This window comes from Macadamia integrifolia, chromosome 14 (genome assembly GCF_013358625.1).
Source record: "Macadamia integrifolia cultivar HAES 741 chromosome 14, SCU_Mint_v3, whole genome shotgun sequence".
NCBI classification, from domain to species: domain Eukaryota; kingdom Viridiplantae; phylum Streptophyta; class Magnoliopsida; order Proteales; family Proteaceae; genus Macadamia; species Macadamia integrifolia.
Window position 1 is genome coordinate 28295611 of NC_056570.1, and position 71939 is coordinate 28367549.

The 71939-nt window shown below is 36.6% G+C and overlaps 6 protein-coding genes, 1 long non-coding RNA gene and 1 pseudogene across 8 annotated transcripts in view; all 8 read right to left on the minus strand.

The window, feature by feature from the left end:
* LOC122060797 overlaps positions 1-865 on the minus strand; it is a 2996-nt gene extending 2131 nt beyond the window's left edge. The window contains exon 1 of the mRNA XM_042623898.1: positions 318-865. Within this exon, the coding sequence (XP_042479832.1) occupies positions 318-686 (369 nt within the window). The 5' untranslated portion in view covers positions 687-865. The remainder of the gene's footprint in view (positions 1-317) is intronic.
* A 6014-nt stretch (positions 866-6879) lies between these two features.
* On the minus strand, positions 6880-8004 carry LOC122061238 (transcription factor bHLH130-like). The gene is made up of 4 exons (XM_042624456.1): positions 7762-8004; positions 7585-7650; positions 7425-7493; positions 6880-7326 (listed from the first exon to the last, which is right to left on the minus strand). Exons 1-4 carry the CDS (start codon positions 7861-7863, stop codon positions 7282-7284), a joined length of 282 nt encoding a protein of 93 aa, XP_042480390.1. The 5' UTR covers positions 7864-8004; the 3' UTR covers positions 6880-7281.
* A 6260-nt stretch (positions 8005-14264) lies between these two features.
* Positions 14265-23819, minus strand: LOC122061233 (annotated as a pseudogene).
* Positions 23820-25929: 2110 nt separating this feature from the next.
* Positions 25930-28964, minus strand: LOC122061240. The gene is made up of 3 exons (XR_006134604.1): positions 28653-28964; positions 26949-27282; positions 25930-26873 (listed from the first exon to the last, which is right to left on the minus strand). It is a non-coding gene; the product is annotated as an uncharacterized LOC122061240 (long non-coding RNA).
* A 4154-nt stretch (positions 28965-33118) lies between these two features.
* Positions 33119-36978, minus strand: LOC122061231 (receptor protein kinase-like protein ZAR1). Its single transcript, XM_042624444.1, has 2 exons — positions 35609-36978; positions 33119-33903 (listed from the first exon to the last, which is right to left on the minus strand). The coding sequence occupies exons 1-2, from the start codon at positions 36906-36908 to the stop codon at positions 33260-33262; spliced, it is 1944 nt and encodes a 647-aa protein (XP_042480378.1). The 5' UTR covers positions 36909-36978; the 3' UTR covers positions 33119-33259.
* Positions 36979-42390: 5412 nt separating this feature from the next.
* On the minus strand, positions 42391-48522 carry LOC122061235 (bifunctional nitrilase/nitrile hydratase NIT4B-like). Its single transcript, XM_042624451.1, has 5 exons — positions 48381-48522; positions 47759-47914; positions 45499-45792; positions 43718-43999; positions 42391-42818 (listed from the first exon to the last, which is right to left on the minus strand). Exons 1-5 carry the CDS (start codon positions 48520-48522, stop codon positions 42667-42669), a joined length of 1026 nt encoding a protein of 341 aa, XP_042480385.1. The 3' UTR covers positions 42391-42666.
* A 64-nt stretch (positions 48523-48586) lies between these two features.
* On the minus strand, positions 48587-48886 carry LOC122061239. The gene has a single exon (XM_042624457.1). It carries the CDS (start codon positions 48770-48772, stop codon positions 48587-48589), a length of 186 nt encoding a protein of 61 aa, XP_042480391.1. The 5' UTR covers positions 48773-48886.
* An 8345-nt stretch (positions 48887-57231) lies between these two features.
* On the minus strand, positions 57232-61741 carry LOC122061236 (OVARIAN TUMOR DOMAIN-containing deubiquitinating enzyme 4-like). Of its 2 annotated transcripts, XM_042624452.1 has the most exons (6): positions 61539-61739; positions 60002-60548; positions 59819-59940; positions 58904-58944; positions 58546-58644; positions 57232-57921 (listed from the first exon to the last, which is right to left on the minus strand). In XM_042624452.1, the coding sequence occupies exons 2-6, from the start codon at positions 60507-60509 to the stop codon at positions 57750-57752; spliced, it is 942 nt and encodes a 313-aa protein (XP_042480386.1). In that variant the 5' UTR covers positions 60510-60548; positions 61539-61739; the 3' UTR covers positions 57232-57749. The 2 variants fall into 2 exon arrangements, with proteins under 2 accessions (XP_042480386.1, XP_042480387.1); XM_042624453.1 differs by lacking the exon at positions 58546-58644 and having other exon boundaries at positions 61539-61741.
* Between the last annotated feature and the right edge of the window lie 10198 nt (positions 61742-71939).

The following is a 71939-nucleotide window of genomic DNA, read 5'->3' on the forward strand; positions in this document are numbered from 1 at the left end:
ACGATCACGACCTTCCTTGTTTGGTGTTTTATATTAATTTGCTTTCGGTCCAATATCAGCATTTGCCTAAATCCGCAAGAATAAGTTCTCTTTGGCTTGGATCAAGCTGAGTATTAAAGGGATTCAAAAGTCATGGCATTTGGGGTTAATGTCAGCCAGAATTAGAAATTGATAAAAGTGTGCTGAAATCACTCCCCCTGAATCCGAATCTATAGACCCAAAAGCCAAAACCCTAATATGAAATATGTAACGGAAGTCCATCTCTTTCATAGTTTCATTAACACAGAAGGCTTGAAGAAGTTGCAATTACTACTAACCCTGAGATGTACGGATCTTTTAAGTTCCCATATTTGTCGAGATTTCTTCGAATCAGCAGCAGCTACAGCGACCACGGCGACGATGAGGATTCGATGAATGGGGCTAAATAGTTCCCACGCCACGGCTTCTTCTGGACTCAACGAACCTCCAATAGCTTTAGCAGAACTAGCTTCTTCCGCACCAATGAGACGACCCTGGAGAGAGACCCAGGATAGCCGCCGAGCTGAGCAAACCGGGGGACCAAGAGGGCTGAAATTGCTCGACAAACGGCGAGAAGAGGGCGTGAAGGAAGGCGATAAGTGAGCCAGAGATACAAGAGATGGGGCGCCATGAAAGGCGTCAAAGCCGAGCTCTTGATCGTCTTCCATGGCCCCAAATCTTCAAGGAAGGCGTGATTTCAGCAATGAAAATTTCACAGAATCACTCCTTTGGAAACTCCAAAGGGGTTCCGATTCTGTCTGTACTCTTATTGGATTTTTGTAAGATCGAGACGAGAGTGAGAGTTTCAAATTTTTGGATTTGGGAGGGAAAATACGAAACGTGGTAAGGGTGACTTTGGACCTCTCTCACCCTTTCACGTTTTTTTTTTTTTTTTTCGTCTCTTCTCTTCTCTTTGAAGTTTGAACTTCGAAGAGAATTTTAATTAGCCGTTGGGGAGTGGGGACAGATCAAGCATATCTTTACCTACCATTCAAAGCGATATTTACCATTTCAGTCGGTGATGTTAATATGGTATGGACGAATTCAAGCTGAACTCAATCTAAAATCAAATCACTTTCTCTTGCCGTATTCCAACGTTTAATTGTCGAATCTATATTTTACGTATAAAAATTCAGATGCGAAAAAAAGGAAGCGATACCAAATAAAATGCATATTTTAACAGCATTTTATCTTTTAAATCAAGATCCAAAATATATTTTCGATCAAAAATCCAAATCTAGAGAGAGATGTAGGAATACTCCTTATATGTTTTTTTGACCTATTATATATTTCAACTAATTATAAAGAGGATATGCCTGCATAGTTCTTGCCCCTCAGACCTTACACATGTGGGAGCCTCACGCATTGGGCACGCCCTTTATAAAGAGGGTCTCTTAAGTTCTTTTTTTGCTTAAAATCCTATATACATATATGTTTCATGATATTTTTGCTTATGTACAAAGGGATTGTATTAGAAACATATTAAACATGTACTGCATCATTGTCATACACATTTTATTACACCAGATTTTTTAAATGTATTATTATCATCTGGTTTGTTCAAATACATTACAAATCTATTCCGTATCAATGTTGTTCCCGAACTTAATAATTATAAGTAAAATTTCACTTACTATTTGTAAAAATTTTATGAATTTTATTAGCAAATGATATTGTATATGAAAAAATTTCTTCTATTTTTTTTTTTTTTATTATCTCCTGCATTTTACATTGAAACTGGCCGTTATTTTCCGAGCCAAATTTTTCTTTGCCATTTTTCTACTTTCTACATGGAAACAAAAAGAGCCTGCATGAGAACTTTTACTGTCTATTTAGGTATGGGGTCCATCTCTATTGATTTCAAATTGATTGCAATTCAAATCATCTCAGAACCAGTCGAAAATCAGTCAGACTCAATACGTGAGGAATTAGGGCGAATCCATATTGGAATCAGTGATGCTAAATTGGCCGATTTTATTGATTTTTGAACCAATTTTTGAAACCCAATCTTATCAGTCATTAATAGTAAAATTGAATGTAGTTCTCAAATGTGCTTTAGAAGTAGTTTTGTAGGATTGGGTTCATTTATAACGTTAAAGGGCGTGCAGACGTGCAGTTAGAATCAAGATCCGTATTACATTGCAATTGATCGTTATTGCATTAAACGAGCAAGAGTTGTGAAGGGAATTGCAGAAAAATATGCGTAAACCCTATTTTTTGGAAGCGGATTGGCCAATAGAATCAGATCGGTCGTGATTGATTCCAATTCGTTTTTTTTTTTTTTTTAAAGATATGTGATGGTAGTAGAGAGTTGGTACGACCCGATGGATCGACCCACGACTTGCAGGTATATATATATATATATAATTTATTATCGTCTTGTTGAATAAGACTTACATGCTATTGTGGGCTGTGAGGGCTCTCGACCCATTAGGATTTAGGACCCCGTGAGTTGGATCCAACTGCTAGATCCCCTCTCTCAACAGTTTCCACTTCTCCATGACACAATTAAGGAAAGTATTTGAACTTCAATTCCATCTATGTCCCTACACTTTTTCTTCTTCTAGTAATGAGTGTGACTGATCATGGATGCTTCTAAGGTTTGGTTCTCAAGCCCACCCAGCTATGTCCACTTTTGGATCTTTAATTTAAAATAAATAAATAAATAAATAAATAAATAAATAAATCTTCCCAACCACCTTCTTTTTAATCTCTTGCCAATTGTCACTAAGAACCAAAAATCTAACACATGATAAGAAGCAAACCTAAAGAACTAGAGAAGTAGATACTTTATGGGTTCCCTTTTTCCATTTTGCCCATTTTCTATGTAACTTAAGGATAATGGTGTTGTGTACATGTGCTCCAGTTTTGCACCAATAAGGGGGCAGGTGACAATCTTCTGGAGTCTATAGGTGAAAAGTGAGAGGGCATATTTAAGAATTTATACACTAATTTTATGCGCTTTTTTTTTTCTTCTTAAAAATATGGAAAAATGTTTCGGAGGAATGTGGCTTCTACGTGAGTGTGAGAACATGAAAACATAGATGGGAACCAAGGATTAAAATATCGGTATCGGTCGCTGTATCAGTGGCCAAAATTAAGATACGTATCGGAGGGTATTGTATCGTATCGAAGATACGCTAAGATACGCTAAAGATACACACATAAATGGATAGGAAACATTTTTTTAAATACTTTTACATAAAGAATTTGTTAAAAAAAGCTATTGATAACATGTATTATACATAAACACCAAATTGAGGGTATCGCACTAAGAATTCAAGGTTTGTAGTTGTCCCATAAATGTAAAATCCTTGTTCCCAACCTTGATTTCCACTTTAGTTAGAGAGAAATATGGCTGGCAGCAACTTTGGAATAAAACCTCTCAAAAAATCATGTTTTTCTAACAAATTACCCATTTTGGCCATTATATGACCAGAGCTCACTGTATCGGTACATACTGATACTCACCTATACGTACTGATCGATACGTATCGATACTCATCGATACGTATCGATACTCACCGATACGTATTGATTGATACATACCGATACTCACTGATACGTACCGATACATACCGAAATATACATTTCACCTAAATTTTATATTTTTCATAGAGTCATATCGATGTATATCATATCGTATTGATGTGTATCGGTGGTGTATTGATGCATATCGGTATGTATCGTAGGATGTATATTAATACGAAAGGATTTTAAAATTTCATGTATCGTATCGGAGTGTATCGTATCGATCGACTAAATTTAAGATACGTATCGGAGGGTATCGTATCGGTATTGGAGATACTTTAAACCATGGATGGAACCATCAATATTGATGGTATTTCCATCTTTCATAGGGGTAGAGTAGTTATTTTGTCCCCTCTTCATCTGGGTGTAGGAGCCTCACTTCCCCCCCCCCTCTTTTTTGTTTAACTTATAATATTGGTTATAGGAAATCAAGATTATCTGAGCAAGCGACATAAAGGACCATGCAATTGAACTACATTCATATATAGGAGGGCAATGAAATCATTTCATGTGAACAAGATAGAGATAGAGAGAAGATGCTAGTGTATCCTCAACCGATGATTCAAAGAACCTTTTCCCATTGGTTATATAGGTGACCATATAGATTAGCAACAAGTTAAATTTTGTTAGTCTTATTTGATGACATAGCCATAATTTTAAACTTTTCTTTTTGTATTATATATTCCAACTTTTCATTGATTTTATAACTATTTCTTTGAAGATTCATGGGGTGATCAATCTGAATTCTATTACTTGAAATGTGCTGTACCAAAAAAAATAGTAGTAATAACAATAATAATGAAAGCCAATTAGATTGCAAGGCAAGGCAAGATTTTTTTTTTTATTGATTATAGAGAAAGAACTATCACTGTAAATTTATAACAAAACCATATGTAGTAAATTTATTGAAATACCTATATAGCCCTTAAAGAAATTTCTTGAAAACTTCTACCTTGTAACTTTTGCCATGGACCCATCAGCTTGCAGAGGCTCCAATAACAAAGATTAACTCACAAGGTGGGCTGATTTCTTCGGATCTCTTAATAGTCCTTTTTTTTTTTTTTCCTTTGGGAGACTTTGGGTTAGTGAGAGAGATGTATGAACATTTGTAGGAAAAGGGAGTGAAACAGTTCTCATGTCATATAGTCCAATTCTCAAGGGACCCACCTCCCTTCCTACCTACATTAAAGATGATGCAGTTCTACCAAACAAACGGACACCGTCCTTGGTCTGCTTTTCAGTCCCCTTACAGCATTAAGCAATTGGAGGGCCCACGGTCCACACTGTTTCTGGGCCTTTTAGTATCCATTTACCCAAACACCTAATTGTATAATTGCGCCAAATCTTGAAGGGTCAGTACCCTAAACCTTCATGTCTCACATAAACCTTCATGTCCCAAATCTATCCGTCGGATTTGGATTTGGGCCCAGAAGATTAGTCCCCGTCGGCCCAGGAATTTGCAAAACTTTTTTCCTTCTCTTTGCAAACTTAGATTTCAAGTCCCACGGTTATATGTATAAGTTTCAACCCTAACGAATAGGGAACCCTCTACCAAAACAAATGAGAAAAAGACTCCACGTAAGCGATGTGGAGATGTTTTTCAATGCCTTCCCAGAGTCTAAGCATGTGGGCTCTGCACTAACATACACTTCACATTACCCTAAAATATCAAGGAGTGTGTCCTTGGAACCTAGAGAGAGATAGATATTTCCTATGTCATGTCAAAGTCATACCTAATGAATAAAATTGCCACATTAACTTTTACAAGGCAAGGACAATTGGTTAATCATTCATTAGATTTAATAAATAGATTTTACAATCAAGGAAACATTTCACCATAGTTCTAATTAAGAAAAATAGAAGCTTAAAAGGTAGTGTGGCTTTGGACAAATGACTACCTCGCCTTTTATTAAAGGTGAAAATCTCATCCTAATTGATGCTTCTATGTACATGTATTCGTGCAAGGATCGTAAACCACACCACAAGGGGTTGGAGAATAGTATCATCCACATAGGATTCACATAATCAAAATAGAACAGAAAATTTTTTTTTTTTTTCCATAAGATATAGAGGAGGGTTCAACTTAAAACAAGATTTCCCCTTCAAAATTGAAGTCAAAGGGATTTGGGATATGGGGGGTGAGGTACTGTGGTTCCTATATGATGTTAATAGCATTGATGAATGGATGGACTTTGATCATAGATGCATTGAATGAGACGCACGCTGAGAAAATAATGAAATGGGACAAGGCATCCCATGGTCCAATATGAAAACAAACCAAAATCTAAGGCTGTGTTCGGTATGCATATTTCGAATATATTCTTAGTTGAATGTTTTTACAATTTTAGAATGAATTATCGATCTAGAATGCATTTTTTTTTTTTAAGAAAATAAATTAATTAGGAAAAGAATATAACCTTACAAAACGGGGGTGAACACCATCAGATAAATCAAAAAAAAAAAAAAAGGATGCAGTGAAGTTCACCACATAATCCAAAGGTTGTAGATCGCACCTCCCCCTCCCCATCCAAGTGGTCCTAAGGGCACACGGTAGATAAATCCCTGTTCACTGTGACCTTAGAGAAACTCCGTCCTAGAAAATATATGGTCTAATGACATGCATACCATATATATATTCATGCATCTGTCCCAATACTCTAGCCAAACAATGAAAATAGAATCAAATCCATATTACTATGAAAATTTCACAAACTATTGTAACACCAACAACTACCCGAAAACAAATATTTTTACACTATTTGGACATAAACTTCATCTAGCATTCTTTGTTTAACTCTCTATGATTCTTCCATGGCATCTGTTCATATTCCTATCATCGACCATCCCATCTGGTTCACCAAAACTGTGGATATTCCAATGTTGGGGGAGTTTTAGTCCTCCAGAGAGGTTCATTTGCACCTTTGTATACTTGAGAAAGTTTCCCGACCCAATGTCTCAAGGTTTTGAGTTAGATTATCAAACACGGTATCAGAGCCCAAGTTTTCTTGTTCTTTCCCTCATGTTGCATGTCTTTCATCTTTCCACATATACAACGTTTCATTTCACCTATACGTGAGGGTGTGGTGGGATTCATAGTCCCACCTCCATTGTATCCATGCTTGACTAATATACATGTCAGGTGAGTGATGCTTAGACTTGAGGTTGAAAATCAGGGAAGAGAACTATCTTGATCTGGGCAGCTCAAAAAACCAACAGATCAAAAGCAGGTCCAAGACAAACACAGCAACAGCCGATAAGGTATAATGGTACACACAATTGATACCCCGGTGGGAACCCCTCCCCCCCCTTTTGACCGTTGAAAAGGGCACATTTTGCTTTCCAAATTGTAGTTTTATATCCTCCCATTATGGGGTTTGTATTTCTCTTCTCTCTGCTAACTCTTCTGAGGAATTCAGATAAATTGGTTCTAGTACTCAACTGAACCAGTAAACTGCATTACAAAGCTAATTTGTGGTACATATGCTATACAGTTTTGGCCCTTTTCTATGTCATCATCGGTAGCTTTTGTTGCACTAGTGGGCATGGATCTTTCTTTGCTATTGGAAATTCTTAGCAGCCCCTTTCTCTCTTCTCCATACCTCCACCCCAACAATACTCCTCTTCTTCTTCCACCTCTGTTGTCCTACAAAGAGAAAGCTTTGCTAAATATCTCCTCTGCCATAGTTTCTTCTTTTATATCTCCACAGAAGCCACAGGACTTGACCATGGCTTCTACTTGCTGGAACAGGTACAGTTAGCCTGACCATCCTTGAGATTCTGCAAGAGAAAATGGAAATTGTCAAGGAAAGATAAAAATGGGTTGCTTAATTTGGTGGGCTTTGCAGGTTCTGACTTCTGAGTTATTGTCGCCATACCTTGACCTGTTTTTGGAGGTCTTTAATGTAGTCCACTGCCAAGTCTAACATGTCAGCTGTGTTGGTTTGCTGCAAAGAAGAAACGTCTGGGTCTGAGGCTCTGAACTTCCAATTAAAAGCATAAATCGTTCTTAAAGAAGTGATGTCTGAAAAGTTTTACCTTGTCCATGTTGGGGACAAGCTCCTGTAATTTTCTCATTCTTTCACTAATCCGGGTTCTTCTGACCTGAAAATTAGTTTAACCAGAAAAACATGTTATTCTATTCAACAATGAAAACGAAGATCGGAGTTGTTAGAAAAGCTTTTTCAGTTTTCAGTTTTAAGTTTTAAGTTTTACCCTCTCTGCAATGCTCCGAGGATGAGTGGCACAACCCCGCTTGGCTCGTGTCTTACAAGGAACAGATTCTTGAAACTGTAAATACTTATCCATGGCAGCCATCTCTGCGGAGGTCTTTGGTAAACTAAAATGATGGGTCAAACCAGGAGGACGATTCCCTACTTCTCCATTCTGAGAAATAACACAATCAGGAAAAAAAAATGAACAAAATAAAGAGGGATTTGATCTTCAATTGATGATTATACAAAAACCATCTATAAATTCTTCCAATGCTTTCGTTACCAATTTCAGAAATCTGAGACATTAACCCCGAAGAATGATAAGATTGGAGCAATTGGCGCTAGCAGTCTTGACTTGAGGAGGATTGTGATCCATGACTATCGAATTCACCATCCCGTAAGAATTATCCATGGAGGCTGAGCTCTGGCTGGGCAGAGGCGCCGCGGCGGAGCTTGATAAAGCATTTGGGAAGCAGCTGAGGAACAACCTCAGATGCTTCGTGCTTCATGGATGGTCGCCGATACTGCTGGAGACTTGTCGCCGATCTCACGGATATCAGGTGAGGGAGGTCCAGCGACACCGCCACCACAAGACTTGAAGAACCTCCTTCTCCGTCTTCGCTGTACCGTCCACGTTGGCCCTGGCTGCCCGAACCTTCCCCCTTCACTCATGAGAATGATTGAGTAAAGAGAGGGTTCACCAAAAGGTAGCATGGCCCTTTTGTGTGCGCCTCTCTATTAAAAAAAGTTTTTTGTAACACATATGTCTATAGGAAACTAGCCGATGATGTTACATAAATAATAAAAATAAGTTGGATGAGTAGCTCCAATATATGATGAGTTATGAGAAAGTCGTTTGAGGTGTATAAATGTGCAACGGAGACCTTTGAATGAAGTAAATCTAAAATTTCTTTAAGAGAAGTAGTTAGAAAAGATATGTAGAGTTTAGGACTCGTGACAAGAATGATTTTGTATAGAATAACTTCAAAAAAAGGACATCATTGTTTTCTAAAATTGGTTAAAGAAATGGAATTGATTGTTTGCAATTTTTTAAATGCAACCTCACATGTCTCTCAGTGAATTGAGTTGTATATATCTATGGAAGGACATCTTTTGTCTAAAAGTTGTTAAAAAGCAACTTTTTTTAAATGCAACCTCACATGTCCCTCGCTGACCTAATTGAATAAGTCAGGTGAAATCTTGTGCTTAACCATGAAGTATGGAAAAATTATTTTTCAATAATTGATTGAATCATAACTATATGGCTTTGTTCTATGGGAATAAAAAAATAGAATAAAACAATTTTTTTTTTAAAACGACATTTTGATACAAAAACTGAAAATTCTGTTTTTGATACAAAACGTCATTTCTAGAACTGAATGACTACCAAACACAACCTATGGTGGTATCTTTTGAGGTTTTTCTTTTTTGTTTTATATTGAGCGGTTAAAAGAAGAAAAGGGCTTAATTTATTATCGAAAAGAACGATAAAACTACAAATGCTGTGGATTGTAAGATGTGATTTTTTTTTTTTAAAAAAAAAAAAATCAACAAGACAATAGTATATTATATACGCCTCCAAGTTGTAGATCGATCCATCGATACATAATCGATCGGGTCAAACCATACCCTAAGGCGTATCGGCTTAACCTCTATGCTACAATCATAGATCATTAAGAATCAAACAAGGATAGTGATTGGATCACATGTGGATAAGGAACCACATCATCAATGACAGAAATACCTATAAGGGTATTTATGTAAATTCATGATGTGACCTTAGCTAAACCATCAGACCAATTTAATGAATGGAAAGGGTTTCTTCTGACATGTATCGGTATTGTCACAATTGCCTTCTAGATCATTTTTTTCGGATATGATTACCTTAACTAGATCCCCCCTAGGACTCATTAAGTTGATTGGGTGAGTTAATCTCCAATTATGCAATTATTTTCCACTCAGCAACAAGGATTTAGTTGAAGGTGATCGACATCAATATCGTTGGTTAGCCATTTCGATCAAATTAAAAAAATTGGGTGAAAGAACCCTATTAGTCAAATGAGAGCATCTTCAGCATACACAAGTGTGGAAGACGTATTGTTATTTCCCTACGTTATACTAGGATTTTATTTTATTTTTTATTTAAGTTCGAAAAAAATATAGTTGCCTCTCATCAAAGAAGATAAGGCTTTGGACCTTAGAGGATTTAATATGAGAGAACCTCTTCTTTCATGCTAAGAGATATTTTTCCATTTTATTTAAGTATCTTAAAATATAAGTGAATATAAGAAATGAAAATTATGGCAAAGCCGCAATTTGAATAGGAAAAATATCCAATAAATATTAGGTAAGTGGGTAAGATTACCAATCCGTGGGGTCACAAACGCTACTAATGGATGGTTTGACGTGGCCACGTCAACTAATTCAACTCTTTTTTTTATCTTCTTTTTGAATTAATAAAGAAACAAATCCTGACAAAGATAGCTTTTTTAATAGTATTTTTTTAATTAAAAAAACAAAAGGCAAAAAGTTCTCAAAGCCAGTACTCCATTGGTGTGATCCCTTATGTCACTTGTTCAAAGAATCCTCTCACTAAAAAAAAAAAATTAGAGGAATATCATGGTAATTAATGACTTACAAGGTCGAAACTAATTAATCGCATTGTTTACTAGTTGATTGTTTTTGTTTATTTTTTTTTCTAACTTTGATTACGAACTAAGTAGCATGGATTGAAATATCAGTATTGTATTAGTAAATGCATATTGGTATCAATTTTGTGTGAGAATGCAAGATACTAGATGGCTACGGATGTATCGATCTCAGTGTCGCCAAAGACAAATTCTCTCTATTGGCAGGGTACCAACCAACTGCACTAGTAGATGTCTTCATATGTTGCTTATTTTGGGTGTTACCTGTGATATTGTTTGCATTCTCATTACATAGAGGCCTCCCAATGGAACTCTTGATTATATAAAAAATGACTGAAATTTTTTCATGGGAAATGCTCTCAAAGGGAAGGTACGCTAGCACTCTCTCTCTCTCTCTCTCTCTCTCTCTCTCTCTCTCTCTCTCTCTCTCTCTCTCTCTCTCATGAAATGAAATGAAATGAAATCAAAGTCATCCTATGTATAAAATTAACTGTTGTGTCGCTCTTCATTGATACACTTTTCTATTCCATTTTCTTAGAGAAGCTTCTTCCTATTTTTATATATGCTTCAATTGTTTTAGAAATGATAATTTACATTTTAGGGAGAGTTTTCTATCCCCGAGTACAACTTCTCCACTAATACATGAGCCATGGGAGTGCATATAAAAGCATCAATTGCATTATTATCTTTCATAGTGGGTGAAACAAATGTGGCTCTCCCCCACAAACAAGATTTTTTTTAATATTTTTTTGGGGGTTCCTTACTGTTTATGATATCACATGGTTCACAGATGGGAAATAATTTTTCTTGTTTCCAAAATGAGATCAAATATATTTTTATCTATTTTTCTTTCCCTTTACATATTTAATTAATCTCAAAACTAGACTAAAAAAAAAAAAGGTCTGTTTAAACAAATAGCTACCTCAAGCTTGGTGTGATTTAACCATATTCTACAACCCCTAAAAGAAAGAGGAAAAGGAGGAAGGGAAGGGGAAGTGGGGGATCTAGATGTTTGTATTCCATACACACAGATGCCTTTGTAGTTTTCAATCACTAGCATCTTTATCCTATTATATATGCCTCCATAACATTAATCGATACATGTAAAATGTCATAAAAAGTTTATGTTTACTTTTTCACTTTCAGGATCTATATTAGATTTTACAAAATCTCCCTTGAGTGATGAAGCTATTGGAGGACAGAGAACTAAGGGCCTGTTTAATACACCTTCAATACTGTTTCTGTTTCTAGAAACAGAAATTTATGTTTCTACCGTTTCTTGAAACAGAAACGTACTCCATGTGATTACATAAACCACTTATTATTTTTTTTTTAAATATATAGTTATGGTATATTTCACTTTTTAGATCGAAGGAATTTGGATGCACATTGAAACATCACTTAGGAGCTGTGCGAGATGAGATTGTGAATGAGAGAGAAGCGAGGAATCCTCTTTTCGACTCTAACTCTCTCACTCTAGTTGTTTTTTGTTACTTTGAAAGTAGCTGGCTTCAGTTTCAGCCACTCGAATTTTTGTAGTAAGAGCACAAAAAATTGAACGTTTCTTATCACAACCCTTCTTCATAGCAAAAGTATTTATCAATTCTCTAGGAAAATATGTTGGTCTAGTATAAACAATAAGGGGTTTCCACCTCGGACTTATTTGTGAAGTCTCTATTCCTTGGCAATCGAAGCCCAAAGATCTATAGCAAGGCAGACAAAGGACTGTGCATCTTTTTTATTTCTCCTGCATTTTTTAATTAAGTATTTCTTATATATCATGAAATTTTTTATCACAAAAGTTCCTTCGTATAGTTTGACAATTTCAATTCCCATCCCTTTAATTCTCTTGCAATTTGCAACCAAATGAGGCCTCCTTAAACTTTGAAAGATGTTGAAAGAAATGAAAAACCTAACGCATATGCTGGAATTAAAGAGTGATTAAGGTTGGGCTTCCATGAGGTCAACAATGAAACATTTCAGAACAATAACCCTCGCTTTAAAATGATAATTTTCTAAAAAGGAATGTATGGCTTAAAGTGGATGTGAAGGTCTTCCAGAATCTTGATCATTTTCTAGACATCCATAAAGATTGCCACATCATCCTTCCACTTGGCAAAACATATATATATATATATATATATATATTATCTTGTCCACTAACAAGTACCAATCTAATTTTCTCAACTTTCTAAATTGACAAATCTCACAATTCTTGTTCTCACAAAAATGACTATCTAGAGCACCTCTAATAGTATGCTTTCCGGGGATTGTTCTGCAAGAAAAAGCAGTACAAACTCCAATTAACAGATCTGGCAGTACAACTCAGGCATTGCAAAGACTCTTTGAATAGGAGACCACATAAAAGGTTGACATTTACCTTAAAAAACATTGATGTTTCAGATGAAAAATAAAAAAAAAGGGGGAAGAGAGAGGTGTTACCAAAGCATCATCCGTTTCTTGTACTGCTCATAAATATCGTCATCAGGGCTGACCTCAGCAGGATTCGAAGCTCCAACTCCCAAATTGTTCAACTTGACACTTCCAGCATTGATTGGACAAAACCAATAACATGAAGTTAATTCATATGGGAGAGTAAAATCAGAAGAGGGCAGTAAAAACGGGTCTGGAGTTCTAACTTGGAAAATGAAGTCAGCAAGCTTCCCTATAGGAGAAGAAAAGGTCATAATGTGTATTACACCAGGGCAAGGAAAGAGAACAAATTCCTGGTGTCACTCAAGGAACAACAGTATCAGATTCCAACATGCCTGCAAAAGGAAAGATTCTCTCTACAATACTAGGCATAAATCAATAATATGCAGACTTACGTTTCAGCATTTTAAGTAGAAGTAAAAATAAATGTTAAAAGAAAAAAAAACATTGAATTTGATAATGGATACTAATAATTCGTAATCTTAACTTTCTTTGCCCTTTTAGTATAATATACTTTTTTTCCAATATGCATTACATGTACTCCGAAAAATGTGCAGGCAATGATAATAGGTTTTAATAATAATATAACGACGAGTCATTTTTGAATTATTTTGAAAACCAATTTTTACTAGACTAAAAGAAGTTTTAAGAATAAGACAAAGAGTAATCAAAAGAAGTGATGCATAACAAAGCTTGAAGAAGAAGACAAAAACAAGAGTCAGAAATTACAATTCACGAAACACTGGTCACATTTCACGTGGACAGTAAATTGAATTGGGTCATTCTCTTCTATTTTAGTTTCCTATTTAGTTTAGTTTTGTTAGTTTCTTTTTTCGTAGTGAATAAATTAGTCAAGTTAGTTTCCTATTTTGTTAGTCGAAGAAGTTTCTATTTCATGATTTAGGCTAGTCTCCTTTTTATGTTCAGTTGTTAATTTCTAATTTTGTTAAGCTTGGTTAGCAAGTTAGATTCAATTTCAAAAGTCTCATTTCAGTCCATTAGTTTTCTTTTTTGTTATTTCTTGGGGTCCAACAGGGATCTCCATCATCTGTTCTTAAAGATCTACAAAAGTTTCTATTTTGGGAGCTATTCTTAGATCTGCTAAACTTGAGATCAGGTTACAAAACCCTTCGGAGGGTTTGATCAGCACCACGATGGAAGCATTCAAACAAAGTTTAAGCTCCATCAGAAAAGTGGTTTGTGAGTAAACGAAGATATCCCTATTCATCCAGATTTGAACTTTGGCTCTAAATCTGATTTCAAACCCAAAGTTGTGGGATCCTGACTGGGGGATCTAGTCTTACATTAAGAAGGTTACAAGTTCTAAATACACCTATAGAGATGACATTTCAACCGTCCCTTTGACAACTGCCTCAAACTATGTCAAATTAAGATTTTTTTTACGGAAGTAACTAAGATTACATAGCCGCATCTCATATTAAAGGGCAATAGATACATCTTTTAGTGTATAATATTTCATTGAAACCATACCTTCTTTCCAGCCCATTTTGGATAGAAGTTTATGCCCAACATTGTCAGCTTGAATTTTAGCCTTTTCTGCAGCCTCTGCAGCAGCTCTTTGAGCAGCAGCATCGTTGCAGCTACTCAAGAACTTCACAAGCGCTTCTGGTGGTATGTAATCTCCCATGTGATGACCCTTTTTGACAGGAGCTGCCAAAAGGAACAAAAAGACAAGGAAATGCTTTCAAATTTATGCTTCACAAACAAAATCAACAGTGAAAGAGGACATAAGTAAACAGAAATTCATGGGGTTTGCTTCAACACACAAAATTTCTACCTCAGCACCAGCCTTCACCATGGTTAGTTAAAACATTACAAAATGAATTAAATATGGATAGAAAAAGATCTGGACCTTGAAGAGAAGCCGGAGGTGGCATCTCATCTTTTGGCTGTTTAGGTCGTCTTATTTGCTCCTCTTGTGCAGCCTTCTTCATGTAGAACTCCATGATTGCAAGAGGATCCGAATCTGGAGGTGCACTGGGTTCACCTGCAAATAGCCAAAATAACGACATAAACATCAAACCCCCTTTCTCTGATTGGGGCTCAAAGAACAAAAAAAATGAAGTATGAGACTTGGCCATTGGGGGAAGAGGGGGGGGGGGGGGGGACAGATTCACATTACCAGAATTCTTTTTAGGCCCCATTTGTTAAACGAAGGAGCTTATTAGATCTTATTGGGGAAGGAGAGTCATTTCGTTCATGATTTTGAATTCTTCTCAAGGAGGCTTTCTAAGATATTTTCCTTGAAGGAGATTCTGTCATTGTTCTGGGTTGGGAACTAGAAAAAATGATTGGCCTGGGAGGTTTGCCCGAGCAAGAACCACTTTCTAGTTGGATTCTTATTATGGCTCCTTGGCTTCAGTTGAAGCTCCTGGCCCATTGGTTGCTGATAGGGTCCTTGTTGGTCCTGGCTTCTGTCAGAGTTAAATGCAAAAGATTCATGGCTTCCCTAGTGAATAACTCATCCAATGGAGGCTAAGGTGATGCAGTTGCACGATGGACTTAAAGAAAAAAAAAAAAAATCTTTTGATTTGATTCTCTTTGGACTTAGAAACAATTTCTTTTGTATTAGTTAGTTTCTAATTTTAGATTAGTTTCCATTTTCCAGTAGTTTCCATTAATTATTTGATTTTTCCTTTATAATAGTCATGTAATAGAGAAGAACTCAGTTTTGAGATTTGAAGTTTTTTGAAGAATTGAAATTTGGTATGAAAACCATGGCTGCCGTGGGCTGTTTTCCCCCTCCCTGACTCTCTGAAATCTTCTCTCCACTCTTGTTTCTTCTTCTTTCTTTTCTTCTTCATCTTTTCTCTATTCTTCTTCTTCTTCTTCTTCTTCTTCTTTTTTTTTTTTCCCTGCCCTCTTTCTCTGTTTCTGGGCGATGGTTGCAGCCCCAAATAAGTGGGTCGACCTCTTTCATTCTTGAACTACTTGGACCAAGACCTTGATCGAAGGTTTCCTACCTACAGGCAATCAAAAACCTGGAGTATTACATCCAAGACTTTGTTCTGTTCTGAGAAATCAAACTCAGATTCAGATCTGGTTCTGAAACCCTCCGCCAGCCCTGATATCAGAGAGGAAACTCCATCTTTTCACTTCCTGTTTTGGCTGAACCTTGGCTGGAATCACAAGACCTGTGAACTGCGATTCTTCCTTCCAAGCCCAAGGTCTATCCATGCTGGTGTGGGAGAGCTCCATCAAAAGTATCGAAGCTGCCCTCTTTTCTGGTTCTGACACAGGATTGAAGAAAGAGTCATGAGTTTGCTTTATTTCTTTGCATTCTGATTTCCAGTTATGCTCTTCTCCTTGTCTCTAATTCTCTCATGTCCTAAACTCATATTGTGTTTCCTAATTTATCCCCATCCAATAATCGTCAACTCCCTTTAGGTCCCATCTCCCAAATAGCTCATTAACTAATCTGGTTATTTAAAATTCTGCCACCCCCTTTATAACTTCAGCTTAATTACAATTCTGCCATTTAGTTAAAGCTTTATTTCAATACAATTGTTATTGGGTGTTGCCTTTGTTTTATTGAGTGTTAAGTGGGCCCTAAGCGATCCGATTTCAGTCTATTGGAATCCGGTTCCCCATCATAAGGTCAGCAGCCAAAATTGTAGATGAGCTAGCCAAACGAGGAGCAATCTAGATATTGATCACATTGAATCTAGGATTTCTTTATGAGGAATAAAGTTGCTGATTCTTCTTTATTGTTGTAGTTCGGGAGGCAGTTGACCTTGGTCTTTGTTAGGCCACTTTAATGATCTTTTCTTACTCCAATGAAATTGGTTATTCGACAAAATAAATAAACAAAAATGTACTGCCACAAGATGAATACCTTGAGAGGAGGTTGTCCCCATTGGAGCTGTCTGAGTTGACGATAAAGAAGATCGCATTTCATCATTGGCTTCATATAATGCTGAGGCTGGTATTTGGTAATTAAAGTGTTGTGGAAGCCACCTTTCTGAAGCGTTTGATCCCCTCAAAGAAGAAGCGCTTGCACTGGCTGTATTAGTTGACGGATCAAAAGTTAAGTAGTCTCGGAGAAAAAGTGAATAAATATCAGATCTTACAAAACTGATGCCAGTCAATATATCAAGTGAATATAAAAGATGCTCCTTTTCAGGATCATGTTCCCTGAACTTAGATACTTCAAGTTGCATACAGTAATAATGACTGCTCCACTAATACGAAGGGAAAAAGAATATTAAGCATGTGACTTCCACACACACAAGGACACTCATGCCACAGGACGGTGTCTGAGGTCAGGATTCCACTTTGAAAGGGACAAAATAGTGAATGTCCTCACAAATTTAAGCATCTGCATTAGTGCAGGAAGACATCTCAGAGTTTCAACAACTGGAAACCTTCCCAGGTCTCGCATCACTAAAACACCATTGTATCATTTGGCAATGGTCTTAAAAAATCTCATGCCCATCCATCTCTAGATCATTATCCAACTAGGAAACTTTCCAGAAGTCCCACCATTGTACCTGATCTACATGAATATATCACCATGCTCTTAATTAATATTAGGGAAGAGTTTTCTGTCCGTGAGTGTGGCTCCTGCACCAGTGTGAGGGCCAATGAGAAAGCACATGGAAGCATCAACAGGGGTGGGATTTTTATCTTTTACAGGGAGGCAGTCATTTCGTAGAGGCCTGTGTTTGACGCAGGAGTCACACGGTAGTTGCTGAAAAATACCACATAGTTCCAGCAACAACAAAGGCTGCAAAAAAGACAGCAGTGATAATACTGGAAAGAACGGTTTCAATATTGCCCATACGTAATCCTTTGTATAGACGTTGGGGTGGTCGGACACTAAGATGGAACGCTCCCGGACAGGCTCTTTTTTCCCTAAATCTTATAAGCATCCATTTACAGATTTCCATTCAACTCCAAATATCCACTACAGCAGACAAACTCAAACCAGGTACTCTGAGAACTGGCACATTTCATTTTTAATATGCATATTTCATTTTATCTATATGCCTTACAGTCTCTTCAAACAGTCCGTAATAAAGAAACCATTTAAATTAAGGAAAACCTAAAGTTAAGAGGTTAGATACTTAGATCCCAACCATTCCGTGATGCCTGAGAATCTGCATTCTGTGCAAGAGCCTTCTCCTCCTCAGCAAGCTGATACTCATAGTATTTGTAATCTGGACAGGTTACATCATATAGAAACCTACAAGTGGTACAATACACGAAAGACATTAAGAAGTATGAAAATTAAGGTCAGAAAGATAAACATCTTGGATGTCACCATGTATACGCCAAACAGGAATAAATAAAACAATAACTAGAGGCCACTGGGCAAAGAAAAATAAATCCCTCCATCAGAAGAAGTAAGCTAAAAAAATTAGGAAAAAGAAAAGGAAGTTTCCAAGAGCCAAAAAAAAAAAAAAAAAAAAATTTATAAACTAACATCAAGGCAAACCGACACAAGGGCAACAATTACGCATCTCAAGGTCGGAAAGCAATTATTAAGATGGAATGTTCTTCTGTCAAAATAAAATGCAATCTAACCGAAGCGAACACACTAAATCAACACAGACAAGCCTTACAACATCTGCTCAGGGTTGACAATAGTATGCAATTCACATTTTTATTTCTTCTGCATATTCTGAAAACCCATTATTACAAATTTCACCTACCACCACCTCAATCGGATGCATTTCCAACCTGTCCTTGAACTTCTACCACCACCAACTTGCACCATGTCAATTGTTACTGTTACCATTAGAGTTCTTTCTTCACAAGAAAATCTATCTAATTGACCTTACGACTTAATGTAGAAGTAGGTTACACAAAGCAACAAACTCCCAATATGTTACAGCCCAAACCAATTCAAATCTAACCCTCAAATTAGTCTTGACAGATTTCAGAAATAGGAGATTCTGTAGGATTAGGGTGCTGAACAAAACCCTAAAATACCTCCAAATTCTGCTGGTCGGTTTGAAGATCTGAGACTTCTGGATTTTAGGCCCTTAAACAGAGAAAACAGGAGATTCTTCAAGAACAGCAGTAAAACACTTCAACTGGCCACCAAGCTTGGATCGAGTGATCCTCTTGGAGGCTAGAACTTTAGGGTTTTCTGATCAGACTTCAAAACTGAATGAATATGGTCAATCGATGGGCTTTAAAACCCTAGCTTTCTTGCTGAAATTGATTCTGGTTTATGACTAAAATAAGTCTGACTAATTCACTCACTCTTCCCTCACAGCAGTCAATAACAAAGACAGAAAATAAAGTAGAAAGAAGAGATCAATCAAGATAGATGTGGGTGGGAATGGCTATTTCAGCCTGGGCATCTCACCCACAGCTATCCCAGCTGTTTAGTAGTAAGTAAACTGCAATAACTTTTTTAATTCAAATCTGATTTGTATCTACAACAGCTCCTCTTTAAATAGAGGACTGAAGTTATAATAATAGCAGTTGGACTCACATTAGGAGTTGGACTCCAATTAGGAAACTAATCAAATAGCAAATTAGAAAACTAACTCTAACTCCTAATTTAGGTAACTAATAAAACATCTACTAAAACTAATTATTGCTGGGCCGATGGGCCTTTAATAGATAGGGATCGAACTCAGCCCTAAGGCTCGTTCGATGGCTGCTTGGGCTGGCCCTTTCTCCTGCGATAGTGCAGCCCATGATGGGGATCTATATCAAACATCTTTAACTTAGTGGTGCTGCTCCCAAGTACCCTCAGATGCATTCATTTCTGATTCTATCACCTAACAAATGATCTGTATATTCTGTGAAAAAAGGGGGACATTATCTCTTTAGGATTTGAAATATCCAGATTCAAATCCATGTACTTGACAGAATATCCATCCGATACAAGATCAAATTCAGATATTGTTGGATCTACTACAATATTCACTTCAAATCCAAGCTAAGTTTGGTTGCCTAAATTCTAAACTAAAACTGCAATAAATCAAGCAAACCATTCCCAAGTATCCAGTTGCTTGCAAATAGAAGAATCAAGAATTAAATGTCTCGCTTCCATAAGGAAGCTCCATATATCTCACCTCAAACATGTGAGTGTGCATGCATGCGTGCACAAACCCATACTAAACCTCCATTGAAGACGTCAATTTTGGCTGAGTACTTTATGCAATTAGCCATTACTTCACAGAGACTTAATTTAGACATCAAAAGCAATTATACAGGTGGTGCTAGAAACACAATAACCACAAAAGGAACAACAAATCCAAATTGGGAGATGAAGTTATGGATGATGCAGCATACAGTGAAAAGCACAAATACAAAAAGCTCAAGAATAGTTTCCAATACAAACAAGTAGGGTTTACGCATTGATTACGCCAAAACTATTTGCATACAGATATAACAGAAAAGACAGCATTGATACAAGAATTTTCTAGCATTCAGGAATAAAACAACCAAAAATATAGGAAACATACTTAAAAGGTGTATCTCCAGGATTTCTTTGACGTGTGATATGCTCAAACTGCCTTCCATTTTTTGCCACAAAACTTGCTAATTTGTCTGCAACTTTCTTCACTGTAGGATCGCTAGGGGAAAGTGGGGCTGCATGTCACTTAAAGAACTGATTAATAACAAAAGCATGGACAAGAGAATGCAAATTACTCTTGTAGCAGGATGTGCCATATTTTCCAATTCTTCATTCAACATATCTTTCCACCAAGGTTGATAGAGACTTAAGACATAAGCTGCATTCATGAGACAAGAAACTTTCAAGAATGTTTTGATTTCACCATTCACCACTTAATGAGCAGAGAAGGCATAAATTCCCAGCTGGGTCGATGAAAACAATTTTCAGATTGGAAAGATAATCTTGAAGCAACAAAATTATAATGAGGGTAAACATTCTTGTGCTATTATAAAATTGGGGGAGGGGTTTCTGCTCTACTCCGCACAAATTTCTTGCAACATGGCTGATATTTTTTACACGTAGGCCCCAATATCCCATCATCAAATTTCATTCCAAGTGAAGTTGACCATGTAGCAAAATAGATCTTTAACAAATCCAGAACTTAGTAGGGTACGTGTTAATACAATGTGCAGAGCATGCAATGTTTTCTACTCTGTACAGATTAGGAAACCTTTTACACATAAAATATATGCATATAATCAAAACTTTAAACGATATGCCCCCTCAAATACTAGCACAGATGCCTATGATCATCAAGCTCAGAGACAAACATATCCCATGAGCTATGATCATCTGCAAAAAGCCTCTTCCTGATTGTTCTTCTTAACAGTCTACATAGAGGACTTGTAGGTTAATCACTGACCATTTTACCATAGTTTTCACCCATGAGCTCTCACAAAAAGCATTCTTCCACGCTACCAAACACAAACCACTCACACCATGAATAATCATTGAGACACATTTCAAAAGCACTCTACCCCCACAACAAACCACAAACTAAATAAGATAATAGCAACCACGAGACCAACTTATCACAATAACAGAATTCTCAGGGGAAAAAAAAAAAATCAAATCCTTACTTCCCCATTTTTTTGGAGGAGCTTCATAAAAAGATTGGCCATGCAAAGATAAGCTTTGCCTCATAATTGAATTCCCATGCAGTCAATATCATATCTATGAAACACACATGAATGGAGTTGAAAAGGCTAATAAGTATGGTCAACATTAAAAGCTTCTTAATTTTGATGATTATAACTCAAAATTGCAGTTTCATCAACAGTTTGTAACTTCAGAGACCAAGTGAAGGCAGAGAGTAATTCATTAAAACCACTTTGTAACACAAAAGAACAAAAACATAGAGAAAGGGCATAATAAGAAATAAGCAAAGACCACAAAACAAGGAGAAAATGGGAAGAAATTAAAAAGTACACATAACAATTTGCAAGAATGAACTCCCAAGAGATTCATGCAAGTTTGCAAAAAATATAATTGAACTAGTTGTGACCAAGGGATTTGCAAGATCATATGAACCCAAGACAAGTTGAGTACAGCATCTATTATCCAGAGGTAAATAGTACAATAGCTTCATCACTATAGAAGAAGCTTATGAAAGAAATATTTTGTAGATAAATCTCTAGCAAAGAAGCAATATCAAGCATCATGCATATCAAGCACCACCACTCATATTTTTATAATAGAAATTATAAGCACTGGATAATTAAGGTCAAACAAAATAAACATATCAGTAAAAGTTATTTGAATTGTGGAATTTCAGCCATTCTTTTCTTTCGCAATAGAGAGAAAGCACAGTTTCATCAGAGAAAGCAGGAGAGTCAGAGAACCAAAATGCAACCAATCAAGATAAATGTATGTATCCAAGCAATAATTACCAATATACCCTTTACATGAAGAGGGAACAGATACATCAGGTCGATCCAACTTCTGCCGTTTTGCCACTCCATCTCCTGACCCATTTTCGACATCCCCTTCATCTTCATCCTCATCAGCACCCAGCTTAACAGGGGCTGCCACAAGTTTAGACTTTTGTTTCAAGCTGAATGTAAGTTTGCCACCTGAAGCAGAAATAGCTTTGCGTTTCTCAAGCGCTTTAGAGTACAAGCCTGTTTTGTTTATGGAAGGATTGGATCTCAGAGTCCCAGATGTATTTATGCTTGATTTAGACTCCTCCAATCCAGCTTCCTCTCTTTTTCTTGCTGAAGCTGTTTAAACCTTTCCATAAAGGAACCATCATTTACAAACAGGCCGGAACCTACTCCATTCTCCATTGTGAAAATAAAACCAAGTGCTTTACAGCCCTTTAATAGAAATTCAGTGTTCAGACTTCAGCTAAGAAAGCCTTTCAAACTGTTTAGGCCTTGAAACGAAACTTCATATGCTGAATCCTTGGTCGATAGCAGACTGCACTCCTAATATTCAAATCAGAAATGGCTGACACGAAAGAATTAGAATAATGAAACATATAATTCGTCTGGCGATCAAGTTAAACACAAAATAAGCCAAACAATAAACAGGACCCAGTCCGATTGTCACAAATTTTCCAATATATCTAAATAGCAAACGGTGAAATGATTCAACGTCAAACAGTGCACATATACATAGTACAATAAATGGATTGTTATCCGAGAAGGAACTCAATATTTCTACAATAGACAGAGTACAAATTCTCAACGCTGAAACATAAACTGCAATCAAAACAGTTCACGCTTAACTAAATTTCAAGTTCTTTCCAAAACTCTTAACAAAGAATAACAACAATAGCGATGATTCAAATTATTCTTAATGACTTTCTTGAACTGTGAAGACAATGAAAGACATAGGAACCACATCCTCTTGAGAATAGAACTTTTCATTGTACCAAAGCAGGTTATACAAAAAACTAAAATCAATGAAATTTCCTTCTCTTCTCCAGGGAGAAGGATCAAAATGATGGAAACGAAACCCATAAACCTGCAGACAAACCCCTCGTAACCGTAATTTCCGATCAGGATCATGAATTATAAATCAATCCCAAATCAAATTACAGTACGGTGCAAAGGAAAACACAAAATCAATAACAAAGGGATAAAATTTCAGCGCTAAAAAAATTCCTAAACCCTAATTCATTAAAAAAGAACTGCATTTATCCCCATCCCAAACAACAGAGGCACTCGCACTCTCAAATCACAACTAAACAACCCAAAGAAAAAATTACATTCTATAAATCGGCTATTCAGCTTTATCTTCCCTAACGATTCGGTTAAGTTCTCCACGGAAGAGTTTGATCACCGAAAAAACATAAAATCGATCCGCATACCTATTCCGTAAATTGATAAAACAAGCAACCAAATCTTAGATCTTTGATCTTGAGCCAAGAAGAAATTGCAATCGAGAAATCCTTAAGGAACCAAACGAATTAACAGATCGTCCACTCGCGGATTGACAAGCGAGGAACAGAGAAAGAGCAGGTCGAGTACTTCACATCCACTTTGCCATGCGTCAAGACTCAAAAACGCGTTGGTAAGTGTCGTATCGGATTGGCCACGGATCCTTCATCGGGTATTGGTATCAGATCAAGAGTAAAATCCTCAAAAATCCATTTTTTACGAGTAGTTGTAAAATCTAGACCATTCCAGGCCGATACAGACCATCTGGAACGGATTGGTTGGCCCCACGTATGGAACGAATTGGCCAATTCCGATTCGACCGATCCCCTTCCGAAATCTAGGGTTAAGGTAGATTTCACCTGATTTTATGCAATTACTTAGGTGCCGTTTGATAACACTTCCTATTCCTGGAGAGTGTTCTTTTACAGAAGTGTTCTTTTTCGATTCCATGCTGTGAAGACACTCTGGGGGAATAGAAACAGCGTTTGGTAAAACTATTTCAGAAATGGCTTTAGAACAGGAAAAGAACAGAAACAGCGTTTGACAAACACTTCTATTCCTGGAGAGTACAATAACGAAAATTCACTTTTGAACAATGAAATCAATAATTACAAACATGCTATTGTGGTCAAATTTAACTTAAATAAGGAAATAATTTGTTTATGAAATTATATTTTAAAATACTATTACTTAAAGGAAATAATAAAATATAAACATAAAGAGTTTCCACATTTATCTTAATAAGAAAACAAAAGTCTACTATTCAAGTTTCTAGGAATTACAAAATAAAAATCATAGCTGCAAATAGGTGTCTTGAAATTTTATTACATAAACGATCAAATCAAGGGGTAACCCTTATCTACTGCCATCTGATTTGCAATTTGTATCCTTAGCTCATTCATCTGTCTTCCTTGTACACGTTGACTGCCCTGATGAATTGTAGTAGAAGTACTCGCAATATCACCATCTTCTTGTGACCCGTGAGCGTTGACTACCCTGACTCTCTCTTCATTAGGATCATAGTAGTCATCTTCCCCATATTGTTGAAAAAGTGCATCTGCTATTTGTTCAGATTTAATATAGTTATGAAGTCCACAACAAGCTATCACAATATAACTTTGGTAACTAAGTGAAATTGAGGCATGTTTTTTAAAATAGGGAATCTTGATTTTAAAATCCCAAAACAACGCTCAATATGATTCCTTAAAGAAGAATGTCTATAATTAAACAATTCCTTAGTACTTCTGGGTTGTCTTCTTCCTCCATTATAATCTGGTATATGATATCTCTCTCCTTTAAATGGTGTCAAGTATCCATTCCTACTCGCATATCCTGAGTCTACAACGTAATACTTCCCTACAATATGATAAAGCAAGATATTAAAAGCATACACAATAATCATTTGCATACATGATAATTTGGGAATTGATATACCTTGGGGAGGATGAGGAAATCGTAAAGTAGGATCCTCTAGGGCTCTATTGAATACACGACAATCATTTGCACTGCCTTCCCAACCCACATATACAAAAGTGAATTTCATGTCAAACAAGCAGGCACACATCACATTTTGGGTTGTTATCCCCTTCCGTCCTCGATATGGGATCTGTTTTCCCTTAGGAACTATAGCAGTAACATGTGTACCATCTATGGCACCAATGCAATCCTAATTAAAATAAAACAAAAAACCAACCAAAAGCACTATTATGTGAAACAAAAAACGATCATAAGTTAAAAAATGATGTAAACTTATTAGAAAGAAAATTGCCAATTTACCTTAAAATATGGCCACCATTTGTTGTTTGCAATTATTTCCATAGGAATCTCATCAAACGATGGGGCTTTGATATACTCCTTAGAAAGCTTAAGCACCCCTTGTAATACTTTGCCAAAGTAATAGCTAACAGCTTGTCCTGAATGTTGGAATCTCTCCTCAACTGCTCTATTAGTAGGACCTACACCTGTTATTCTGAACATGAACATTGCCAATTGCTCATCTACCCTAATTTTGCGACTGTCTTGTAACCAACCACGATGTCTCATTAGTAGGCATAAATTTAAAAATACATGTCATTCCATGCCAAATTCTTCGTAACAGCGGTTTGCATGCCCATGCAATACCTCATGTACCCATGCTGCCCCTGTGAATGCACTATCCCTGCGTGGTTCTCTATTGTATAAATCGCTGGAATAATGATATTGTACTATCAGCAATGTTGCGAGAATCAATTCTTCTACATCGTCGTCAGTAGAGGAGATTATTGGCAAGGTATTATCGACATTTGCCATAACTGATTCATACAAATTTTAAACTTGTTAATATCATACAAATGTTTATCCCCTAATACGAATTTTCCAAAAGATCTATAAAACTATAATCATCCAACATGCATAATTATCAGATGATGTAATAAGTATTTAAAACAAAAAGGCATCCAACAGAATCATTGCTACAATAATAGTAAAATTTAACTGGCATATTTAGAAAAGTAGCATAAAGTGTAAATATCCATATTACACTTTTACATCAAGTGTACCTAACAAAATATATCGATCATACTACAAAAGGTCTTAAATGTATTTCATTACAATCATCCATATTAAAAAAAAAATGTTAGATTATCATCCATCAATCTAACACATCAAAAGCCAATTGTTTCGTTTCATCCTTGAGAGTAATGAATAATTCTCTCCATTCCCGATCCACCAATATCCTCTTGCACGCCTTAATATGCAACTCTCTTGGGATATCATTCATAGTTTCCAATAATCTAACACAAGTAGAAGTGCTGAAATCTGTGGTATTTGGAGTGAGACCCATTGGAGTTGAGCTAGGGATTGAAGTATTCTTGTTTGCTACTGACTCGGCTAGGGTCTGTATGGCGCGTTCAATACCAGTTGTCCTACTCTTCTTCCTATATCTTGTAGGTGTCCTATCAAGTCTTATGTTGACTCTAGGACGATCAGTTCCTGGATCTTGGCTTTCATAATAACTTGTTGGCAAGGTATTAGCCAATGGAGTAGTTGGAGTTACATATACATCTGCATCCACCTCATCATCAACACCTCTCGATTCCTCTTCAAACCTAAAATCAGATTCATTCCCGAATCCGCCTATCCCACTAGCATATGAATCCCCAAAAATTATACATAGTTCAGGCCAATGTGGTAGCCCATTCCTCCTAAACTTTGACCAATCACGATTTGCCTGAAAATTTTACAAACTAACTATTAGATAAAATTACACCGAATATTAAAAAAATCATATAAAAGTACAGTATACCTTGATGTGTACATCCCAAACACTGTCATCTTCAACTGTACAGGTCCTCGTCACGGAATTCCAACCAAAACCTGTAGTATCCAGTAGTCTCTTGAAAGCGCTGTAATCGGATCACATTTTATTCATCTTATTCCTTAATTGAACCATCGTAAATGACCGATTAAATTTTTCCTCAAGCCCCTTCTTGATATTGTTCCACCCACCTTTATTGAAAGTGCTAGAACTCTTATGACCAACTTTCACTTGTTCAACCATTAATTTCAAGAGATAATCTTGTTCGCTTTGAGTCCATTTTGCTGCCTCGTTATTAGCTCTCGAAGTGGATGCCATTACTCTAAAATTAGAAACACATCTCATTATAGCCTTAAAAAAGAAATACATGTCTTTTGGCAAGGTATTTGTTTACATCATGCTCAAGAACTTCATTTGCAGTAACGAACAAGGGGTGATTAATTTGTGTGTATTATGTGATTAATTGCTCTTATTTTCTTATTATTTTGAACATCGTTTTAGGGTTGTGTTGAGTAAACATCTACATAAGAGTCATTTCTCTGTTCTTACGAAAAAAGAAAAAATAATCATTTTTTATTTCAATAGGGGTGGACCAAGGATTTAGGGGACGGTATTGATATCATTATCGGTCTTTGCATATATCAATTCGGAATAGATTGAATCGGTAAGTATCGGTCTATTTTGCCCCTACTTTTTATAAAAAGTACTAATTTTTAATTATTTTACCCATAAAATAAAATTATTCAGATCGATCAGGGATCAGGGATCGATCTCAATCGATACCACCGATCCCAGACCGATACTTGAAACCATGGGCTGAACTGATCATTTCGTTTCCCATGTGTTTGAGCTCAAAATTATTGGCTGCCAACCATTAGGGCTCTTCCTTGTAGGGGAGAGCATCTGGTTCTTTTTCCAATCCGGCTCCTCTCCTTTTATTCAATCGCCCTATGTCTTGGCAGGTCTACCTGAGCGTTTAACACATGTACATAAATCATCCAACGGCTGTCATCCTTTTCTCGGAAAAAATCACCCATCTTCACTGCTAACCCATACCCGATGCTTCTCTTTACCCATCCAATCCTTCTTTCTTACGAACCTTCTCGCTTTGCTTCTGCTTTCTGAGGTTTCTCTTTCTCTATCTATCTCCCTATTTCTTCTTTTGTTTCTGTGTGTTTGGTTTGGTTTGGTTTAGGAAAATGGCGATTGGTATGGGGGTTATTGTGATCTAATGTTTGTGCTTGATTCCGGGAAGAGAATGTTCAGGAGTTTATTTTGGAGGGTTAGAGCAGAGATTCGAAGGCAAGTGAAGGGAAGATCGAAGGAGAGGCTTAGCTTCCACTAGGACCCTTTCAGCGACGCAATCAACTTCGATAATGGCGATTCCGACTTTTTCTGTTAAAATTTAAAGCAACCACAGCAAGGGCATTAGGTTCACATTCCTCTATTTTCTTTTTTCTTCTTCTTCTTCTTTCTTCTTTTTTTTTTTTAGGTAATCAGAACAGTAGTAAATTTCTATCGAATCTCTGCTCTAACCCTCCAAAATCACTTATGCTCAAAGCTAACACAATAAAATCACTTATGCTCAAAGATTTTATTTGCTGAAAGTAGCTAACACAATAAAATCACTTATGCTCAAAGATTTCATTTGCAGGGAAGCGGCGAAGGAGAGAGAGGGCATCGGCGACTTACCTGCGACCGAGAGAGAGAGAGAGAGAGGCCAGCGGCGACCGAGAGAGAGGGCAGCGGCGAAGGAGAGAGAGGGCAGCGGCGACCGAGAGAGAGGGCAGCGGCGATCGAGAGAGTGAAAACCTGCAATAGGTTTTCCTTAGGACATTAGAAAAGGGATTGGGGGTTTTTAATCGTGAGATGGAGAAAAGGGATTGGGGGTTTTGAATAATTGTGTTCTTTTAAGTTTCTAAAAGAATAGAAAAGCAACTTTTTGGTACTCTTGCAATGTATTCTTTACTCATTCTTTTTCATTGGTTCATTCCGGGGGAATACAAAAATGAACCGGACGTGCCAAACATATTTCTGTTTATTTGCATTCCCGCAGAATAGAAGAACACCAGAAACATTCTCCCAGAGTGTTATCAAACGGCACCTTATTGATTACGGCCGATTCGTAGTGGGTTGGAACCGGGGTTTGAACCGGCTTCTGATTCCAAGTTTAATTATCCTAATAGAATAATTTAATCCGTCAATTAATTCATCTAAACCATTCATGAATATCTTTTTCATGAGTCCACATCCTCTACAATGAGTGGTGAGGTGTGATGGGCATTGAACGATTGAGAGCATCTAGACATGGAGAGAAACCAATAAAATATGCCTCACTCACTGAAGAAAATAAATGGTATATCACAACTAACTATTCAACCAGAAGCTCAAAGATTGCGGTCTCTCTCTTTCCCCCGCAACACACTTCTAGGAATCAAAATTTTCCCATTTGTGGCACCAACTACATAAAAAATCAAAACCATGGACCAAGAATTGACTTCTTTATAAAATCTTGAAGCTTATTTCTTATTCTAGCTCTTATTTTTAATTATACTGAAATAATCTTTGAATTCTGCCCATGAGCCATGAACTTTTACAACTACATATCTAGTTTAGTTGGCTAGTTACTGCAAACAATTGACTGAGTTTAAATAGGTGATTGTGGAAAACGAAAGACCTTTTTCCATAAATACCCATTAATAATTATTAGTATATTTGTATGATTATATACTTAACAAACATGGCTGGGCTGGGTTGGGTTGGGTTGGGTTAGGTTAGGTTGAGACCTCAACCCAGGCCCAACCCAACCCTGCCTTGGGCCTGAAAATGTCAAGCTTAACCCACCCTATGGGCTGAAATCTTAGCCCAAGCCCTGTTCGGGCTCAGAGCGGGCTAGGGCTGGTTCGGGTTGACCAGGCTTTTTTGAAACCTGAAACCACTACAACCTTAACTCCAATAGAAGAAAGATATACAGATTTTAGACTACAAGGCTCCCACCACTACAGGGTCTGGGGAGGGTCATAATGTACGCTGAGCGAAATTGTGAAAATGAAGAGCTAGAGCGGAAAACAAGTTTATCGGGAATGCTTTCCCTAAAATCCCCCAAATAGCTCCTTTTTTTTTATTTGGAACGACACTAGGAAGACAGAACAGCTATTTGTCGTTCCTTTAATCTAGTTTTATAAATTATTATCCAGTTTAGCAGTTCGTTCTCCCAATAAATCAGTAGAGCCAATTCAAACTATGGTCACTTAGTTTGATGCACCAAAACATATACCAAACAGTATAACAAGCACATTTCAATAAATTAATCCCATGAAACTTCATATATGTAGATTTTTTATGGATCTTTTACAGAAACATGTAGATCCTTAAATTTTTACAAGAACATGTTAATTAGGCGAGTAAGTTATGACTTGTAGATTACCAAAAAGTAAAACACGAGTTAATTTTTAGGAAACCCAATTCATTTCTTGATCATGTTTACTTTTATGTTGAGCAACCCTTGCTTTGTTTATTGAATTTGCGTCCATTCTCAGCGTCAATGGGAAACAACTACATTTCATCAAACATATGACCTCAAAACAAATGGGGTGGGACTTGGGGTTTGGGGGAGTGAAGTGGAGTGGACATATTCTTCTCCGAAACAAAGAGTAAAATCTTGCTTGAAAATGTCAAATAGAAATAAAATCCAGTGAGGAAGAGATACCTGAGGGGAAACCAATACCACTTGGAGAAGTCTATCTCGCAATACTTCGCCGACTGCCTCGCCAGAGCCCTCAGGCAGAGAGCTCACACCATTGCTTATTGCCACTTCGTGAAACAAATGTGGATACACATCAGATAAACAACAGCTATTACAAATCGAAGAAACGAAAAAACTTCAAAACGCATTGATTTCAGTGGAGACTCATCCAAGTCTTAGCCCCAATTTTCAATCTTTTTTTTTTTTTTTAAAGACAATTACAGGAAATCTAAAGATGGGAGAGCCAGAGAGAGAGAGTGGGCTTACTTGAACAACGGTGACGTGTGAGCCGTGGAGAAGAGGAGAGCGAGATGTAACGCTTTTTCCTGACTTCTGCAAATAATAAGGGATAGATGAAAGAAGCTCTTGAGCGAAAATGGATTGGCGATACGAAATTTAGGGTTCTCAGTCCACTTGAATCCATTCTCTCTCTCTCTCTCTCCCTCTGGGTCTTGCAGACAGAGTCTGAATTTAGGGAAGCCAATATTTTCTGTCTCGGCGCCAATCACCGGACACCGATTCACGGTTGCCCGTTGGCGATATGATACGGTAATATTCAACCAAAGAAAAAGATATGATACAGTAATAGTGCAGGCATTTGGCCCAGTTTGTTTAAAAAGTAAGGGCGAGGGTTGGCTACGATGCCAGTGTGGGGAAGAATCTCCATGCCACACTAAATAATTTTTTTTTTTTTTTTTTAGTTACAAGAAAGTGAAGCAAACGTATACAAGTAAAGGAATTGCACATGATATAAACACCACAGGACTTCCTTTCTTTGAACATCTTATGAAGATGCACATGCTTCATACAGAGCTTGGTTCTTTCTCAGATTTTCATTTGTATGTGGAAAAATATGCATGATACAAAATTTTAGCAAATACATCTTTTATTTAGAATCATGGAATGGAATAGGATTCTAAATACATAAATTCATTGCTTTTGCTCTTGGAAAAATACCTTCACGACAATGATGGTTGTCACACCACAAACAACAAGAAGTAGGAAAAACATGATGCATTTGTCGATAGCCATCTACTTTCATGTGTTTATCTCTCATCTCCATCTCTATGAAATGATATTTCTATCCTTTACAAGGTAATTTGACCCAAAAAAAAAATTTTTTTTTTTCATTATTAGAGAAGGAGAGAAATTGACACATAAATGAGGATTTTTGAGTAATTACATATGTGCTATATGTATTATGACGTACATATATTTTATCAAAAAATATATATATTATAATGTACATATAATGGATAAAACCTTTTAAAATTATCAGCATAAATATTTGCCACATGGCAAATTAGATAGGCTCCCAACTTTGTGAATGGATAAAGTCTAAGGTTTCTTACTAAATTAAACTATGGGGAAAAAAAAAACTACCTACTTGGCTTGTGTGTATTAACATAAAGAGGGCACAAAAAGATTGCTTTGCCCCCGCCCCATACAATGAAGATGCCTCTGTGCATATTCACATTGATCTGTGTTGCTGGCACAATGGCCCTGCAAGCAGGTAACACTCTCTTGCCCTTAAAATTTTAGATGAATTAGAATTTGTCGATTGTTGCAAAATAGGTTTGAGGTTCTAGGATTATGAGAGAAAATAGTAATAGTCAGGGTAGCATAGGTATTCTTTACCAAAAAAAAAAGAATGATTACCATAGGTATGCATCAACATACATTGGACAAATGCCAATATATGAAAAGGCATTTTATTGAAGCAAAAAAAATTAAAATTTGCCACATTATTTATTCAACCTATGTATTATTTATCCAATATTAAAATTACCACATCATCATTTCAGGTGGTACGTTTAAATGATTTTTTTTTTTTTTTATTCCATATATAATACGTCGGGGCTAAAGTCCATGGGAATCCATAGGCATGGCCTATGATCAAGTAGCCTGGTGAATTTATTTATTTATTATTATTATTAATTTTTTTTTTTATAAGAAAAGAATGCATCTTCATTGGTCAGCCCAATGCCACCGACAAAGAGTGCTGAAGTATCTATTTACATCGCTAACTAAAATGCAGTCGATGAGTCTAAAAAACATTGGAATTTATGGTCAAGGCTTGGTCGGATTAAAGTAAATATTTCTATCAAATTGATCGGACCATTTCATTTTGCATAAATGGATTATCAAATTGGCTGTTTTTTAAATTGTACGTATGGTTTTTGTTTTAATAAATCAACCTCTCATGAAAGTCTTATCAATCGATAGTCAAAAGTCCGTATTCAATTCGTGTTATCCTTTTGAGGAAATCCATATTCGAAAAATCAATTTTTGAAGACAATCCAAATCCAATTTGTAACAAAGCGGCATTCAGCTTAGCCTCAGTAGGATCCCCACACCCATTATGAATTATAAATTTCCAATAAAGTTTAATCAGAAATAAACCCTCCATGAATGAAGCTGAAGGAGAAGGATTCAGTGACATTCAAAACAGAAAAGCCTCAGGAAACCATAACTATTAACAAATCATCCAACCATTTCCTCTTGGCCAAATTCCACATCTAAGTCAAAGAGAAGAACTGAAAAGTTTCAGCATTCAATGACATCCAATACGATCAAGACTCTCAGAAACAACTCTCATCCTAGGCCTCAAATCCTGGTTGAATTCTGTACAGCTGAGTGCTACATGAAATGCTGCAAGGACTTGTCTCTTCGCCTGAACCTCTTGCAGAAGCGCCTGATCTACGACCTCAGACAAGGGCCGTTTGTCCCGAAACACCTTCCTCACATAACTCTCTAATCCCTTTCCATAGTTTTCTGGCCCAGTATCTGGTAGTTGGCCGGTTAAGACCTCCAAAAGCACAATGCCAAAGGAGTAGACATCACACTTCTGTGTCAACTTGAAGCCAGGGACTCTTGCCTCTGGTGCAATATAACCGGCAGAATTACCCACTGAACTTTTCAACCCGAGCCCAGAAGTTACGGTGATTTGGGTTGAGCCTTGCTTCTTAGATGCTATTTCAGTAGATTTATAACTGCCTGAGACAAGACGGTTGAGGCCAAAGCCAGAGATATATGGCTGGAGATCATTGTCGAGAAGGATCTTTGACGATTTTATGCTCCCATGAACATATTTCCTAGTGCTGCACTCATGAATACACATAAGACCCCTCGCAGCCCCTTGTGCAATCTTCAACCGTGCAGTCCATGATAAAGGTGGCAACAGATTTGAAGGCCCACCTACAAAATACAACCAGAAAAAAGCTTAGTAGAAAAGTTTTCCCACAGCTATCTAGGAATGAAACTCCTTATCAAGCACACCTAGTTTAGACATATGGAAGAGGAGTTATGCGGAAAATCCGACTGTTGGATATCTAGGGAATGGCCTGAAGAGACCACGTGTGAAATTTCAGGTTCAATTTCAATTATTTAGCCTCCTATCTGATGCCATCATTTCCTGCGTATATTCATGCACCTTTGTGGTAGTCCAAGATATTTCAATTCCTTGTTTTACCACTTGGCAAACTCAGAATGGTTTGAGATTTGGCATGCGAACGGGCCCTTAGGATCTACTAGTCCACAAAATTTCAGCACCTTGGTGCCCATTAGAGACTCTTTCCTTAACATCCTTTAGGAAAACCAGGTAAAAAAAAACTTAAATGAGATACAATATAATGACAGAAATGACTGCAGAAATACAATTTTAATTACACATAGGTTACGTGTCTCATCGCAAAATATTTAGTGAAATCATATACAAAACTGCATAAAGGATTAGAGAGAGGGGGGGAGGGGTTGAGAATATTTCACAGATACACTATATGGAGTTGGAAAACAACTTCTATTTCAAAATTCAAGACGCTGTTTAACCAAAATAGTGATGGTATCTTGACCATTGTTACTCTCAGCTCCCACAACGAATCATGTTAAATGTTCTTATCAGTCATTTCCAACCATGAAAATGCCAAATGGAAGAAAAATTAACTATTTTCTACTGACGGGTATCCAGGCCTTAGTCCCGCGGGCCCATACTGACCCACAACCGCATGGACCGGGTCATACTGGGGTTGAATGAGAAACATTCAACTTTCACTGAAAACAATGAAGAGTACTAAACATCCCCGTGTGAGTGGTCGACGGTGTGCCTAGTGGGAGTCAAACTTAGGATGTCCGAGTTTATGGCTCGTACCAAGTTTCGTTGCACACCAACTGTGCTACCCCTTGGGTCTGGAAAAGATGTAAAAAACACTCCCCCACCTCTAAAATCATGTCAGTATATACTAGAGTGAGAGATCAAGAAAACCACAATATCCAGAGTCCTTGTACATATTTCCCTCTCCAGTATATACCCCATTAAAGAAATTACAATACAACATTGTTTACAAGTTCCAACAATCAAGTAACATGGCCAAGGAACAGAAGAAACAGAGCAAGGAAACGCCAAAAAGAGAATCAGACATCACTGACTCAAGAGCACTAAAGAAACAGAGCAAGGAAACGCCAAAAAGAGGATCAGAGATCACTGAATCAAGAGCACTGAAGAAACAGAGCAAGAAAATGTCCAACAAAGGGTCAGACATCACTGAATCAGGAGCACTCATATTCATATACAAGGGGTACCCACTAACAACAAACCCAGTTAATGAAAACAATAAAAGAAAACCTGAAAGAGTTGCAGAGTTTATCAGGAGCAATCACATTCATAAACAATGCATACCCACTAACAACCAACCCAGTAAATGAAAACAATTATAAGGGTTTCAGAGCACTGGATCAGGAATCCAGGAGCAGTCACATTCATATACAATGATACCCACTAACAACAAACCTGGAGCATTATTTTCAATTCATATTTCTGACTGGGTTTTCATCCATTCAACCACCAAACAATAAAGACAACGCAAATGCAAAGACAAAGGCAAAGACAGAGCAGAGAAGAGTTTACCGTGCAACGCAGAGTACAAACTACCATTGGGGATAAAATCAGATATCAGAAGCTTTTCATCAAACGCATAATAGTAAGCTCTCAGCCGCACGATGTTCGGGTGGCGGACCCTACAGATTGCTTCCACCTCTGTTTCAAAATCTTTCAGCCTTAAAACCCCGCCGGCTTCGCTCAGTCGCCGGACCGCCACCACCGCCGCCGCAGAACCACCGGATCCTCTACCCACCACCACTTTGTACATAATCCCACTCCGGCTCTTCCCTGCCACATAGGCAGATGCCCTCAACAAATCTTCTAATTCCAACCCAAACCCCTCTTCCTCCACTACCACGAACTTCCCCTTTTGCCCATCATCCTCACCTTCCATATCCGAAATCTCTTTTCCCAATTTACCCTCCACGGACCTGCATTTTTTCCGAAACACCCACATCGAAACCGAAACCGCACCAACAATGAAAGAAACCCCTGAGATTATCGGAACAACCATTGAGCTACCTCTGGGTTTCGAGCTTGGTTGTCGAGGAAATCCTCCATTAGAGAAATCAGGGTTTATATTTCTAGGGTTTGTTGGGTTTATGGTAAGAGTAGGGTTTCCAGCTTCTGGGCAAGCAGTTCGTAACGGGAATCCACAGAGACTAGGGTTCCCAATGAAAGATGTTGGGCCTTGATTCAAAAGAGAACCCACCTGAGGGATTTTGCCGGAAAGATTATTGTGCCGGAGATCTAAGTTTACGGCGACGGGGAAACCTCCGTACGACGCAGGAACCTCGCCGGAAAAATAGTTGTAGGAGAGATTTAGAGTTCCGGAGAGCTCATGGAGGTCACTGAGACAATCTGGAAGAGATCCATTCAAGAGATTTGAAGAGAGATCCAAATGAATCAGGTGTTTAAGTGATTTGATCTGGTCTGGGATATGACCAGTGAGGGAATTGTGAGAGAGGTCGAGAGAAACAATAGAGGTAGCATTGAAGAGCCTAGAAGGGATAGGTTTGGTGAAATTGTTGTGAGAGAGGGAGAGAATGCGAAGAGAGACGAGTGCGCCGAGTTCTGAGGGAATGTAGCCATTGAAACCTTTGTTGGGAAGGTAGATTTCGGTAACTCGGCCGTGAGTGCAAGTGATTCCATCCCACTGACATGGGTCTCGGTCATCTTCCGACCAGGTATGAAGAAATCGATTTGGGTCAGTAGAGATAGCTGCTTTGAGCGCTAGGAGTGAAAGACCATCGGAGTTCAAAGAGGACACCAGGGAAGAGGGTAACAGAAGAAGCAGAGGAAAGTAACCCAGCAGAAAAAACTCCATTAGCTTCTTTTTTTTTTCCGGTATTGCTCTCTTGCACTACATATTTGCCATTAAGGAGTTGCAGAGGGCGAGAAAGCAAAGAAAAAAGAGGAGAGAAAGGGGTGAAGAAGAAAGTGAAGCTTTGGGGAACCTAAGCTATAGACAACGGTGGATGACTCTTTCGAGGTGGACGATGCGATTTGAATAATAGGACAACAATACCCTCAAAAATTTTTCCTCATCTCAGTGGTTTGTTTACCTAAATACCCTAGAAAATGCTTCAAGTCTACGGTTCCAGCTCATTATTATAGGGGTAATTAAGGAAAAATAATTCATTCGTAATAGGTGTATTATTGTAATTTTGTTTTTGTCTGGTTTGTATTTTCCCTAGAAAAGCCTGCGGATCGTTTGCCAGAAGAAAGATGATAAAAGCTAGAGTGTCGTTGCATCCTCCGCAGGTCACTTTTCTACTTTTCAGTTTCCACTCACGAGGGCACATGTGGTATTTTAATGAAAGTTAGGGTTATGATCTGGTAAATAACGTAAGAGCATCTACTTGAAGGGAAATATGTTATTAAATTGCATTAACGAGGGTAAAATTTTTGGAATTCAAATAATTTGGCAAATATTAAATTGCGTCAACGGGATAGTGATCAAGTGAATGTACACATGTGGGACCCACGTCACAAAGCACATGGATTGAATCCACGTGACAGATACTTTGACTTTTAGATTGAGCCCCATGATCCGCAGAGCTGGGCCCATTTAAGCCTATTTGATAACGTTTCAAGAAATGTGTTTCCACTGTGTTTCTAGATAAATATTTCAAGAAACACGTTTATGAACAAAAAACGTTTAATAAAATTGTTTCGTTTCACTTGTTTTCAAAAATTGAAATTGAAATTTCTACTTATTTATGATTTAAGAAATGACCCAGGCGAAACAAGTAGTCATTTCTAGAAACGACTTGTGGTCATTCTTTCGTTGATTACTATCGACTTCTAGAAACATGATTTATCAAACACCTTCAATTCCGTTTCTGTTTCTAGACACGAAAATTTATGTTTCTGTTCTTTCTTGAAACAGAAACGACAGAAACGTTATCAAATGGACCCTTAATCTCCCATCAACAACCATATAAAATGTACACGTGATAAAAATTTTGGAATTAAAAAATGGCAACAGAACCTTGTACGCTTGCATGCCCAATGTACAAGTGCAGAGACCAATGGAAAGCCATATAAGAGCACATGGATCGAATAATTAATTTTTTTTTTTTTTCACCTCATGTGTCTAAGGCTGCATTTGGTAATGTTTATGTTTCAAGAATGATGTTTTTTGTCAAAAGTAGAAAGTTTAGTTTCTATGTCAAAATATGGTTTTTTTTTTTTAGCGAAACTAAAACGACGGAACTATCTTTTGTTGTTCCATTATTAAAAAAAACACACACACACACTATAAATGCACCAAATGCTTTATTCTGTAGGAACAAAACTCCAAAAACGTTTTTTTAAAACGTTATCAAATACAACCTAAATATAGATATGTAAGTGAGCAAGGTTTTTTTTTTCTACTGCTGAAAATTTTGACCAGTGCATTACTCTTAAAAAAAATGGGATTGAATGTATACACGGACCTGTGGGACTAAGTCAATAAAGATATTAGTATATGGCACATAAGATACTCAAAGTTTAAAAAATTACAAGATATTTGACAAATCCAACGGGTAGTGCAATTGGTGAATAATGAACTTGGTATGAACTGAAAACTCAGACATCCTAAGTTTGATCTAGTAGGTTTTTAATGTTTCAATTTTTACCTAAATATATCTGTCGTCACGGTTCTCCAGGAGAACTTCTCCTTCTTGTAAACCAATAAACCAAAACATTGTTCATCTCCCACCTATACTATTCTTCATCCCCACCACAACTACTTACTCTTGTCCCACTCTCATCCTTGCCATCTGCAACTTCCTACCGCCATCGCTCTCATGTCCCGTCCTCATTTTCAATCTCTACTATTCTTCTTCTTTACACCCGTCACTCCCCTGTGTCCTGCCCCACATCTCCCACCTCTACTATTCTTTTCACCCACCGTCATTGCACTCCCATGTCCCTCGCCCATCTCCCACCTCTCATCTTCCTTGCAATGTCTCCTTCTCCCGTCAATGCCATTAGAGGGAGTAAATAACGTCAACGGATTAGGAGGGGGAGGACAAATGGAAAGCATGTAGTTACAACAATTGTTTGAATCCATCTAGTTGAAAAAACATATTTTGGTGGCGATCCGAATGGAAATTTTTGTGTAATCTTTCTTCTGCATAGTGAATCATCTTCTTCTTCGCCCGAGGACGTAGCACACCACCCTGGTGTGTGAACCTCGTTAAATCTCTGTGCCGTACGGATCTATTATCTCTCTTTATTCGTGTTTCTTGGTGTTTGATCTAACATTTTTTTTTTTTTTTTATGTATATTAAAGGTGAAAAAAAATGATTAGCAAGTTTAATGTTATTGGTTTAGATACATCAAACATAATATGTGAAACGTTATATGTACTTTAATTCTAGTTCAAAAATCGGAATTAGATTTGTCAAATTGGTTGATTTAGATTAGAATCAACCATGATGATCTTTTCGATTCTACATCCACTCTAATAGCATCTTGTGATCAACTAAGGCCAACCCATGTCCATCACAAAATCGAGCTAAGCTCAACAAGGTTGGATTTGGATTGAGATATATCACCTTTATCTCTTACCAAGAAAAAAATTAAATAAAAATGAATATATAGATCGGACTATAATCGGGCTACCTTAATCGGGCTTTAGTCGGGCCTTAACCGGGCTACGAACATGTTTAATGTTAAACGGGCTTTAACCGGTTTTTAAACGGGTCCTCTTTAAAATGTGCTATTATATTCTGGCCCACTCATGCAAGCCCAAAAAAATGACAATAAAATCAATAAATGATACCAAATATAACCATTATTTAAAATGTGAACATGTCTTTACTTTTTAGTTTTTATTCTTTAATTTGGGGGGTAAAATAGGTATTCGACAATCATTAAAGGGTCGGGCCAAGTCGATGCACAATAGGCCGATCTCGGTCGGGCATTATTCAGTCGGTCTCAATCGGGCACCCGACAGTCCAAGTAGCAAAACCGAGACTGATCATTTATAAACAGGCAGGGCTCAAGCCCGACACGTTTAATAAACGGTCTAGGCCGGGCTGGTCTATAAACGATCGGTCCCGATCGGTTTCGTCGGGTCGAGCCACGAATTGACACCCCTAGGCTGTGCTAGGTTTTAAATTACATCCTTACCCTGACTTTGGATTGGGGTTCATATAACCAAAGTAAAAAAATAATAATAATAAATAAAGGGGACTCATGTACCTCTGTTACAGATACTCCTGATTTCAAATTGGAGCTCATGATGGGTTTGACAGAAGGCCTGTCTTAATCTCTTTTTTTTTTTTTTTTGGTGCAAGTCTTAAATCTCTTTTTGGAATTCAAATATGTGACGAGTATAATACTCGAAAAAAATAAATAAATATGATATCCCTACATGGATTTATCTTTTAGGTATTGATATTAAATTCCCTGATATTGACTGAGATTGATCTTAAACATTGGACCAATTTAGGATTGGGTATTGATATTGGAAAATGGGTAAAATTGTTATAAAAAACTTTTTTTTCAAAAAAAAAAAATTAAAAGTAAAGATAAAAAATTGACAGATTCAAACAAATACAACTTGATACAAAATCAATATCATATCTGTATCAACGGATCTAATAGCAGAGAACCAAATCCTTGCTAGTTGCTATGTTTACTATCTTTTACTTACTAAAATTTTACTAACAAAAAATAAAAAAACTTACTAAATTCTCTTAGATTATGTTTGGTAAACAAGAAAGGAAAAGAAAATAATACCAAAAAAAAATTATAATAATAACAATAAAATAAAAAAGAATGATTACATAAAATGTTTTTTATGTATCTATCTATCTCTCTTGTCAAATTCAAAAAATTTTGATTTTTTCTTTCCTTTTCTTCTTTCCATTACCAAACATAGCCTTAATAAATAAATGAGGGGGTTAGACCTGTGTTAGCAATTTGGCCGAATAATTATGTTTGGTAAACAAGAAAGGAAAAGAAAATAATACCAAAAAAAAATTATAATAATAACAATAAAATAAAAAAGAATGATTACATAAAATGTTTTTTATGTATCTATCTATCTCTCTTGTCAAATTCAAAAAATTTTGATTTTTTCTTTCCTTTTCTTCTTTCCATTACCAAACATAGCCTTAATAAATAAATGAGGGGGTTAGACCTGTGTTAGCAATTCGGCCGAATAATTCGCGAATTATTCTGCCGAATCGAATTTTTCCAAATTAAATAAAAAATTCGGACCGAATCCGAATTAAAAATAAAATTCAGTAAAAAACGCGAATTTTACTAATTTAAATTTAAAACGTGAATAATTCGGGCTGAACCTAATTAAACCGAATTATTTGGTCCACTTAAACAATATTTAAAATAAAAAATGGGAAAAAAAAAAACAAAAAAAAAAACAAAAAAGAAAAACAAAAAAAAAAACAAAACAAAACGTCATATTCGCTTTTTTGACCGAATCCTTAAATTAATCAATCGAATTATTCCGAATAATTCCCGAATCCGAATTTGCTAACTATGGGTTAGACACACTTTCAATCCAAACATCAATTTTTAATAAATTATTGACATAAACCAATCACCAATCACAGGGCTACAAGCAAGAAGTTAAAAAGATCTTTTTCAACCAATAGTTCTCGCAAAAATATACGAAAAAGAACACCACTTGATCTCATGGTTCCTACAACACAGGAGCCCAAGAAATTACAACTCCATACCTCTATGAAATCAAGAATCCCATCTGTTGCTCAATTAATAAACTTTCATTTTTCTTTCTCCACTTCTTAGTTATAACATCTGTATGTTACTTTCATACGCTATTATGCATTCTAATTCTATAATATATGAGAATAGAACCGAAGTCGAAACTGATTCTCAGATTCCAGAAAGAGTCTTAAGAAAACCCGCCAGAGTCTCAGAATCGATCTGAAGTCTGATTTTGAATTCTGGTCCCAATTCGAAGAATCAGCTTCCAAATTTGGTTAACTTATGGGTATCCAAACATGATTCTGATTCTGAACTCCAATCAGAATATTAACAAAAGATAACAACCCATTTCAATCCCTAGAGAAGGTGTTTTCCAAGGCACCGTTTGGTTGCAAAGGAAATGGGGAAAGGGAAACGAAGGGAAATATTTGCATTTTCTATGTAGCATATTTAACTTCCAATAAAATAAGTGCATTCAAATAGCAAATATTTCCCTTCGTTTCCCTTTCTCCATTTCCTTTGCAACCAAATGGAGCCAGGAGAATACACAAGGAATCCGGCAAAAAATGCTTGGGAAAAGCCCAGAAAACACACCAATAAATGTTATATCAAAGGCAAAATAATAAAATCTCTTTTGGTAATGGAGAAAGATTAGGACCTTCAGAATGTCATAGAATATGCACCATCAAATTGGTTTGGTGTTTCTAATCATGTCAAACACAAACAATGACAAACCAGACTTAAATACACCTTTATTAATTTTGGCATTCATCACCATGGGGGTGAAGCCATGACACTACTTGAGTTCTCAATAATATATATATATATATATATATATATGATAGAGCTTTCCCAATTATGGAGTATATAGAGTCGCCCATGATGCCAAGAATATGTTATGGCTTCTGTGGTCCTGCTTCCTTCGATGCAGATGTGAAAGAAACAGGGGTGGTTGGGTGGTCCCTCACCATCAAGCTCAATACTTCCGGCCTAGCATAATGCCCAACTACATCGAAATCAAACTTTGCCCGTGCTATTTCTCCAAGATCTGCAGATCATTTCAATATCAAAATTAGTCTTACAAAGATAAGAACTACAAGATACGACCGAGTTGCTTGAATAACTACTGAATGCAGGACTGGCAGATAGGTGTGTATATATATTGTTCACTCGTGCAAAACTTTTATCCATTACAAAGCAAGCAGGACTGCAGGACTGCAGGACTGCAAAAGGCACCATGCAGAGGTTCCCAGACCCCAGACAGGAAACAATGAGAAATAAACATCTGATTCCACAAATTGCATTCCAATGATTTGGTGAAAGTCTCCATGATTAAATTTTACTAGTTTATGAGGCATCAACCTAGGAGCTATCCTAGAAGGGACCTCAACGATAGTATTTGGGCACCACAGAGTGTTCAATGTGAAATGCAAGGTGGGAAGATAGTTTTTCCTGTTTCTCATTTCCTTACTCAAGTACACTCATCCATGCAGTAGCCAAACTCACTAATGTTACAGAGTTGCAAACTGAAAGAAAAGGTCACACGAAAAGTGGAAATTTAGCCAAAAGAGAACATAATGGAATCTGTCTTTCCAGAAGAAAAACGTAAAGGTAGGAAACCATAACTTTTCAGAGGACAAGCACATGGAGCAAACCCAAAATCCCAGCAACCCCAACATTCAAACAGGCTACCTGGCAGTCCAGCACAGAGTTATAACTTTTAACCAGGTGAAAATTGCCTTGCTCCTAAAACCCCAATGATGCATAAATTTTATTTCGAGTCTATTTCACCTTCTCAAACAAATGACATGCCAGTCATTTTGACAGTTCAGTGAAATTTTGAATCAAATCAATGCCACATTGCCAATTCATAGAGGAATGCTAAAAGAGACAAGCATACCTAATATGGGTCTAAGTCACCTAAGAACAGGGTTTAGAAAACAATACCTAGATCAGCTGAGATGAGAGCCTCTCCTTCATAATTGGGTCCAGCTAAGACTTGCCCTGATGGTGAAATAATGACACTGCCTCCAGCACAAACAATGGAATCGGGTGACAATTCTTCATTTGTACCTGCAAACGTGTATTCTGGTGGAGGAGGGTAATCTTTCCTTCTGCAAAACTGATTTGCAGATAGAACAAAGCATCCTCCCTCAAGAGCAATATGGGTCATGGATGCCTGCCATATATCCCTGGAATCTGCTGTAGGTGCGCAATATATCTCAATGCCTAAAAAAAACAGAGAATATGGTGAGATTAAGCATCAGAAAGTAACTAACGAAAGTGAACAACAAAGGAATAATAGTCACAGTTCCAACAAGCAGAAATGTGGGTCATCTTGCGGTCAAGATAATAATGATCCTTTCTGCTTTGTAATGGGCTTTCCTGATCTCGTCTATAAGCCCATGTTGGCTATTGAGTTGTAATGGACATGTTAGTGTGTCCTTTGTTTCTTGTTGCCTATCTGGGCCTGAGATGTAGTCCTTAATGGGCTTTTGTTACACTTTTAGGGTTTTTAATTTTTTCCCTTTGGGACTGTAATTTCCCTCCCCCTTCTTTTAATGCATTTAATATTCACCGAAAAAAAGATAATAATGATCATCACAGAGATCCTTCATCTCAAATTGAATTTTGAGTAAAGTCTCTTATTCAACCACGCATCTTACCAATACTTGTCAGTCCTTTAATTACAATAACTAGCACAAGAGAACAGTACCTGTGAGTTATGACATAGAATCCGTGTTTCCAAGACAAATTATGACCTGTGCACAAGTGAAGGATCATGGACCTTAAAATTGAAGAACTCTGAGCATCTAATTGTCTGGGCCTCTGTTGGATCATTGACCATATCTGTTTTAAATGCATAGTTATCAAGGCGACAAGGCAATGGCGGATGATCAAATAATCAAGGCGAAACCAACAAGGTGTTAAGGCTTCTCCTAGGCGATGCCTTGATATATTTAAAACAGATATTTATATCAAGGTTCTAAAACTCGGGAGCGGTCAAGGCTGATACTATTCCGGATTGGTCTGGATCGAACCGTATCAGACAGATCTACCGTCTTTTTTTTTTTTTAAATAAAAAATCAGTTTTTATTACAATTTTACCCTTAGACTATACATGTGGATCGAAATCGGAAAGGTCAGGATCGGTCAAGGCCGACATCGTTCCGATCCGGCCGATACTGACCATTCCGTTTTGTTTTTTAGAACCATGTTTTATATGCAGCAAAAATTGATGGATCTTATGTAGCATCCAAGAGTATCAAACTTGACCTATAAGATCACCCAAAGGGGAAACCAAATAGTGAGTTCCCACCACCATGTGTACCATTATTATAGTATATGCAAGCTAGAAGATTTCTCTGATGTACAATCATACTGTTTAGCCACAAAGTCGACTCAATCCACAATTTAAGACATTATACATCAACTTTAGGAATGGATGAAATCATGCCCCTCCACCCCCCCCAAAAAAAAAATGTATTATATATATATATATATATTATTGTTATTAAAACCTTGGAAACAGCCTCTCCTACAAAGCAGTAGGTAAGGATGCATACATTTGCCCCTCCCAAACCATGCAGTAGTAGGAGCCTCATGCACTAGGTTGCTCTATATATATATATATATATATATTACTAAGACATTGAGTATTTCTTATAAGAGAAACACGGATGAGAGGAAATTCAACATATCAAAACATTATATGTTAATATGTTTACCTTTACCATACATTGCGGTTCTCGCTAGAGGCATCCGATTCTCCCAGCAAATGAGGGCACCTATCTTTCCAATTGAAGTCTCAAATACTGGAATTGTTGATCCATCTCCAAAACCCCATATTATGCGTTCCAATGCTGTTGGCATAAGTTTCCGGTGTTTCCCAAGGTATTGCCCTTGAGAATTGAAAAACAGAACAGTGCAATAGAGTGTGTATCCCTCTCTCTCTATTACACCCATCACTAAATAAACTTTATACTTTCCAGCAATTGCTGCCAATCGATCAACTTCAGGTCCTGTTTGTACAAATTCAACATAAGGGTAAATTTTAAGAAGGTAAAGATAAGTTAATTTAATGTAACAAACACATTACAATATACACATATTCATCAGATGTAGGGCCTGCATTAGTGATGCTTTTCCATGTTAACATTACCTCTACAGATATGTTTAGAAGGTCCGATTACAGGCAGCCAACCCAAAGCAAGAGATTTTCAACCACAATCTGAATCATACACTACCATAGCATGTTGTAGAAGAACACCATTTTATGAGACAATGTTCTGAAAAGCAACTGATGCTTTATCGACCCCCAGCCGATGGATTAATCACCGGTAAAATGTTAGAATGCATCTAGGAAGGCCTCCCCATGCCAAAGAAACAGGAAAACTAAGCGGCTCGTGTCATTGGAATGCGCTCCATAAGTCCTTATCAGACTGACGGAGGAAGATTTAGTTAAAGAGCAACGTTAAGCCAAAACCAGATATATATTATCCCACATCAAACTACTCTTTTTATCTCAAAACAAGTAAATATGAACAGACATCTGCTAATGAATAGGGACTTACACTGAATGTAATGATAAATAGTTGATTTCCTATTTGGCATAGAAATCATCAAGCTCGTCTACTTTAGAGAGTCGGGGGTAAAATCATAGCAATTTAATACTTTTTGACACATCTAGAATTTTCCAACTCAAAAAAGCTATCGAAAGGATTCATGAAGTCCTAAACTCTGAGAAGTAACAAAATTGAGAAGTTTTAGAAAGCAAATTCTAAACAGTTAGATAAGTCAAAGAGATAAGACCAAAGTCCTCAGTAAAAGAACCCTCAATCTGTGTAAACAGCTCTTTTTCTCTTCCATGCTAATTTCCCCCGCTTTTTTCCCACCCTTTTGATAAGTAATCGCACTCCTCAACTCACAAACACATTCCATTTGAATATTTTTACTTCCTGAACTCCCCCATAGTTGAAATTCAAAAGTACCCCCTCCACACCCAATAGTAACCTTGAGTATCAAAACATCAATCTTCAACCAAATCTCCATTGATTAGCCGTATCATACCTTTGTACAATTTTACAGATCTGGGGTCATGGACTTATGACGGCAAGCCATTGATTCTGAAAATGTGGTCGCCAGATGTGATCATGTGAGGAGACCAAACAGTGAGCTTGATCCCATAATGGGATAAGGCTAAGTACAAGGACTGCCTACCCATCCCCTTTCCAGCCCTCAATCTCCAAGAAAAAGAAAAGCAACCTCACCTTAAGGGAGCACGCCTGACTGAAAAGGTCACGCTATCTTATCAAGAAGGATAAGTCATCTTCCAATGTCATTGGCCAAAGCAGCCTTAAGCCCTTTGATAATTACCTTCAGTTAAACATTGCATTAAGAAGTTACACAATTCCTTATGTTAAGAATCCTGCTCACTTATTTCTATATTCCCCACACCTCACTCTCTTTTTACGTTAAACTCCCATCATTCTTTAGTCTCAGAAGGGAGGCAGCATTTAGAAATAAATATTACTAACCATAGTTAATTATCTGCCTTTTTAGACGTGATGGTTGTTAATTGAATGTTTTCTCCCCACCCCCAACCCCCCCCCCCAAAAAAAAAAGAAAGAAAAAAAACTCCTGCATTATAGTATGCATTTACCATTGACGCATGCATGTATCATTAGGATGCAAATACAGTTTTCATCGGACACACACCGTTCATTTTCTTGCCGCCGATTCACTTTAATTTTAATTAACCTATGTATTTAGCCGTTCAAAATTTTTATATAAACCCTTTATCTGCATTCAAATAACTTTCAGACTAGAATACAGCTAAGTATATTAGATTCTATCGATGGCCTCTATGACTTCCATCTCAATTCTAGCTAAGATAATCTCTAACTAGCAAGTCCTAAAAGGCTTCAAATAATGCTCCAGAGTACAGACTATATTGCACACAAATCTATAAAAAGGAAGAAAATTCACCTGGCACGTCTATGGCTGCTGCATGATATTGCGAACGAGCACCAATAGTGACACCAAAGGTTGAACCACGAGGATAACCACCAATAAAAGCCTCAGGAAAAACAATCAACTGCGACCCCAATGCAGATGCATCAGCAATCAGTCTCTCTGCCTTATCTGCCATAGAACAAGGAACATAAACTTTAAATGTCAACAGAAAACGAGTAATCTTCTATGATTCATGGCTCCCCCCCTCCCCCCCGAGTTACTAATAATGAAAGAAAACAAAACATGGAATGGTCATACACTGATAGAGCATTCAAAGTGGTGAGCAAGTAAAGAAAACTCTCAAAATCTTAACCTTTTTCGTGAAATTGTGTAACCAACTAGAATTCACTGTTTCTCCCAACTGGGTCAATGATATTGAAAAGAAACAGATGGATTTGTCTGTCACTGCTGGGCAATCCAAGACGGTGGGCAAATAACAAATGAAACATAAGCTCTAAGCCTCAACCCTGTTGAGTAAATCATTAATCCACCAAAATCCATTGTTTTCCCCCCAACTGGTTTGACAATTTTCAGCCACTGACTGGGGAAGGGGAAATTCGACATCCATGTGGTGGGCAAAGTAGCACTGAAGTACCTATAGTAGCAGGGGTATCGTAGAAGATGGTCGAAGCTTGAACGACGGTGGCACGAACAGTGGGAGCAGCAGAGTCCGCGCCCATATCGACTTCGGTGAAGACGGCTCCATCTGGTATAGTAGTAGTTGGAACTAAAGCCATTCGCTTTTTTGCTTCAATGGTTCCCCTTTTGCCTTTTGTGATTGCGGTAACAGATGGGTTGTGATTATTTGCCGTATTTCTTCTTGAGACGCTCTCTAACGAAATCGTTTCGAGCTTTGATGCGGGCCTGTTGAGGCGCAATATTGAGGAAAGAGAGGTAAGCGCCGAGGGCGAACAAAGAAGCGCCAGTTGTGAAGCAGCCGACGGTCAGCGCCAACGACTTGGGATTGGAGGGGGAGCACCAGACCATCAGATGATGATGCGGAAGCAGTTTTTCGCGTCAGTGACCTTTCAGTGGTTGTCACATCAGATCGTAAGCTCCGCAAAATGGACTACGGCTTTTTATAAACTTAAAAGCCAAGGGGCAAAGGGCATGTGGCCCAAATTCCGGATGGAGAGAGATTTGGATTCTAGAACAGGTTGGATAAAGAGATAAGGAAAACACAAAATTGGGTATAGGCCATTAGGCCCTCCCAGACTAGAGAGGGCAAATATATTAAAATTAAATCCTGTAAAGAAAAAAAGGTTGTAGAATGCTTAATATGAGAACTCGTGGGAATAAATAAGAATACCATCAATATACACAATTATAAATTATAAATATTAATTAAAGATTTGATTTATAATATTTTGAAATTCAAAGAAGCATTTTTAAGGCCAAAAGGCATGATATTCCATTTGTATTGTTCGAATGGGACAACAAAAGCTGTCTTATACCTACCCTTTTCTGTTATCTGAATTTGCCAGTACCCAGATTTCATATCGAACTTAGAGAATACGATAGGATATCGTATCCATTTAAGAACCTTATTTAAAGGTTTATAATTGATTACGAGTCTGGGTGCACCACGTTCAATCTGAGCATTATTATTCACATAAAATGAAGTGCAACTCCAAGAAGATTTACTTGGTTTGATAAGACCTTTAGCAAGGAGTTCAAAAATCTTTTCTGACAAGTTTCCCTTAAAGAATCAAGCATTTGAGCTGCCTGAGCTTTAATGAATTCAATTCTAGAAAAAATCATCTTCATACGGGATAGTGACCATATGCAGCTTGAAAGTTTTTAACTCTAGCTTGAAATGTAGGATCATCAATTTTTTGTTGAATGCCCTTTTGTTGGATTTCAGAGGTTAAAGAGCATATAAATTTTTAAAAGAGGTCTTTAGGCAGTGTCCATTATTACAGATGGAGGCATATGGGAGTTTGTACTCAACCTACATTCTAAATCCATCAGTCGTAACTAGTTTTTGAGTGGTCTTCTCAAAGTATTGAGAAGGTACAAGCCCTTCATTAATATAGTTTATATTTGGCTTGAGCCTATAAAGGCGATAGTTTCAGGCTGAATTCTCAGTTGACAACAATATCAATTATTATGTGCCATCTAGTAGATCCTTAAAGGAAGCTTCTTCTTTGAAGTCTAACTCAATCAACTGGTGTTCATTATATAGTTCAAGAGTCTGAATTCTTTGCTTGAGACTCTTAACTTCAGTTTTAACTTCATTATGGTCTCTCCGAAGTTCCTGAACAATGGGTTCTCGGGCTTGAGAATTAGCTTTAACCCGATTGATTATAGTTTTAAAGTTATAATCTTTCACAGTAGACTGTGTGGCAGGAACTGGGCAAGACCAAGTGTTGTCCTTTACTAAGGTAATGTATTCATATAATAATTGGGCCTAAGTTGTGGATCGGTAACTTGGTCAATTGCTTTTAAGAGAAATGATTATTTGGTTGAAAGAACCATTAAGCCATTTTCTTTAAGCATTGCTTGATAGGGATTACAACTATAGTGGGGAGTCTAGCTTTTAGACTCAAATGAATCACTGTCGAATTCAAGTTGAGTAATTTCTCGATATGAGTCAGAGTCAGTGTCGGACTCAGGCTCAGACGAGCTATAGAGCAAGACCTTTTTAAGAGTTTGCTTTAAAAAATCATCAATCTCTAAGGCATTGATTCTTGCTTTAGTTCGACATTTGTTTTGATAATGTTCTACTTTTCCACACTTGTAACAAACTGGGGATTTGTTATTAGGAAAAGAGTCGTGGACGAGATTTTGAGAAGCTTTTCTTGAAGAAGCACTTAGGTTTAGACCTATATTGTTTAGCCTGATATTTAGGCTTAGAAAACTTGGAGAGTTTTTTATGAGTTTTCTTAGTGCTTGGAAGACAAATCTTCTCGTAACCAAATTACTCACAAAAATCTCCTAGTTCTCTAGATCCAGCTTGTCTTTCTTTAGACAATTGTTTCATTAATTTAAGGTCTGTGTATAGTTGAAAACCTTCATTACAAACTTCAATAGATAATTCCCCATAGGTGTACTACTCAAAGGGAATCGTGCCATTATGCTTTGCTTTAAGCCTATACCGAATTTGAGTAAATAAAGGGGGTAAACCAGAGATAAACTTTTTTTTTTTTTTTTTTTCAGATTACATTGTTGCAATCATCTCTAGTAAAGATTTTAAGCACATAAGACATCTCTATACCATCTATAATGAGATAGTGTAGGACATAAAAAATTCATAAGTTGTTCTCTTGTTCGATCAGTTAGGATTTCAGTTGGGCCAACAAAATAGAGAGTTACAGTGTAAAACAAAGTGTTTACCGCATCTTCTTGATTAACATAGATTACTCATTAGGCAAAAGTACCATCAGTGAGTTGTTCAGTTTGATTATGCGAAACATTGGTGATAGCATTAAGAATTTAATTATGAACTTCTTCGGATAAATAGAAATCCCACCAACGACGAAGTTGGCCAGAAAATCCATTTGCTATCATTTTAGCAATAGCCGAATCGGTAGTTTGATGCTGCTTTACCGTTGTGGCATACATAAGCATCTATTTTAGAAGATTGACGATTTGATATTCAGATAAACCATCAATATTCCATTCAACAATTGAAGTACCGTCAAACATAGCAGGCTCGCCTTCCATTTCATATTGAAGATCAACAGGAGAAGGCCGAGGATAATAATAGTTTGTTAGTGCCATAGGCATAATCTTATGAGCTTTCCTCATTACTCGATTAAGCCAAGGAATTGGCTCAGGTATTGTTGTTTGTTGAGATAGCATAGACTGAAATTCTTTCTCAGCAGTTTCAATCTCAAAATCAAAAGAATCAGGTAGAGAAAGAGTCATTACTTGTTTTTCTTTGTCCTTTGAAACTTGAAGTTGACTGAGGAAGGATATTATTTCATCAACAATGGTTGACTCAATCTTTTGAGTTGGGATATCCAAAACATGAGGAAGTTTAAAAAGGATGAATTGATTGCTTCTAATTTGAGAAGCAAGGGCCTGTCGAATTAGCTTTTGGTTATGCTCTGTTTTAGCATAAGAAGTAGATGGGATAGAAGCCTTTAAGGAATCTATATTTGTCTCTATACGATCTAGCTTCCTATGGACTGCAGACACAAATTAGTATAATTATTTTGTTCAACAATTTTACTAAGATGAGTCTCAGTTAACAGAGAGGAGGTATAACTAGAAGTTTTTAGAGGAGTTGCCATCTGATTGGTTCCTATCTTTAAGGTCTGAGGGGGAGGATGAATTGATTCAATTTTCGTTCCCTCTTTAGTCACATAAGCGATTGATACTTTCTTAATTTCATTCACCCGTGGAGGGTTAGGTGATTTGCCCATAAAGTATATCTTTAAACACTGAAAGAAAGAGAGATTTATTTGATGGGTTTCTATATGAGAAACCCATTTCTCATGAAGCTCTTGCCACTGTAAAACGGAATAGTGTTCTTCAAGGATCCGTCGTTTTTCAGCATTATTAGTGGATTTGTATTCTTGAATAAGGAATCGTTTATTAATCTGAAATTTGGGTTCTTCAGTGACATGAAGCATATGTATTCCCATAGGTGCTTGCATATCAAAGAGTGTTGGAGATGAAGACCAATTTTCAGTATCATTAAGAGCAACAGGTAGCTGATTAGCCCGAGAGGGTTCCCTTTGAGGAGGATCATAAACATGTTGATTAACCTGTGTCAGTGTACAATTAGTACTCTGAAGGTCGACTATTCCATCAAATATCTCGCTCTGAGGTCGAGATGTTGAAGCACGTGCAGGTGCTTGATATGTAGAAAACTCAGAGGAGGAAGAGATCACAGAAGAAGTAGATCTACAAGTATTATTGAGTCCACGGTCAAAGGTGATCTCGATATCACCAGATGGGAGTTGGGTGATGTTTGATGGAGTTGTCCTAAAAGGTGGCTGGGTTTGAGCCACAGAGGTTAAAGTCCAAGATTCTGGAAGGTTTACTTCCGACTATCTAATACACCGGGACACAAAAGTTTGGGATTGGCTAGAATTAGCCTGGAAAAGCACAGTTTACCCTCATGGGTCTATAACCTTAGCATTAGGAGCTACAGTAGTTATTACTTTATAATCGATACGATAAATCACAACGAGATTTTGAATTCTCGGAGTGATATGATATCCATAAGTTTTTAAAGAAATAACAGTACCATCAAGAATATTTGCATCTATTAAAGACATAGTAAGATTAGGTCTACACTGAAAGTAGACCGGTCCTTCACAGAGACTGGTTTTAATGGTACCCATAAGAGATTCATTAAAATTAAGCATTCGACATCACGTATAGTAGCAAATACAACACTGGTTAACCCTATAAGTGTTAAGGGTTTTAATGCCACTTACACTAATCCAATGTAGATAAACTTAAATCCACATTATCTATACCTCTGAATTTGAGAACTTGTCAGAAGTTGGATTTGTTCTTGATCAGAGAGAAGAGTATGATTGCTTTCGCTTGTTTTTATGACATAATCACTATGAAAGCAAAAGTTCCTCTATAATATACCTCAGATTCAGGTATTATGGGTATAATATAGTTATTGATGGCAGCTTCCAAATTTCTGAAAACCACTTCTTCAGAATTATGGATTTGATCATAAGTCCTTCCAGTAGAGCTTAACTTAGATGAGAAAGATCTTCTCGAACTGGTCCTAAAGTAAGAAGCCATAATTTTGAGTTTCGAGTCAATACAAGTTTGAGTCAATATATCCTTCTGTCAATACCACCTACTATCAATACTATTTCGCCTTCAAACGCCTATCCATGGCAATACGGTAGAGTACAAATTGGGTGTAGGTCAATACGACTTGGGTGAAGGTCTATATGACAAGGGTAAAACACAACCAAAAGATGGTCTTTACGACTTCGACAATTCTCAACTTGGCTCTGATACCAATTGTGGCCAGGATCTATAAAGGATCAGGAAGGATAACTTTTATGCTGCGAGCCTACGAGGGAAGCTAGAATACAAAGAATTTGCCTCTTTATAGTTTTGATTTCTGAAAAATTGGCAGTTTGTTCTTTTAGAAGCTAAGAGAAGTAAACTAGATTTTTTGAGTAAATGGACAACTAGAATTTAATATAAGCAGAAGAAATATCTAACAGATTCTCTAGTATAACAAGCTGATTTTTATACTTTATAACAGCAAACATAATACATGAAAAATAATAAGTTTAAAGAGAACAAGACTTACATATATAGTCTTTAATTACAGACTTTCACATTTCAACACAAACGTTACTTACTTTTCTTACAAGCAAATTCCAATAAGAGAAAACACAAACTTTACTCACAAGCACACAGAGGATGAAAATGAAAAATGCTAAGATTTTCTTCGTGTCCTTCTAAAGAGAGGGAGCATCCTTTTATAGATAGCAGACACCAAGAATTTCTTGAATTTAGCTGAGAGATGCATTGATGGGCCTTGATGGAGTTGGCATCGTGTATGCATCAAACCAAATAGATGTGACCTTTGAACAGCTAAAAATAAGGTGTTTTTATCACAAATTGGGAATATCAAATAAGGGATGAAGCAATTGTTGGAAGCTGATAAGCTTCAGTCGAAAGTTAAATTGTCATGTAGTCCAGCTGGGCGACTGAAAATAAGCCACGAATGAGATTATTTGGCATTCCACATGGGATGGCCCACTGTTTTCTAAAAGAGTCTCAGTAGGGTAAATTATTAAAGTGTCCACCCGTGACACTCACTATAATATGCTTATAGTGCTGCATGATGCATGCCAAGACGTCAGTCTGACTCGAATGGCACTAGATGTGGATGCTTGACATCTGGTAATAATCAAAATGGCATGTCTGACTAACACGGCATTGGGTCAAAGTGCAATGAGACCTCATTTTCCTCCCCCCCCTCTTTTTTTTTCATTTTACAGGTCAGGCCGTTGAGCAAATTGGCTTCCGTCATCCGAAAGAGGTAGAGTCGATGCAGAGGAGGATGATGACGGGGCTGGGTCGTCAGGCTAAATATTAAACCCAATAGCAGTTAAAATTTACTTTTGGATATGTTCATCAGATAAATGTGGAAGACGACACCTAGCAGTGTTGAAGATGTTGTGATGTAAGGGATAGATCGAAACTAATGACTTTTTTAGGCACAAATCGCAAACCAGTTAAAAGTGAAATGTTGAATTTATCCCACCATTTAACTATAATATGTAGTTCTAATGGGAGAACATAATTCCATTCTTCAAAATCATCAGTAGTCAACTGATACTTCCATTGAAGAATTCAGGGAACTTCGTATAAGATGAAGAATTGGACGAAAAGAATCCGGGAGTCCAAAGGTTGATTAAAATTTTTAAATTTAGTAACAGACTGCTGAAGAGCTGAAGAAAGATATTCCAAAGGAGGTGGTCCCCAGGTGAAGAACCATTGTAAAAACCAATTCGGAACACCTAATAAGGTGCATTGAAGATGAAACTTCACGAATCAAGAATGGGTTTCATGGTCATTCTGATATAAAAATACCATATTCCAAGCTTTAACATAATTAGCATAATCATATGACCTAGTTTAAGGCCAGAGACATCATGAAATTCTCGTTTAAATGAGGAAGAAGGTCTCCATTCACGATCGCTTATGATGTTTAATATATTGAGCTCCGAATAAGCTCTAACATGAGAACTTCAATAGGAGTGCTGAATATGAACACTCTGAGTTTCTTCAAGAATTTTTTCATAGAAATAACGAGTTTTATCGCCAGAAGATGGATGGAGATGGTCACGAAGGTAAATGAATGCAAGTTCTAATGGGGTGTGACGAAGGTGGATGTTTTCAATGGTAATGACTGGGATAAAAATTGTTTATATGAAAGGAGAATTATTAACAGCCTTATTTAAGGTTGTTGAAGGAGTCTGAATTGAAATAGGAGTGGATGCTTCTTGTAGTTGCCTAAAAGAAGAGGAGGCAACTTCTTTATTAGGAGAGGCAGGGATTATAGCCTTCTGTTTAGGAGCCCTGCAGAAATTCTCGGGTTAAAAAGTCAGGTAAACTGTTAGTATCTCCTTTAATGAATTCAATATCAAAATTGAAAACAGAAAGAAGCAACTGCCATTGAATAAAGATTTGTGTGGAGGCCAGATTTTTAACATATTTCTTAAGGACATCTTTAGCCGCTTTGTAATCAACCCGAACAAGAAATTTTTTATTAAGAAGATCACTTTCAAATTTGGTTATACACAAAACAAGTGAAAGAATCTCCTTTTTTTTGTAAAATATTTTTGTTGGGTTGCATTTCACGTGTCTGAAGTAAAACGTACTATGACTTCTTTTAGAAGATTAGGACATTTTTGATTTAGTGAAATATGTCTGTTTTTCTCATGATATTTAGAACCATGATTGCAGAAGTGGAGCCACTTACAATTAGGGTGAGGGGCTATCTATTGGGGGGAGGGGGAGGAGCTTGGTAGTTTCCACCGCCTGTCGAGGGTTGAACCCTGGGATTTGATGGCGGACTTGAAAAGTCACCTATAGACGCTTGTGTTTGGTGTACCAATGATTGATATTTTTATTTGATTATATATCACCGTATTTAAATTCGTGGTGTTTGATCATGAACAAAAGATACACTCAACAAGGAAATGGAATTTGCCTACTTATATATCGTTAACAAAGCAAGAAGAACAAGTATAGCTTGAAATGAACGCCTAAACTAAACCGACTGTCTAAACAGACTATCAGGAGATATCCTTAGTTTTTTTTTTTTTTTTCTCTTATACCTGAAACAGAAAGATGGTCAGGAATCGAGGTTGCTAACACTAAAATTACATTTGACTGACTATACTCTCTTTGTCCCCCGTCGGGTGAGCCTAGAAAAGGGTTATACATGTCTTGGAGTGAAGGACAGAACATAGTTTTTTTTTCCAAGAGACGGAGAGAAAAAGCAGGGTGCTTTTATCTCTTCCCCCTAGGTCTGTCCTCATTAGTTGATATATGGAATTGAAAAGGAATTCCAAATCATTCAAATTTGTGGTTCGACTTCGGGATATGAATGGACTCGAGAGCAAAGAAAGAGTCCGGTTTCAAAGGCTTGATGAACTTGTTATGAACTCTCCAAAGGCAAGAGGCAGAATAGAATACGCCTACAGAACTACGTTCCTTGGTTGGTCGGATCCATGTCACTCTCAAAGTTGGAAAGAAGAAGTTTGTAATCATGGATCATCTTCTTGATACAAGTGTGTCAGTCCAATCAATGACATAGAATCTCTATGCAAGCATGCTCGATTAACCGGGTCTAGCTGTAATTAAACTACCCGTCCTGTAATCCATTATGTGAGCGACTAATACATAACTAAATTGAATTGAATTGAATTGTGAACATCCACTGCTTTAGGAAGTCAATGGTATTAATTTCTTTATAATATTGTTAATGAGATTAATTAAAATTATAAAAATGTTTGAATTAGATAAGTTACCCAATCAAATTCTACCTCTTCTCACTCTAGCAAATAATGATACATGTATTGAATAGGAAGCCCACTCCACTCAAAGTGGGCAACTTGCAAGTGCATGTGAAGTTCATAACCTAATTCAATCAGAATGCATCCTAGTATCATTTTAGTTGATGGTATACGTCCATTCACCTTCCTGTAGTCCTCACATTTTCAGAGCTTTATTTTACCACCTGTCGAACTTTGTTCCAGCTTCAGCAGAAACTATATAGGCTGGGGAGCTTGAGATCTATCTATCCACAAAATTTGGGCTCATCCGATCTGCCACATAGTAGAAACTTGGGCTGCAGTCCTTAACAAGGTATATTAGCAGTAATTCAAATAAAACGACGGATGGGAAAGGAGCTTTTAGGCACTTCTTTGACCCAATCAAATGTGACTGAAGAAGATAACACAAATAACTTCTTATTCCCCCAACTCCCACCCCTGGCCGAATCTTATACACGCTATAGTCTTGATCTACCATTCTTCTTCCCAGGAATCTGTAAAGCATCATAATGGCCTAAACCATGATAGAGGACTCTAATTGGATCCTCCTTGCCATATTCTTGGCCATACTCAGCAATGGCAATCAGGCCACCAGCATCTTCATCATACATGTAGACAGTGATTGGCATCCTGCAATTCTCACATCTATCAGTTCTCATGACATTCAATTCCTCAAGTATCTTATTATAAAGAAGCTTTAGGCCAGGTTGTGGATTAGAATGCATTCAGGTTGACCAGAGCTTTGTAACAATACATCTATTTTTTATTTCAAATAAATCTATTTTTTCAACCATTAATTAGATATTACACCCAACCCACCCCCCCCCCTGGCGAAGAGAAAGAGAGAGAGAGAGAGAGAGAGAGAAGGTTATATGCAGGGACAGTCCTGATATAAGATTTGACAGGAAGCAAAGGCAGATTTAGATAAATGTAACCTGCAGCGGGTTTGAGTCAAGAGTTGGATTTTCTCTACCCGAACCTGGTCTTATGAGATCCCTGGTTATTCAAAGAGGGTCCACTTTCCCTTTGCACGCCTTTGTTTCCAATTTTAAGTGTAGAATTTGCAATGAATATTTAGGATTTAAATGCAAGTGATGGAATCCCCACCCACAATAGGATGAGATGGGGGTTGAAAGAGAGCAGCTTTGCACTAACGCAAAACATTTATAAATTTTCAAATTGCAAACTGCTAACGGAACAGGGCAGCTTTGCACTTGATTGAAAAAAGGAAAAGAAAGAAAGTAGCAGACTTACTGGAGAACATGTGAGGCCATGAACAACTCAGGTTCACCCCCCCAAACATATGGCTTCCTGATTTGCGAAACATAGGTGTCAAAATCACCCTCAACAAACCTGTGAAATTTTTTGGTTTGATCAAATAAAAATACCCATCCAAGGATAAATTTGAACAAGTGACTCAATTTCAAGCTCCTTTGCATAAGATAAGCATCAGATTTCAAAGCCGCCAATCTCCAGGATTTTCTGAGGCTGGCTGAGTCAGATAGACGGACTCCAGAATGGTATAATTAAATTATAATATGAGCAACCAGTCTGCTATGGAAGAAGAACTGTAACCATAGTAATAAGAAAAGATCGGATTCAGCAAACTCACCATTCTGTCTCTTCTCGTCTCTTGACAAACTCATCTGCAACCTGTATAAGTGACAACATTAGCTCAAGCAGTTGTGAAAATACTTCTATGATAGGAAACGAGTAATATCCATGGCTCAACACTCCTGTACATCTACTCACTGATCTCACCAAAAAATGGCACACCTGAGGTCAAGACAAAAAGTCTAAGAAAATGCTTATTAGTCTGTATCTAAGGAGTTACATCCAGTGTTAAGGCAAGGCAATTCCTAAGCATGCATAAGCAACCAGGCACTCCAAAAGAGGCTACACTACACAACACAGGCTTAGTGATGTCAAATAATGCATTTGCCTAGGCACCTAAGCCTGCACCCATGTGACAATACCTATTGCGCATATGCTTTAGATTGATTTTTTTTCTTTTTTCTTTTTTGGTTATAATGCACACTGTATGTGTCATCAGAAAAGGCTCAACCAGTGGCAACATCAAACATTCAAAAGATACCATCTTTCTTAGATAAGTTTTTCACTGTTGATAGGTCATAAGTTTAAAACCATTTCATGCCTGAGCTATAATTGGTGGCAACACCTAACATTTAAGCAAACGCTTACTTGTCTGAGTTGGTAATGCCTATATTGAGGTACCGTTGGGCAAAAGGCCCTTAGTTCAGTACATATCTAACTGATCTAAGTCACCTCTCCCCCTTTGTTAATAGAATACAGTTAAGTTTTGAGTCAACAATATTAAATATAGCTAACCCCAAAACAACATGAAACAATTTGACAATGCCACCTTCCTATGTAAGTTCCAGTACTAACAGCTGGAACCATGTCATTTAACTACATCCTCACATGGTGATCCACTAACTACCCACTTATTACTTAACGAAAGAACACCTCTATAAAAATTTAATAGTACGGGACATAGAAAACATACTCTGGTTCGCAATTCATCTGCTAGTTCTCTCTGAAGACTCTCACTAGGAGATGGTTTACTAGATCGTAGACAAGCACCATGTGCCACTGAGCGGAACAAACATCTCCCATCTCCAGGTATGCCTGCATCAAACAAGAGATAAATCCACCGCTGATAAAGCCAAGGTAAGAAGATATTACTCACCTGTGATGGAGTAGTCAGTGTAAACTTTCTTTCCATGTGAACTGGTCATGGAAGACTCACAAACATCCTTGTTATCCGTTTTCCTTTTGGCCACTGCAGCATACACCGGATTGAAACTTGCAAAGCAAACCAACAAGCCAAAAATCAGCCCAGCAGAGGCACCTCCTCGCAACAGAGATTTGGCTCTAAAATACCACCCGACCTTGGTCCACTCTTGTTTTGGCACCAAAAGTCTTAAACGAATGTTTTGGCATGATGATGAAGTTCCTAGGTATGTCATCTTCTGTCCTATAGAATTTGCTGAGCTTTTAACAGCTAATGGATGCCAATTTCTCCTCCATTTGGAGAAGGCAGAACCAGATGAATGACAGTTACGCCTTAGTCCATGGGAGCAAAAGTTCCCAGAGATGATCATGGCATAAACTTGAGAAGTCATTTGCCTTCCAGCATGCCCACTAAGGCGGACTATATTACTCGTGCATGTCATGATGGGAGAGAAACTTAACATGTTGACATAGCAAAGGGGAATCGGCGCAGCTCTTCACAACTGATCACATCAAGTACACAACTAATCAACAAGAATATACCATAAGCTCATGTATCACACATATATCATATAATCATAAGAAATTTCTAGCTAATCATATTCTTAAATGAATACCCATGTATGAATTTCCATTATCCATGAATATATCATTTATTAATAAATCATTAAAACTTAAATATATTTCTGTTTGTCTCAATTTTCCTTTTCTGGGTACAAGTTCATCTACATTTACTCTTCCCATATTAGCTCGCATAGGCATATATATCAAATACAGTTTCTTTTTCATTTCTCTCTTCAACAAATTATTATTATTATTATTTTGGGGGGGGGGGGGGTGTGGATGGATAAACATTTAATTACTTGTTCAATCAGCTTTGGGTATGAAAACAATTATCCTTCAATAATTATTACTAGTTCAATCAGATTTAGCCTTTGGGTATGATTTATCATATACAAACATGAAAACAATTAAAAAAAAATTCGCCTTTGTCTCTGCTGCAGATCATCTAATATAAAGTCTGGGGAAAGAGGTATAACTTTTCAGATAGTTTGGATCATTGGGTCCTCCACATAAATCTTATCAATTAATGAAATGGTAAAGAGAAAAAAAAAAATGGATGAATGTACCAAAGATCACATGCAGCGTAGAATTCAGCAAGTTACTTTTTTTTTATGAAAAACTGAAAATTTTTCCTAAGATTCCAAAAGCAGTGAACCATACAGGAACTTTAATGGTAACAAAAACTTTGAAATGGATACATTCAGTGAAAAAAAAAATTTTTTTGAACAGAAAAGAGGATGATGGGGAGACAGAACAGAACCTGTTCTACAAATGATACAGAGAAACAAATTAAGGGTGAGATAGAGAGAGAAGTCCAATCAAGGGGGAAAAAATGCTAAAAGACCTAGAAAAATAAAAAAATGTAGAAGTCTACCACGGAAAGTAAGAGATTCGAAAAGGGAAATGGAAGGCTTTCAAGGAAAGAATACCTGCTATACTTCCGCGTTCAAACGACTCAAAAATCAAGTGAATGGAGAAAAATAAGATTTCCGGTTGGATTCTTAAACAATGGACTATTCAATTGTGTGTGAGTTGTTCTTCTTCAATTTGTGATGGTAAAGAGAAGCAATCTCCGATTCAGGTGTTCTTCGAGGAATTCATGTCCGACAATGGACGTTTCCGGATGTTTGGGATTGGGCAAAAAGGAAAATGGTCTGTTTGCACATCTGGTTAATTGGGCCGAGTTGGACCGGGCCAAAATCAGCCCAGACCAATAATGTAACGGTGGGTAGGCTTGTGCGAGTTAAGGCAAAAGATTGCGTGCATGGTTGTTCACCATGGCGACTGTCCACATAACTTGGATGGAGATGAGAGGTGTGCACCGTAGACCTCATTCTTCATCCAACGGTTTTGATTGTGTAGAAAACCTTTCCCCAAAGTAAAATAAAATGAAATTAAGGTCTTGTGATCAAAACTTAGCCACTGCATAATTCTTTGAGGTTACTAGCCTGAGGCTCACTAGGGCCCAAAAATTCCTAATTTGTACTTGGCGTGAGGGTCATGTACGAGCCCCGGAGGATTTAATTGGCCTAAAGTTGAATACCTCCGGTCTAAAAAAGCAAATGAAATGAAGATTTTTTTAAACCACTTTCAAATATAAGTTTTTTTTTTTTTTTGTTTCCAATGAAAACCCACCTAATCAAGCAATTGGGACTGATTTCAAGATAGTCAGACCAATGAACCCAACTAGCTAGGGGCAATTCTGAAATTTCGTCTTTTTTTCCACTTTGAAATGATTCATATTAGAAGAATAAATTAGGAAAGTCTCGAAATTAAGTCCTACACTCTCTTCCAGAGCAGCATCATCACCATTGCCATAATTCTCCGGATGACGGAATAAAGTGTTTAAATGCTTAAACAACATAATATATCAGTTGAAGTACAGCTGGAATTTTTATTTTTATTTTATTATTATTATTTTTTTTTATCACACACAAACTATGTTAAGTAATCACTAAAATGCAAACCATGTTAAATATTGAGAGCAGGTAGGGAAGAAAGAATAAACAAGAGGGGAAAAGAAGAAGAAAGAAGAGAAAGTCTAGAGATCAAAGATGGGGTATTAGAAAGGGGAAAGAAGAAAAACCACCCATTAGAGCCATCATTTCCAATTCAAAACACATTATTTCAATTTTATTCAATTCAATTTCCCATTTAGGTACAATAACACTATTTAAAGATTGAAAATAAACCTATTTTCCTATTGAAAGCAAATAAGGCATCAAATCAAAAGATATATATATATATATGTATATATTTTTTTTTCTAAACGCATCGCCCAATTGCATCATTCTCTTTGATAATTAGATCCAATTAAGAATGGAATCAGGTGACAAATCTTCATTTGTACCTACGAACATGTATTCTGGTGGAGGAGGGTAATCTTTCCTTTTGCACAACTGATTTTCAGATAGAACACAACATCCTCCCTCAAGAGCAATATGGGTCATGGATGCCTGCCATATATCCCTGGAATCTGCTATAGGTGCGCAATATATCTCAATGCCTAAAAAATAGAAAATATGGTGAGATTAAGCCTCAGGAAGTACCTAACAAAAGTGAACAACAAAGGAATAATAGTCACAGCTCTAACAAGTAGAAATGTGGGTCATCTTGCAGTCAGGATACTAATGATCATTTCTGCTTTGTAATGGGCTTCCCTGATCTTGTCTATAAGCCCATGTCGGCTTTTGAGTTGTATTGGACATGTTAGTGTGTCCTTTGTTTCTTATTGTCATCGCGCCTGAAGTCCTTATTGGACTATTGTTACCCTTTTAGGGTTTTTAATTTTTTCCCTTCAGGGCTACAATTTCCCTTCCTTTTCTTTTAATGTATTTAATATTCACCCCCTAAAAATGATAATAACGATCCTCACATATGAGAATTTTGAGTTAAGTCCCTTATTCAACCACACATCTTACCAATACCTGTCAGTCCTTTAATTACAATAACTAGCACAAGAGAACAGCACTTGTGACTTATGACACAATCCATGTTTCCATGACAAATAACCTATGGTCTGTACACAAGTGAAGGATCGTGGACCTTCAAATTGAAGAACCTGAGCGTCTAATTGTCTGGACTACTGTTGGATCATTGATCATATATGTTTTAAATGCATAGTTATCAAGGCGATAAGGTGATGAAAGATGGTCAAATAATCAATGCGAAACCAACGGGATGTCAAGACTTCGCCTATGCATCGCCTTGATAACTATATTTAAATATATAAATGAGTGTATGTATTTAAATATTTAAATCAAATATATAAAACTAAGGAGCAGTCACAGGATCGATCAAGATCGATACTATCCGGAATACTGTTACAGTAAACAACTGCTACAATAGTTCCTGTCAAGGCACTGTTCATGGATTTCAAACACTTTGGAATCCGTTGTCTATAGTCAAGCTCATTTCCTTTAGAGAGTCAAGGGACCTTTGCTACAGTTCCAGTTCTAAGTGCATAGTACCGGTCAAAGCACTGTTCACATATTTCAAACACTATAATCAAGCTCATCTCCTTTAGAGAGTGGGGGCGGGGCGGGGCGGGGGGGAGAGGGAGGAAATTTTACTTTTTGATGCATCTAGAAATTTCCAACTCAAAAACGCTATCAAAAGAATTCATGAAGTCCTAAACTTTGATAAGTAACAACATTGAGAAGTTTTAAAAAGAAAATTCTAAACAGTTAGATGAGTAAGAGATGAGGCCAAAGCCCACCTGTTCAGTAAAAGAACCCTCAAATCTGTGTAAATAGCTCTTTTTCTCTTCTTATGATAATATCCCGTACTTTTTCCCACCCTTTTGACATTCCTCAACGGATCCGTTTGGTATCGTTTCTGTTCTAGAAACGTCATTTCGTGTCAAAAACGAAAATTTTACTTTTTGATGCATCTAGAAATTTCCAACTCAAAAACGCTATCAAAAGAATTCATGAAGTCCTAAACTTTGATAAGTAACAACATTGAGAAGTTTTAAAAAGAAAATTCTAAACAGTTAGATGAGTAAGAGATGAGGCCAAAGCCCACCTGTTCAGTAAAAGAACCCTCAAATCTGTGTAAATAGCTCTTTTTCTCTTCTTATGATAATATCCCGTACTTTTTCCCACCCTTTTGACATTCCTCAACGGATCCGTTTGGTATCGTTTCTGTTCTAGAAACGTCATTTCGTGTAAAAAACGAAAATTTTAATTTCTGTGTCAAAACGCAGTTTTTAAACAAAAAAATAGTATTTTAAAATTTCAGATTTTTATTGAGAATTTTTTTTTTTTTTTTTATAAAATGGAACGAAACTACGAAGACAGAACTCCATTTTGGAGTTCCGTCCAATCTCGTTTTTTCAGTTTTTTTTTTTCACTTTTTGTTCCAAAAAAACAGAAACGGACCATAAATGCACCAAACAGAATATTCCGTTTCTTCGTTCTAATAGAACGAAAAAACTTCAGAAACATTTTTTTAGAATGATACCAAACGGGCCCCAAACACATTTCATTTGAATTTTTTTACTTTCTGAACTCCTCCATGGTTGAAATTTGAAAGTGCCCCCTCCACACCCAACCGTAACCTTGAGTATCAAAACTTCAATTTCAACCAAACCTTCATTGTTCAAGCATATCATACCTTCATAAAATTTTCACACAATGATCCTCACGAACATCTTATTTCCGCATGTTCAAAATTGCACTTCATTCAGTAATATATGCAACAACATTAACAACAAATACCTTTGAAGCCTTGTTATAGCAAACGCCAACAAATACGAAAAATAAACAAACATAGAATTACAAAACATACAGAGATTTAACAAGGTTTACACACAGATGTAATATGCTACATCATCGGGCGAAGAAGAAGATTTTTCACTATGTCAAAGAGAGATTATAATAATATCGCTTAAGAACACCCAAACAACCAAAAAAAAAAAACTTATTCTGAAACCCTAGCTTGCTCCAAATCAACTTCAGTGATGACGCCTCCATCTGGGATAGGAGTAGTTGGAACTAAAGCCATTAGGTTCAGAATGGCTAGTCTGCTTCTAAAGTCCATTGTTCAGGCACAGTTACTTGATCCCATCTGGTTATAACCGGCATGATTTTTTTGGATCTAAGTAGATTAGTCTGAAAGCATAGAGTTTGACCTATGACGAGTCCCCTCTTAGCCTTAGGGTTAGAATGAGTATGCATAACTTTATAACAAATTCGATAGGCCAAGGAAAGATTTTGAGATCCAGGTCTCGTATCAACTCCATCTTGCTTAATGTTCAAAACCAAAGTACTCATAATATTAGGGTCACTTAAGGACACTGGGTAGTTGGGATAGCAGTCGAAGTATATGGGTCCTCCAGAGAGACTAGTTTCCACAATTCCCAAAAGAGAACTAGAAAAATTCTTAAACCTTACATCTCTAAGACAGGCAAGAATAGAGGTGTTTAGTGCAAGCCTAGTAAGAGGTTTAACAGCTACTCGGATGGCACCAAAATGCAGATAGTTATTGTAAGATTTCCTATTAGGTGGGCTAGCATAGTCAAAGATTTGTTTCCAAAATCGGTTTAGTGGTGTTGACTAAAGATGGAGTAAGCAGAAAGAATCCAATATTATTGGTAAGTGATCTCTATGGAGATATTGGATTCTATTAGCACACCTTAATGGTATGAAATATTTATTACTATGTGTGGACTTAAGGCATTGTTTTCTTAATGGGGAGGAAACCCTAATTTTATTGCAGGGTTGGTCCCTACCCTCACCCCTATATATAGTTATCACTGACCCATTAAGTGAGGCTAACGACCAAAAGCAAAAGGGAAAGAGGGTAGACTAGACCAACATTGATCGTGTTGTACAAGGAGCATACAAGAAAACATAGAGGAGTTTTTATTCTTCAGCCATGGATTCAGGTATGCCTAAAACTTATTTTTGTAGTGTTTGTCGTGCATGCTTATCGATCTTCATGAATCGTTCCGCATTTATTTTTCTTTCAATGTTATCAGAGTCTCGTTCATGAAAAATCGATCGACTGTACCACCAGTAATAAATATCAATTTTTTCTCCTCGAGTCGTTTTGTTTTGAAGAAACGAGAAAAGTAATATATTATATATTATTACTAAAGGATAGAATTGGTAAAGTTAAATTTAAAAAAAAAAAAAAAAGTGACAATGAAAAAGGTGAGTACGGTTTTGTTTTTTTTTTTTTAAAAAAAAAAAAAGGGTGAAATAAAGAATAAGGCGTTGGGGTATTGGCTTAAATGTCCGGTTTTGAATTTGGATCGGATCAGATTTTATTTGATTGATTCACCCTTATTTTAAGAAAATATTTTATTACCATGTACATTTATGCTTTACCGGATCCATTAGAATTTGCATCCGATCCGATCTAGTTGACATTGAACAATATAAGTCAATTTTTATTTTGTTTAAAACTTAAACTTGAATTGGGCCAAGCCCATGTGTTTTTTTTTTGTTTTGTTTTTTTTTTTAAACTAAAGTTATATCTAATGGGCTAAGCCCGTATGCTTTATATTTTAGGAACTAAGTTAAATTTAGAAAGGGACTAATGGGCTAAGCCCATGGTCTTTTATAAAAGACTGGTTTGTTTAAAAAAAAATAATAATAATAATAACTTAACACTAATGGACTCAAGCCCAACATTTTCTATATATAAATATTATGGGCTAATAAATCGATTATTATGGTTCAATCAAAGAGAAAGGTCTTCATTCCAAGATAAACATCTTTGATCGTTTACAACTTCTTTGAAGGTTGGCTTTGATGTCGGTCTGTGATGAAGGGTAAGGTTATAGATCCAAAGACCCATCATTCAAGTTATTATTATTTTTTCTTTTAAGGTTAAATGGGCTGAACCTATGGGTGTTTAATGGTTTGTTTTGAGTTACCCATGTTTATTTAAGTGTAATGGGTTGAAGCCTATGGGCCTAATTTGAAATAGGTTGAATTGAACTAAATTAGATTGTAGACTACTATAATATTGAACATGTATGTTTCAAGCATTGTTTGATTGGATCCAATGATCCGAATCAACATCGATTGAGACCGATCCTACACTTGATCGTTTGAGACTTGGCATTGGTATTGTGTCATAGGTAAAATAATAATAGTAATAAAATCCAATGTCTTGATCAAGTCCCCTTAAAGTGATTAAATGCTAAACCAACCCAAAATCAAGATGAATCGGTTCTACCAAAATTATGCCATGACTGAATCAATTAAGTTGGTCAATTCAGATATCTGACACATTGACCTCGAAAATTGAATTATTTGGATTTTTCAATGGGTCGTCGAAAAACCCACTGAGAAAAACCATTAACATTGACCAATGTTAATCGGGAAAGTATTTATTAAAAAAAAAAAAACTATTATTTTTGTATTTAGCCATATAACCAATTGGTTATTGACTAATGTGTTGAAAATTAACTATGTTATTGATCTTGTAAAGGATTTTATCATTTGAAACGGTCTTATATGGTAATGATCAATTTTCACATAATGTCTAATGAGGTTTTTTTTAGATTTAAAACAATTATTTTGAGAGTCCCAAGGCCTTGTGAATAATAAAATACCATTGATTTTCATGATGTCACTTTATCATATACTTGGGATGTTGTGAATAATTATTTAACTGGTCAAACCAGTGGGAGAATGTAATTATATATTCTGAAATGTTGTTTATGGTTCGACCAGTGGATATATGTTCAATATACTAGGTTGAATTTAAAACAAGAAAAATGAGACCTATATTTTGTGTTCCATAACTGTTTTGAAACAGCTATAGTGTTTTGTCTTTATTCTATAGTGGCCTCAGAATTGTATTTCTGTTTATGCATTTTTTTGTACTGGTTTATCATTACTATGATATTAAAAAGGGTCATTTATGAATGACATAGGGAGAAAATTAATGGCATTTTATGTTTGCATGTCATATTTGGAATATTTTATGATGAATAAATATATTGGAGTTAAATTGGGTGTAAGCTTTCGCACATGTTTAGCTGCAAAACGTATTTCTAGGAAACCATAAAAGGGTGATGTGGATTCCACCAAAGTGACGTATCTTGTTCTTTCATGGTTTTCCCTAGGGCAGCATAGTATGTGACATTTGCCTAAAGATGATGTCACCAAAGTTAAAGAAAATGACAGTAACCTAAGGATCCTGATCCCAAAGATAAGGGGATCTCAAAAGTTATTGTTCTTTTCACAGTTAATACAAGAAAATGAGAGGACCAGTGTATTCCTGTCTTAAAGGATAAGGATACAGTTTCAGTTATTACTCTTGAGTGATATAGTCATTACAGTGAATGCACATGAATCTCACCAAGTTAAACTTTGTTATTAGTGTGGTCTATTTAAATCGATCTTTTTTAAGATTCTTGTGGCTAGAATTGACATCTTAAATATTAATATTAATGATGATACCTATACTCACATTTGAGATGTTATGACACAAGATCATCTTACGTTGCTTCTACATGTTGATGATTTATTAACTATTTTCAGCATAGTTTCAATGAAAACCAGTTTTGAAGTCTACTGATTGGATAGACCATAAACAGTTTATGCAAGTGAAATCAAAAATCATTTCATTTTAGTTTATTAAAATGATTTCTGTAATCTATTTATGTTGTTGACTATTTTGACCATGTTTGTTCAAGCCAACGGTTAGGTCCAGTTATACTATGAACTGATTTTGACTTATATAACTGATATTTTTAATGGGTCATCTGGTTTTCACTCTCTTATATTAGTGGGAGAATAAATTATTATCCTATTGAGGGTGATAGATGTATTATACATATTTTATTATGTATACTACACTTGTTGTTTCATGAATTTTAAGTCAATCTGGGGTATTTTGATATTTTTTCGATGTTATATTAATCATCCGTGACATCAGGTTTCATCACGAGACACATAATTATGAGTTTGACACCCATTTATGATTCAAAATATCACAAGTGCATTGTTTAAGTAATATTTCTTCAAATTTATATGTCATATTTGTACTTGTGATAAAGTTCAATTTTATTGAAAATTCATCGAGATAAAACAGATATATTATATTTGAATAATTAAATGAACTCATTGAAGTTTTAGTGGCTTATTGGTATAAAGCCTATGAAGTTGTTTATACTTACTATGGATCTAAGCCAACATTACCTTTATTTATTAAAGATTTATTGTTGTTTTTAGCCTATAAGTTATTCGGTTCATGTGCCCTATTAACTAATTTTCTTTTGACTTGAAAAAAAAATTATGGGGCTTTATTATGATTGACTTTAAAGTTTATAGGCTAATATTTATGTTGGATATTAAAGTCATTTGGGTTGAAAGTTCATTTTTGTATACAACTTTGTATATCTAATGAATTATGGATAAAGTAACATATTTCATGTGTTTTTGTTATCATGAATAAATATTATGAACTTTCATATTTAGCATGTTGTCATTATAGAAAATATCATATTTAGATTTTTATTTATTTATGGTAATGGCTGGAAGTACAAAACTGTCATACTAAGAATATACTCACTTTGATAACTGTTAAATTATTATATTACTATATTGACTATTAGGGTTTATAATGGGTTGCTTTTGTGGGCTTATGTTGAATATTTTATCAATTAAATACTGAAATAGTTCATCTTGTTGTTTACACCCAAAATCAAAACCCACGGGCATTTGGTAGTAATCCAAGTCTATAGGTTTTCATAATTTCAGTGATTATGCTTCCACTTAGTGGGCTAGTTACTGAGATTGTGAAATTACTATTGACTATTCAGGACGGGTTGCAGTCAAGGAGACCATATGGCGAATGATGTGCTCTTGCCACCACAGGTGAGTCTTCATTTGGTCGGTTTCGCTTGATAGTGTGAGAGTGACATTTTGGGCTTCATAGCTTTGGAGGTTCTTGTCTTGCCACCACAGGTGACAGAATCTTCAGAGTGGTGTTGTTTCGAGCGTCTCGCCTTGCATGTGAAAGATTTCACTACGTATTGGGCGATCTTGCCACCACAGGTGTGACCCCGATGACGTTGGATCTTTCCCCAGTTACTGTTTTCCTACAGTTATTGAAAACAATACTGGGATAAATCTGATTAACAGCCCAATTAGTCAGATTTAATTATATTGTTGGGAAGTTTAATATGCTTTCTGTTCTTGCATATTATATATTTTGATAAATATGTATCATTATATTTGTTAGCTTTGACTTCTCAGCTATTTTCTGTTAAAAAAATTTTGAATGGTTCCAATTTTAAGGAATGGAACTAATCCTTTAATATTTCTCTGACTTATGATAATAAATTTTAATCTTGAATTGATGAGCCTCATAAGCCAGTGGTTGTTAATTATGTTTAAGCTAAGGTTCTTTTTGAAAATGGGAGGAATCGAATAGGTTTATCTAAAGATCAATGAGAGTAAGCTCATTAATCATAAATTACTGTAGAACTATATTATTACAAATTGTTGACTCTATATCTAAACCATTGAGGATGTTCTATGACAACTCCGCTGCGGTTCGTTTCTCTCATAACCGTAAAAGTACTTCAGACTCTAAATACATTGACATTAAGTAATTTTTTGTCAGAGAGAAAGTTCAAGAGTCACAGATTACAATGGAATAGATTGCTACAGAAAACATGATTACAGATCATCTTACTAAGGTCTTGACTCCAAAAGTCTTTTAAGAGCATATCACTAATATGGGACTTGTTAGTTCTTTTGATGTATTTTATTAGTGGTAGTTTTGCTCAATATGTTCGCATTTGACTTTCAGTTTTAGTTTATACATATGATGCATTATTATTCTTATCAAGAATATATATGCATTTTTATTATGGCCATTTGTTTATGTGTATACACTTATTTATTTACCTCCTACAAAGAAAATTGAGGTTATATGTGGTGTATTTACCTCATTCGGTATCTGAGGTTCTAGTCAATACACACACATCCAGTCGCTAGCAAAGCCTCGTTTGATTGAGGTCTAGTGCTAGTGTTGTGGGACATCCGGAACCAGTCCTAATGAGCTTCTTTGATTGAAGCTTGAGCGTTTGGGAGACGCTTGTAGTTAATGAGACCTTCGGTATCTGTCTCATAGGGCTCATTTGGTTTTCGAGCCATGACCAATTTGAAAATAGACATGATGATCACTATTACATGTTATTTTCTTACCACACTTTCATACTGTTCAGCCAAAGTCGGTGATGTTATGAGCACTTTGACGTGTGTGGTCTCATATCGCTTTAGATGTGATGATCAATACGGTTGGGTGTTTGTAATTCTCATTCGGACCAAGGCATTTGGTTTAAGGTGTACTCCATT

Bases quoted from the DNA above. Each gene is read 5' to 3' on its own strand.
- LOC122061238 (XM_042624456.1), bottom strand. From the start codon at position 7,863: ATGGCTGCCATGGATAAGTATTTACAGTTTCAAGAATCTGTTCCTTGT. The intron at 7,651-7,761 runs GTAAAACTTAAA...ACTAATTTTCAG, and splicing joins CTCGGAGCATTGCAGAGAGG to GTCAGAAGAACCCGGATTAG. The intron at 7,494-7,584 runs GTAAAACTTTTC...TCTTCTTTGCAG, and splicing joins TTGTCCCCAACATGGACAAG to CAAACCAACACAGCTGACAT.
- LOC122061239 (XM_042624457.1), bottom strand. From the start codon at position 48,772: ATGGTCTGGTGCTCCCCCTCCAATCCCAAGTCGTTGGCGCTGACCGTC.
- LOC122061236 (XM_042624452.1), bottom strand. From the start codon at position 60,509: ATGTTAAGTTTCTCTCCCATCATGACATGCACGAGTAATATAGTCCGC. The intron at 59,941-60,001 runs GTGAGTAATATC...TGTTTGATGCAG, and splicing joins CACTGACTACTCCATCACAG to GCATACCTGGAGATGGGAGA. The intron at 57,922-58,545 runs GTAAGTCTGCTA...TGAGAATTGCAG, and splicing joins ATGGCCTCACATGTTCTCCA to GATGCCAATCACTGTCTACA.
- LOC122061231 (XM_042624444.1), bottom strand. From the start codon at position 36,908: ATGGAGTTTTTTCTGCTGGGTTACTTTCCTCTGCTTCTTCTGTTACCC. The intron at 33,904-35,608 runs GTAAACTCTTCT...TGTATTTTGTAG, and splicing joins TTTGTACTCTGCGTTGCACG to GTGGGCCTTCAAATCTGTTG.
- LOC122061235 (XM_042624451.1), bottom strand. From the start codon at position 48,522: ATGGCTTTAGTTCCAACTACTACTATACCAGATGGAGCCGTCTTCACC. The intron at 44,000-45,498 runs GTAAACATATTA...TGTTTTTTTTAG, and splicing joins AACCGCAATGTATGGTAAAG to GCATTGAGATATATTGCGCA. The intron at 42,819-43,717 runs GTATTGTTTTCT...AATGATCTGCAG, and splicing joins TCTCATCTCAGCTGATCTAG to ATCTTGGAGAAATAGCACGG.